Source organism: Notolepis coatsorum (genome assembly GCF_963971535.1).
Source record: "Notolepis coatsorum genome assembly, chromosome: 17".
Lineage (NCBI taxonomy): Eukaryota > Metazoa > Chordata > Actinopteri > Aulopiformes > Paralepididae > Notolepis > Notolepis coatsorum.
The window spans coordinates 104,594,853-104,655,329 of NC_140181.1; the positions used below are offsets into that span (position 1 = coordinate 104,594,853).

The following is a 60,477-nucleotide window of genomic DNA, read 5'->3' on the forward strand; positions in this document are numbered from 1 at the left end:
GCCCTCATCGACTCTGGGGCAGACGAGAACTTCCTCGACTTCGAGTTTGCCACCCAAGCCAACATACCTCTTGAGGCCCTTGTGAGGCCCTTGGAGATCTTTTCGTTGGACCAACACCGCCTGGCCGACATCTCTCAACGGACCGGCCCAGTCTTGCTGACCATTGCTGGGAACCACGTAGAGAGGATCCAGTTCCTCATTACCCAATCCCCCCTTGTCCCGGTGGTCCTGGGTAGGCCCTGGCTCGCGCTGCACGAGCCCCACATCGCCTGGGCCTCCGGTACCATCAGGGGCTGGAGCTCCTCCTGTCACGCCCGCTGTCTACAGGCGGCGTCTTGTCCCCCGCCCCGGAGACCGGCTGGTGAGTTGCCCCCGGATCCCTCGTCCATTCCTCCCGAGTACCACGACCTCATGGAGGTATTCAGTAAGACCAGGGCTCAGTCCCTTCCACCTCACCGCCCCTATGACTGCGCCATCGACCTCCGCCAAGGGGCTCCCCTTCCCGGCAGCCGCCTCTACAGTCTGACTGTCCCGGAGAAGAAGGCGATGGATCTCTACATCTCTGAGTCATTGGAAGCAGGACTCATTCGGCCTTCCTCCTCCCCGGTGGCGGCCGGGTTCTTCTTTGTTGGTAAGAAGGATGGGGACCTGCGACCCTGCATCGACTATCGTCAGCTCAACGAGATCACCATCAAGAACAAATACCCCCTACCTCTCATGAGCTCCACCTTCGAGCCACTGACCCAGGCCTCGTTCTTCACCAAGCTGGATCTCCGAAGTGCCTATCATCTTGTCCGTATCCGTGAGGGCGATGAATGGAAGACCGCCTTCAAGACCCCCAGGGGCCACTATGAGTACCTTGTGATGCCGTTCGGCCTCACCAACGCCCCGGCGGTATTCCAGGCACTCATGAACGATGTCCTCCGTGACATGCTGGAGGTGTTCGTGGTGGTGTACCTGGACGACATTCTTATCTTTTCCAGGACCCTCGAGGAACACATCCTGCATGTCCGCCGGGTGCTGGAGCGCCTCCTCCACAATCGGCTCTTCGTCAAGGCGGAGAAGTGCCGTTTCCACTCCAACTCCGTCGACTACCTGGGCTTCATCGTGGAGAAGGGCTTGACCCGAGCGGATCCTCGCAAGATCCAGGCTGTGGAGGATTGGCCGGAACCCACCACTCGGAAGGAGCTACAGAGTTTCCTCGGGTTCGCAAACTTCTACCGAAGGTTCATCCGGAACTACAGCCAAGTGGCGGAGCCTCTTACCAAGCTGACCTCCCCCGCTCTGCCGTTCGACTGGCCCCCAGCGGCACGCGCTGCGTTCCGCTCCCTCAAGAGAAGGTTCACTTCCGCTCCTATCCTGCTCCACCCTGACCCCAAGAGACAGTTCATCGTGGAGGTGGACGCCTCGGATTCTGGCCTGGGCGCTGTCCTATCTCAGCGTTCTCCTTCCGACCAGAAGGTACATCCTTGCGCCTTCTACTCGCGTCGCTTCCTCCCCGCCGAGAGGAACTACGACACCGGCAATCGGGAGCTACTGGCGGTCGTGGCTGCTCTGGAGGAGTGGCGTCATTGGCTAGAGGGTGCCGAGGAGCCTTTTACCATCTGGACGGACCACAAGAACCTAACGTTCATCCGCGCTTCCAGGCGCCTCAACGGTCGGCAGGCGAGATGGGCCAGTTTCCTCAGTCGGTTCGACTTCTCGCTGACCTTCCGCCCCGGTTCCCGCAACACGAAGGCCGACTCCCTGTCCCGGATGCACTCCAAGGGGGCTCCACCCTCTGAGGACCCATCTCCCATCATCCCGGAGGCCCGAGTGGTTGGAGCCATCACCTTGGGCATCGAGGGTGTGGTGAGGCGTGCCCTACGCTTCCAACGTGCTCCAAGCAACGTCCCTAGGAGCCGTCTCTTCGTCCCTGACTCTGTCCGGTCCCAGGTACTGCTGTGGGGCCATACCAGCCGGTTCGCCTGCCACCCAGGCGTCCATCGCACGTTCTCCTTCCTGGCTCGTCGTTTCTGGTGGCCCACCATGCGGAACGACGTCAAGGAGTTCGTTTTGGCCTGCGCGGTCTGTGCCCGCAGCAAGGCCTCTCACCAGGCACCCTCCGGGCTCTTGCAGCCACTTCCCGTTCCAAGCCGTCCGTGGTCACATGTGGCGCTCGACTTCGTCACTGGTCTACCCTCCTCCCAGGGGAACACCTGCCTTCTGACCGTGGTGGATCGATTCAGCAAGGGGGTCCACCTCGTGGCCCTCTCCAAGCTTCCCTCAGCAGCCGAGACGGCGGACCTCCTGACGCACCACGTGTTCCGCCTTCACGGCTTTCCCCAGGACATCGTCTCTGACCGGGGGCCCCAGTTCACCTCCCAGGTATGGCGGGCTTTCTGCAAGGGATTGGGGGCAACGGTCAGTCTCTCCTCTGGCTACCATCCCCAGACAAACGGGCAGACGGAGAGGATGAACCAGAGCGTGGAGTCTGCTCTTCGGTGTGTGGCAGCCGAGAGGCCGGCATCCTGGAGTCGTTTCCTTCCCTGGGTTGAATACTCGATCAACTCAATGGTCAGTTCCGCCACCGGCCTCTCCCCTTTTGAGGCCTCCCTGGGCTACCAGCCTCCTCTTTTTCCCGCACTGGAGACGGAAGTGGCAGTTCCCTCCGTGCAGGTCCACCTCGACCGCTGCCGTCGCGTTTGGGAGATCACCAGGACCGCGCTGCTCCGAACATCTGAGCACGCCTGTCGTGGTGCCGACCGGCGCCGGGTTCCCGCGCCGACTTACCGCCCTGGGCAGAGGGTGTGGCTCTCCGCGAAGGACCTCCCGCTACGGTCCTCGGCCAAGAAGCTCAACCCTCGCTTCGTCGGTCCTTTCGAGGTCCTGAAGGTACTCAGTCCGGCGGCCCTGCGCCTGAAGCTTCCTGCATCCATGCACATCCACCCCGTGTTCCATGTCTCCCGGGTTAAGCCCGTCTCCCTCAGTCCCCTTATGCCTCCAGCTCCTGATCCACCGCCTCCTGTGCTAGTGGATGGTCACCCCCAGTGGCAGGTCCGCCGGTTGATGGGCGTTCGTCGGCGGGGCCGGGGATTCCAATACCTGGTGGACTGGGAGGGTTACGGCCCTGAGGAGCGTAGCTGGGTCTCCCGGCAGCTCATCGTGGATCCCGGCTTGATCACCGACTTCCATCGGGCCCATCCTGACGAGCCGGGTCGGCCTGGTCGCCGGGCGGCTCCCGTGGAGGGGGGGGTACTGTGAGGTTTCTGTCCTTGCCTTCTCACTCGTTCTGTTCCTTTAACCACCCTCGCTTTGTTTTCATTCATTTTTTCTGTCAAGTATTTCAATTCCCTCGTTCACACGTTTCTCCCCGCTGACGTCATCTGAGACGTCGCTGATTGGTTCTCTCACTTCCCCACGCTTTTCAATCACTTTCCCCAGCTGTCACTGCTTTTCAATCAATCGATCCCTCATTATTTATACCCCGTTTTCCCCACCCTAAGTTGTTGGTTCGTCTTGATTTGTCGCTGGATGTTTTTCCCCGTTGCTTCTGTTTCACTGTGCTATTCTCCAGGAATTCCTAGAAGCCTTCGCTTGGATACCTGCTCCGTGGCGCGCGCCCGCCTCCACTGTTGTTCCTGTTCCTTTACGCAGCTCGTCTGGGTGAGTTTATCTAGATTGACTGTCTTGACCTATTTCCGATTTTCGTGTGTAACCTTTACACTGAAGCCTACCACCTTTTTGTCAGACAGTCACTCACCCAGCCATTATCGTTTTTGCTCTTTCCTTTATGGAATAATATTTTTGGGATCTTCCACCTCCCACTGTGTATTTACACGAAGATATTATTTCACTTTTGGACTGTGTTTGGATTTTTGCTCACTGTGTATTTACACGAAGATATTGTTTCACATTTGGACTGTGTTTGGATTTTTGCTCACTGTGTGTTTACACGAAGATAGTATTTCACATTTGGACGGTGTTTGGATTTTTGCTCACTGTGTGTTTACATGAAGATATTCACTTGGGCTGTTTTTGGAATATTGCACATCACTGTGTTGTTTAACACGAAGAATATAACACCCTGTCCTCCAGCTCGTTTCAAGTCTGCTCTGTCACTGACCCGTTCCCTCTCTCCCCCTCTCGGTCTTGCACAACATCTGAGAGGTCCGCCGTGAGAGTCTGCAGAGCGGTACAGAGGTCTGCTCCTGCTTCCCAAGACTACCCTTCCGGGAGAAGCTGCAGAGCAGCAGAACTTTGCCCCTTGTTCATTGTACCTGTTCTTGTTGACCTGCTTTCCCTGTTTCACTTATTCTTATTATCAAATAAACAAGCCCTCGTATTTTGGCAACTCTGAATCCTACTCTCTTGTCGTTAGCGTTTGGGGTCGGTGTCAAACCATAACACATATACTATCAAGAGACTATATACGCCCTACCCTCTCCTTCATAGACGTCACGTGGCTACTCTAAAATTCACTGGCTAGCCATTTCTTTGTGGCACGTCTAAAGCTTCCCCCCTCTTCAATGTTTTTCAGGGCCACTGGAAGCTTGTTCCACTCCAATGCCGCAGAATATAAAAAATCATTCGTGCCCATTAGTGAGTTGAATTTTGGAAGAATAAAACCAGTACTGCTCCTTCTAGTGGAATATGAATGATTGTCATGGAAGCGATTGAAGTCATTGGAGTATCATATAAAGTATATAGTATCAGATGAAGTATCATACTGTATAAAGTATCATATAAAGCCAAAGCTATTGAAATATGTTGTAGGCTAGTAGTTAGCTTGTAGTAGTAGCAGTCTAAAAGCAGTTAGCCACAAGTCTAATTTGCCAAATACATTTTGGGTTGAATATTTATTATGAAAATGTGGGTCTTCTGAATGAAAGTTTGAGCATACAGTACAAAATCAGTTTTACACATGGTTCCATATCTCACCATAACTCATGCAAAGTACAGTTGTTGACAGGCCTATATCTCTGCATTTTTCTTTTCTACAAATTTGTACAATGTAAATGGTAAACGGTGCATTTATATAGTGCTTTTATCCAAAGTGCTTTACAATTTTGTTCCTCACATTCACCCATTCACTCACACATCACACACCGACGGCAGAGGCAACCATGCAAGGTGCCAACCTGCTCATCGGGAGCAGTTAGGGGTTAAGTGTCTTGCTCAAGGACACTTCGACACGCTGCCCGGGAGGAGCGGGAATCGAACCGGGAACCTCCGGATTACCAGACGACTGCTCTACCTCCCGAGCCACTGTTGCCCAACGTGTGAGCATAAAACTGGTTTGTAAATAGAGCAACCAAACGAAAACAGTAGGGGTTGACTTACGTTCAGCACCAAAAGAGTTGGTTTTCACTTACAAACTATAGTTTTGCATTCTGTCCAAATTCACAAATAGCTGGACAGGCAATGGAAATAGTTTTACCAACAAGATATTACGTATGTAAAAATATAACTGGACGCAATTATGTCTGTGTAGGCGACTACAAGCCAAGTAGCCTATCATTTGCCAATTTGTAGCTTTCTGATTGTTTGTTTAAACATGTGTTTGTAAATTAATGTGTGTTGATTAGTTGCATGTTGCCTCGACATGCTTCACAGATCAACAAGTAACATCACAATAGATCCACAATAAAACCCACCATAAAATCCACAATTTTACAACACCATCCAGACTTTGCCCAAATGCAGATAAGGAACAACTCCCTGTGACCTGGGGGAAAAGGAAGAAACCATAGATGGGCAGTTCAAAGGGGATCTCCCATCATCAGGGTGTGGTGACATATGGTGTTGCTATGGATGATAGAAGGATGGAGAATAGAACAAGCTAATAATTGGTATGTATATGTATCATTTGTAATAAAGTTAAAATAATAATAGAAACAAGAACAATAAAGCACATAGGAATACAAGCTTCCAAGATGGGCCTATAACTTGTTCGTCGTTCATCTTGAATGAATGAATGAATGAATGAATGAATGAATGAATGAATGAATGAATGAATGAATGAATGAATGAATGAATGAATGAATGAATGAATGAAAACTTTATTTAACAGATTGCAGAATGGGTACAATACAGTACGGCTCAATATACACACAATTGTTAAGGGGATGCAGACCAGAGAAAGACTTTCGTCTTGTTTACATCAGGGTCCCCCATTTTCAATTCATAGTGACATTTATGACATACACAACATACATCATGACATCATGACATTTGTGGCATAGGGACATACATGACATACAGTACTGTTTAGAAGATTAGATTAGAAACAAACTATGGAGGAGTACAGATTCAAGTCGGACCTGAAAGGTGACATTCTACCATTAACCTCTTTGCTGCTGTACTGTAATAACAGGCAGACAGGCAGACAGGGTGACGTCACGGCTGTCTGGCAGGCGCGCGCAGGGCGCGAGACTCGAGGAGGAAGGAGAGAGGAGGGGAAAAAACTCAATGCGCTGGTGGAGGTACGGCGGGGTCACGAACTATGACCTTTAACAGTAGAAAAACAAAACAAATGTTTTATAAAACAGCGGAGGAGAACTATAAACATGTGATCTTCGAATCCCGGAGGTAAGTCACCCTCCCGGATTCAAAGCGATATAAAGCTCCAGAGAGAGAGACACTGGATGATAAAAGATGATCTCGGGCTAGCTTGTTGTTAGCTTGTTGTTAGCTTGTTGTTAGCCAGCCGAGCAGAGCAGCGTCAGGGGGAACAGGGAGTGTGGAGGGGCGGTGTCTGTCTCACGCCGTCGCCTTATGTTTCCGTTGTGTGATAGTGATAGTAGTGTCACATATGCGATCATCTCGGTGCACGTAACTAGAGCTAACATACAATGAAAAGCCAAGAGGATAACACGGGACAGTTTGTGCTCATGTTAGCCGACACAGCTAGCTTTACAGTAGCAGATGAACTCGACCCTTTTACCTTTGCCATCTCGGGGACTATAGTTTGGGGGGATTGAGTATTGTTTACACACACACAAAGAAGCCTTCATTTATTAATAACAAAAACTACATTTGCATCATACACCGACAGCACCTCTGTATACACTGGGTTAACAATAAGAAAATCACTGCTGTTTTCATTTCATTTAATGCTTCCCCACAGTGTCACTGTGGGCTGGATGCCAGGTTCTCCATTTTGTCCTGTGTGTGTGTTGATGTGTTTGTTTGTACGATAGTGTTGATGGATTTCATGTGTCATCATGTTTCACCCCCCTGCCATGCATCATGCACGAGAGTTGGAAGTTGTTACAATCTAGTTGTTATAACTCTATATGAATTGAAAATGGGGGACCCTGATGGAAACAAGACAAACGTCTTTCTCAGGTCTGCATCCCCTTAACAATTGTATGTATTGAGCCGTACTGTATTGTACCCATTCTGCAATCTGTTAAATAAAGTTTTCATTCATTCATTCATTCATAACAACATTAAAGCACACACCCATTTATATTTTGACACGGATCCCGCTGTGTGTTCTCTTAGAGACAAAAGTCACACAAGTTAATTTGACACATCAGATAAATGGAGGTCATTGATTGACCAACCTTGACTGAGACCTCTGCTCTGCTGCATATCTTGTTGAAACACTGGGATAAGAATAGCATACTGTGTGCCTCGACATCAACTGGGGAATTATGAATCGGAATAGGAGCTGTCCATGGTGCTGAAATCGACGACGACACAATTAATTGGTCGTTGTTTTTGAACATGTATTATGTATGTTTTGAACAGAGTCAGCTGCAGATTTGAGACTTTCTAGAACTTGGGACTAAATGTTCTTTATACACACACACACACACACACACACAAACACACACGCACACACACACACACACACACACACACACACACACAAACACACACGCACACACACACACACACACACACACACACACACACACACACACACACACACACACACATACAAATTAAGAATTTAATAAAAAATTAGAATATATATATATGTGTCAGTAGTATACAACATACTCCCCCTTTCCCCATCTCATCTAGCTATACCCATTAGGCAGTGTTGTAGTCGAGTCACTAAATCTCAGTCCCCAGTGTTCAAGTCCGAGTCCAAGTCATCAAGGTTGAGTCCACTCTGACAGTCAAAGAGCTGACATACCAATAAAAAAAGGTCTACATTAAACATAAATGACACAGCGCAGCGGTCACCATTTCAAAGGGAGTTTATTTACTTTGTGACACAATAGCCAAACAAATGCACTAGCCATCAATATCTTATGCCAAATGATTAGGGGCCTTAATCTGTATTTATCAATTAACAAGTCCGAGTCCTCATCTGCACCTTCCGAGTCCGAATGCAGTCAATGCTCGAGTCCAAGTCCAAGTCAGAGTCATCAATGCTCGAGTCCAAGTCAGAGTCATCAGTGCTTGAGTCCAAGTTGAGTCACGGGTCCTGAAAATCAGACTCTAGAGCCATATGAAATCCGTTTTAAATAGTGTCTAATAAGTGGGAATGAATAAATGTCCACAATTTTATAAGATATAACAGTCCATTTAATAGGGCTGTCTTAAATACTTCGAAGCTTTGTTCGATGGGCATGGGATTCGAATATGAAAATAAAATGTGATTATTAAAAAAAATATATATATAAATGATATATTTTTATTTTATTTTGCTAAATCAACTCTGCCTCTCTTTGTTAACTACAACAAGCAATGCTGTTTGTTATTTAAGATGAGGTCGGACTCGGCACTGACAGATTTGTGTTCATTGTGCTGCTTTTATAAAGCCTCAAATGACGGCTTACAATATTTCATGAAAGCAAAGTGTTTTGTTTGTCTAAGATTTAAAAAGGTTTAAACTTTACAGCACTGACAAAGTTGAACAAAGTGCTGTACAAGTCCCACAACATAAATTTTCTTTTTTAAATTTTTTTTTTATTCCATTTTTATTGCTCAATTTTACGTTGAGCAATAAATTACGTCCGCGATTACGTGAACGCGGATTTCATATGGCTCTATCAGACTCTTGTACTACAACACTGCCTTTAGGCTATTGGAAAGCAGCGGCACGGTGGTGTAGTGGTTAACACTGTCGCCTCACAGCAAGAAGGTCCAGGGTTCGATTCCCGCTTGGGGACCAGGTTTCCATGATGCCAGTTACCCAGGTGGGGTATCTCCCAGGCCTTTCTGTGTGGAGTTTGCATGTTCTCCCCGTGCTCGCAAGGGTTCCCCCCCCGATAAGATAAACCCAATGGAAAAACATGCACAACAACAAGATCGCTAACGCTGTGGCGTCCTTGACGAAGACGGACAGGAGCACTTGGATTGGTCCCCTGGCGCGGCTCACGTTGACGCCTGTCTGCTCCCGGCTGCCCTTGGGGGGGAAGGACGACGGGATGGGTTAATCGCAGATACGAATTGCATGCATGCATCGCATGTGTGCCAATTGATGACCTCGGAGCAGGTCCTAAATTATTATAATTATTAAGGAAACTGAAGCTATTGTAATGTAAATAGAATGTGGCACTAATCAATCAGGACAAGCAAAATCCACAGTCCATGAAGCACTACAGTAACTCAGTAATGTACTCTCAATGGAATTCTGTCATTTCATACACTTACAGTAGCCATAACCAGAGCTAACTAAAAAAGGAGGATGGACAGAGCAGTTTGTACTCCTACAGATGATTCTTGTTTTGCAAGGAGACGTAGAAAGAGACTCACATTTTGTAATAGGCCGTCTGTTCAATACCATACGTCAGTTCTTCTATAGCGTGACAATTCTTTTAAAGTCAATGATGATGACTAATGTGTAACAATCGCACATTTTACACGACTCAAACAAAGATCAACCATTTCCATTTAATAATACATTGTCAAATATAGTTGTTCTGGGTATCGTCCCAAGATACAGAGTTTGGGACTAAGAGGAATAGGTTATTTTATTTAGGAAATTTAGCATTCTTTTCCCCCTTCGCAATCCCAAATACAATGGATGCACTTTCTTTTCTATTGTCAACCAATACGAACTGTGTGTTTGTTTCCCTGGCCAGGTCCTTCCCAAGGCGAGCATACCTCTCTTCATCTCAGACCGAGGCCGACACATGTCTTTGGCATTCCTCCAAACAGACCTTACTAATGACCTTACATCCCCATGACGACCAACCTGCAGCTGCTTGCTCAGCAGAAAGTGGCCTCTGAGCAGGTGGCAGAGGTGAGTGTGTGTGTGTGCGCGTGTGTGTGAGATAGAGAGAGTTTGGAGATGTATGATGGGGCAGGGGTGGGGGGTCTTTGGGAGGAATCAGCTGTGCTGTGTGCACTCCCATTGGCTGTGTGGCTGTTGGAGGATACTGTCTCCGTAGTTGCCGTGGAGACCGAGACCACTTGTAACCCTCAGAGGAAAGGGGGGGTCACGTTGAGGGCATAGTGAATCCGCCCAGCTCTCTCTCTCTCTCTGCTTGTCTGCAGTAGATGATCCTTACAAGGATGGATGTGTTATTATAAGCCATGTTGATTCATGATATAATTAATATTTCTTTATTACGCATGTCGGGAATTATAGGTACCAGCCTCTTCTTCAGGGTCAATGATGAGCGGCTCCCCGCGGCGCTTTCAGATCATCTCCCCTGAGCGCACGGCAACACCACAGCGGATACAGGTAATCATCACACACCGCTTGCCTTGAGAGGATGTTACTGTGCTGCCACCTATTGGCCGTGCCCTCATACAGCAACCCAGCAACAGTAATAATAACAAATAACAAAGTTGTGATTGGCTGTAGTTGACGTCCCCCCGTCCCCCGTCCCCCCCCCAGATATTGACGGCGGTGAACCCGTGCAGTGCTCCCAAGCAGCAGCAGTTCATCCTGACCAAGGTAGATGGCTCAGGGGGGGCAGGCAAGGTGGTCCTGGCCTCCCCAGACAGCCACACTGCTAAGCAACTCATCTTCACAGCCACAGACAGCCTGATGCCGGGCAGAATACAGGTACACACAACACTCCATAACAATAGAGAGGTGTAGTCTGACGTCACTTCAGTTTCCCGCGCGGTCCACCCGTATAATGATTTATCATTGGGAAAATGTATTATCGGCTATTGTAATAATTCTGCCTCATGAACATTGGCAAGCTTTCCATTTTTGCACAAAATGAGTTCCCTTCCATCACTAACATTATTGTTTAAGCATTTTTGGTTGAAATAAAATTATACGTAATTATGTTACGATTAATTGCGAATTGTTTCATGTTGAGCTATAGATTGTGTGTGAATACACACAGAAAGGTACACCATGCCAATGTTCATGCTTTATTTGTTTTAAACGAGACGATTTCGAAATGTGTCCATTGAGAATACATTGCAATTTCAAGCGAGGTGGACCGGCCGGAAACAACAATGACGTAACCACTACACCTCCCTATAGACCAGGAAGTAACCACTACACCTCCCTATAGGGCTGTCTTAAATACTTCGAAGATTCAAAGCTTCGTTTGATGGGCATGGGATTCGAATATGAAAATAAAATTATAAAAAAAAAAAAAAATATATATATATATATATATATATATATATATATATTTTTTTTTTTTTTTTTTTTTTTTGCAAAATCAACTCTGCCTCTCTTTGTTAACTACAACAAGCAATGCTGTTTGGATGAGGTCGGACTCTGCACTGACAGATTTGTGTTCGTTGTGCTGCTTTTATAAAGCCTCAAATGACGGCTTTCGTCGGCTTACAATATTTCATGAAAGCAAAGTGTTTTGTTTGTCTAAGATTTAAAAAGGTTTAAACTTTACAGCACTGACAAAGTTGAACAAAGTGCTGTACAAGTCCCACAACATAATATATATATATTTTTTACAAATTTTATTTTATTTTATTATTTTTTTTTATCTCGAAGCTTCGAATTAAAATTGAATCTCAGCCCCGAAGCTTCGAATTACAAAAAAATTATCGAAGGTCAGCCCTACCTCCCTATAGACCAGGAAGTAACCACTACACCTCCCTATACCACCGAGTTCAGGATATAAAAAAAGCTTTGTTCCAAAATGAGATATAAATTTTTTTTACATTTACATTTAGTCATTTAGCTGAACGCTTTTATCCAAAGCGACTTACAAGTTCTGTACGACAAGTCAGCAGGAAGGGTAAAACTCTTTCAGCTGAGTAACAATGTTCATCAAACAGTGTTGAAACTTGGGTCCTGCAGTGTTGAATGCATAGTAGTAGACATATTAGTATATTAGGAAGAGTGCATGATAGTAGAAGACGGCGAAAGATTGGCATTTAAAAACGTTAATACTTGTATCCTCTTAACACGCAACGGCCCGACCTCGGGCCGTCATGCCTGTGCACGGGACGCAAGCATGTCGCAGCACTGTGCGAGTGTCTACCGGCTCGAGGCTGCATTCTTCGCCCAATACTCTACCCATTCCGTGCCTCGGTTCTCTAGTTACATGGCGATATGTCAGGCGAGCGTCTTTTCTTTTGACCACGTCAGACTGTATACGCTCGAGAACTGACCAATCACTGCTGATGGCGAAAAATGATTGGTCAGCACTGTAGCCAACGAGTGTCCGCTTCCAACGATACCCCACGGGTAGGGGGGGGGGGGGGGGGGGGGGGCGTGCGAATATAGGAAGTAGGTGAAAGTTGACGAGCGAAAATGAGTTGTGACTCAATCTTCAGAACACAGGTGGATGGCATTGGCCACGGAGGATTTTGGAACTTTTCTTTTTTGGACACGGTTTACAAAAACCTTTCTCAAGCACTCATTTCTGAACGGATTTTTATAAAATTTTGACCTGTACTATAAGACTTCAGGCTATGGAAGTGATTAGTGGCCAGGGCTCTACAGTGCGACCATTTCACTCGCATTTGCCGCTAAAAATACATTTGTGCGAGCCGGAAAAATTATTTAGGAGCACAGTGTGCAAGTAATAGCTTTGCGTAGTGGGCGTGTCAACGCGCTTGTCAATTGTAATTTCATAATAAACACAGAGCAGCGCAGAACTTTGTGACAACTTCTCTCGTGAGTCACGCTGTTTCTATGTGTAATGTAAACTCTGCGAGCAACGGGTTCAATGTAACATGCTTTGCATCCTCGCCATTCCTGTATGCCCCACGTCGCGCTAAAAACCTTAACTAATGTTAGCTGCTAAGCTAACCTGCTAACACTAACTAAGCTATCCCTGGGAACGCTCAGAGGCATCCAATAGTGAGGGAAGGGGAGGCTGAGTTTCTCTCTCTCTCTCTCTCTCTCTCTCTCTCTCTGCTAACGATCCTGATTCTTGAACCTATTTCATTCAAAAGAAAGATATTGATGGACATTAGCTATAATATATAGCTCAGCAGCTGTAACAGCGTTTTAACAGTGTCAACATATTAATTTAAATTATAATTAATTAAAGAATTGTTTTAAGGATTTTCCATGTTCTGTCATCTAATAATATATTCCATTACCTTTCCTATCGGTATCAAAGTAAAACATTTTGGTATCGTGACAACACTACACACAACATACAAAAGCAGCTGGACAACCGATATCCTTTGCATCTAGTAGACATGGGCCAATGTGTGATTTTGGTGGTACGTGCTATTGCACAGATGTGTCCCTTAGTATGCACACGCACGCATACACACGCACGCTGACTGTACCTACCTTAATAATAATAATAATTCATTTAATTTATATAGCGCTTCTCAATAACCCGAAGTCGCTGACAGTAGTCGGGGTACAAACAAAGAGACGAAAGCAAAGAAACAAAACAAAACAACAAAGAAACAAAAACAAAGGAACATGAGACCATGGGGGGAACGGGGGAGACAGCCTGATGGCACAAAAAAAAAAAAAAAAAGACTAGAGACATATCGATCAGGTTAGTTAGACCTTGTGTTAGTGATTAGTGCCTGTTGTCTGACTGTACCTTGTGTTAGTGATTAGTGGCTGTTGTCTGACTGTACCTTGTGTTAGTGATTAGTGCCTGTTGTCTGACTGTACCTTGTGTTAGTGATTAGTGGCTGTTGTCTGACTGTACCTTGTGTTAGTGATTAGTGGCTGTTGTCTGACTGTACCTTGTGTTAGTGATTAGTGGCTGTTGTCTGACTGTACCTTGTGTTAGTGATTAGTGGCTGTTGTCTGACTGTACCTTGTGTTAGTGATTAGTGCCTGTTGTCTGACTGTACCTTGTGTTAGTGATTAGTGGCTGTTGTCTGACTGTACCTTGTGTTAGTGATTAGTGGCTGTTGTCTGACTGTACCTTGTGTTAGTGATTAGTGGCTGTTGTCTGACTGTACCTTGTGTTAGTGATTAGTGGCTGTTGTCTGACTGTACCTTGTGTTAGTGATTAGTGCCTGTTGTCTGACTGTACCTTGTGTTAGTGATTAGTGGCTGTTGTCTGACTGTACCTCAAGTCAAAAGTCAAAGATTTGTATTGCCATGTATGGACGAATCCACATTGGAATACGGGTACATGAGCAAACACTGTGTAAACAGTACAGGAAAAATATGTATAAAACACAGACAGTATAAAAGGACAAATGCTAAAATTGATATCGAATATCCCCTAAAAGTGCATATCATAGTTAAAAAAAGCACTTCCACAAACCTGACTAAATAACACTAATAAAAACACAGAAACAAAATAGGATAAAATACAAAACTAGCCTTTGGAGTCATTCAGGCTCCGCACAGCACTGGGGAAAAAGCTCTTTGTAAACCGAGAGGTAGAGCATGTAATAGAGCGGTAACGTCTGCCCGAGGGGAGGGGGGCAAAGAGGCCTGCGGCTGGGTGACCAGAGGGGTCGTTGATAATGCCAGAGGCACGGGAAAGCAGCCGGGCACCATAGATCTCTTCTAGAGCTGGCAGGCTAGACCCGATTGTCTTGCGTGCAAGACGCACAATTCTTGCATTGTGTTCCAGATCGTCACTGATGCAGCTTCCATGGAGCGATTGCTCGGGCAGGCGGGGGACCTGAGCCGGCAGCAGCCAGTGGAGTACTGTGTGGTGTGTGGAGACAAGGCTTCAGGTACTCGTATAATAATAATAATAATAATAATAATAATAATAATAATAATAATAATAATAATACACTTTATTTGTATAGCACCTTTCATACAGAAACTGCAGCTCAAAGTGCTTCACAACAGAAAAAAGACAGGCATAAAATGAGCACATAAAGTGCAGACATATAAAAGCACAGTTTTTTACATTAGGATCTAACATCCCAACAGGCCACCTTGTTTATGGTTTGATTCAGTTTTAAATAGACAATAATAAAAAGAGTAAGATAAAATAGACAGAGTAAAATTGTGCAATAGTGCAGTGCAATAAAATAGTAGAATAGATAAAATGAGCACATAAAGTGCAGACATATAAAATCTGTTTTTTACAGTGCAATACAATTGTTCTGGATTACTGTTTAACAGTTCAAAGTCGTCTTTACCTTCTCTGTTTGGTATCCACAGTTTAAAACTTGACAGTCTTCCCTCCTGTTTGATACCCACTTTGACCCTTCGAACCTCCCACTCAGGGCAAACCTCCCTCTTAGGGTGCAGTTCTAGGCCTGGGTCCTACACAGTTTTAAAGCCTGCAGTCTTTCTTGTTTGATACCCACACAGTTTAATACCTAACAGTTTTGAACCTGTAATAAAAAGCAATAGACAGAGTAAAATAGTACAGTGCAATAAAATAGTAGAATAGAATAGATGGATAGTAAAGTTATGCAACAGTGCAGTGCAATAAAATAGAATGGACAAAGTAAAAATAGTGCTCCAGTACAATCAACAGCGGAGTGTATTAAAAGGCTATGGTGAAGAGGTACGTTTTTAGCTTATCTTTGAAATTATTAAGAGATCTAGCTTTCCTAATGTCCATAGGTAGTGTGTTCCATAACTTTGGTGCATAGTTTGCAAAGGCTGCATCCCCGATTCTCTTTAGACTGTGGCTTGGAATCTTCAATAGACCAGTAGATGATCACAATGTTCTAGAAGGCACATAGTTGACTAGAGAATTTGCAATGTAGCTTGGTCCTGTTCCATTTAGTGCTTTGTATATAAGGAGGAGGACCTTGAAATCGATTCTAAATGTTACCGGAATCCAGTTATAGTTATGACTGGGTATTGAAAATCAATATCACCAAGGTATCGATTGAATCAAATCAATACTACCAGGGCCCCCCGGTTCCTTAACTAGTTCTGGATAATATGACATCGACAGTATTGGATTATCTAGCTAATTCGCATTTAAAGCCCTTATTGGTAAACAACCTGTTTATATCTCCTCACTGTTAGATTGGAATATTGGAACCTATTCAACTCGATCGAATGACTGGATGGTTCTTAGGGTTCCTCAAATTTGTTCTGAGCTAGGGAAGTCAGCCTTTTCCTTTGATGCCTCTAACTCATGGAATGTCCTTCAACTCTCGCTGAAATTGGAGGTTCTCCCTTCCCTTGGAATGTTTAAACGTATGATTTCAGACCATTGTGTGACTACCTGTAACTGTTTTAGTTGATCTTTTTAAATTATTTTGAAACGTTTTTTATTTATTTTTTTTACTCTGGTGTTTAAATTTCTGTGAATATTGTTTTTATTATGTACTGTACAATCGTCGTTTCTGTAAATGAGGGGACACCTCAGATGCTTACGATTTTAAATAAAGGTTGAAATGAAATTGGGTTAACAATCATCTAGGACAGCTGTTCTCAAACTACGGGTTGGCAACTAAAAAAATTAAATAAGAACAAGCGGAAAAACCGACAAGCCCAACTCAGATGGAGTTTTCCACCTGGCAGCTGTGTGTATTTGCCATGTCTCGCCCCTTCATCAACGGAGGCCACACAGTATTCTAATACACATCTCACTACATCCTGCGCAGGTATAATCGCGGAGGCCACGTCTGGCCTCAATACGTTGAATCTGGGACTACAAGGTCGGCACACAGACCTGTTTGGACTCACAGCTAAAATGGAGAGCTGGTTTAAAAAACTCAGTTTGTGGCACTCGAGGATCATCAGCAGTGATTTTGGGGTGTTTACTCTGCTTGATGGCTTTTTGGAGGAACAGAATGTAGCACAATATTATTTGAAGCCCATCATCTGTAGCCACATAGAAGGGCTCATTGAACAATTTCGGAAATATTCTCCCGAAAGAAAGAGCACGGACAATTTGGACAACTGGATCTAAGATCCGTTCATTGCGCATGACGCTCGCAACAGGCCTCCCACTGTGTGAGCAGGAGGCGCTGATTGATCTTTCTTGTGACGAGCTACTGAAAGTCAAGTTCACTGGACAGGCCCTCGCAAAGTTCTGGATATCAGTCCTGAATGAGTATCCAGTGCTGTGTAATGCTGCGCTGAGAAAGCTTGTCCCCTTTGCATCAACATAACTCTGAAGCCGGATTTTCGCCTCTGACATTAAGGTCGCTTTCACACAGGGGCTGTTTGGTCCCGACTTTCGGACCAGAATTCGATAGTCCGGTTTTTCGGGTTTGTGTGAATGCGCGTCGAACTCGGTTCGCGGACCAAACAGGCGAACTCTGGTCCGCCTGAAAATGTCGGTCTCGGTTCGCTTCAGCGGACCAAACGCGAACCAAATATAGGAAGTGATTATTATTACCACTGCTCGCAGCACTCACTGCAAAACAAGCACACTGCATCTAATCTATCTATCTATCTATCTATCTATCTATCTATCTATCTATCTATCTATCTATCTATCTATCTATCTATCTATCTATCTATCTATCTATCTATCTATCTATCTATCTATCTATCTATATATCTAACTGTGCATCTTGGGAAGAAGGAAGAAAAAACGCGGCTTATTATTATTACCGAGGCGCACGGCATTAATAATGGATCAATGCCACGTCAATACTATTATTATTATTATATTATTATTATTATTATTGGTCTACAAGTTGTTTAGCGAGAGGATGGTGGTAATGTGCTTCAATAGAACAATGGATCAATGCCATGTCAAAACTCGCTCCGCTGATCTGGAGGGCTCGCAGACAGTCCACACACAGACACACACGCGCGCGCGCGCACACACTGGCTCGCAGCCACACACACATTTCCACTGTCCAATAGACAAGCGCCCTTTTCGACCGCGTGACATTGTTCAGAAGGTCTCGGTCCGCCTCACAGATTTCTATGTGAACGCAGGCGAACCAAATGAAGAATGCAACAATGTTGCAACTTCACCCCCAGAACCGCACCGAGTCCACCAAAACTATATAAATACAGATCTCGCCTCAGAGTAGAAGCGGATCTCCGCCTCTTTCTCAGCACAACGCAGCCGCATATCATGGAACTGTGTTCAAAATGTACAAGCACACCCTTCCCATTAAGTCTCGTTTTTGTTTATTCTTGAAAAGCGCATGTGAACGTTTATTTGTATTATTATTTGTTCTTATGTTGTTCTGGCACGAAGCAAACACGGGTAGATAGTTAAAACCACGATGATCAATCATGATTGGCATTATGAAATACAAAATAATCTACAGTAGATCTTCTGGAGGTGAGAGGTTGATTGATTGATTGATTTTTATTTGGAAATTACAAATGCATCATAAAAACAAATTATCATGAGCCAATTTGTATTCCCGAGGATACAAAAGCATTCATTAAAACACTTATTTCCAAGGTGGTCCTCGATGGAAGACATAAAAACATAAAGACAAAAAATTTAAAACAGAAAAACAGAAAAACACAGCAGCACCTATAGCCCACTTGATAACCCTGTGGTGTGTGCAGGACGTCACTATGGGGCGGTCAGCTGTGAGGGCTGTAAAGGCTTCTTTAAGAGGAGCGTGAGGAGTGATAACCCTGTGGTGTGTGCAGGACGTCACTATGGGGCGGTCAGCTGTGAGGGCTGTAAAGGCTTCTTCAAGAGGAGCGTGAGGAAGAGCCTGACCTACAGCTGTCGCAGTAAACAGGACTGTGTGATCAACAAACACCACCGCAACCGCTGCCAGTTCTGCCGACTGCAGAAGTGCCTTGAGATGGGGATGAAGATGGAATGTGAGTTTGTACCCGTCCAGAACCACACCTACACAACCACACACTAACACCTACACACCTACACACTAACACCTACACAACCACACACTAACACCTACACAACCACACACTAACACCTACACTAACCACACACTAACACCTACACAACCACACACTAACACATACACAACCACACACTAACACCTACTCAACCACACACTAACACCTACACAACCACACACTAACACTTACACAACCACACACTAACACATACACAACCACACACTAACACCTACTCAACCACACACTAACACCTACACAACCACACACTAACACCTACACAACCACACACTAACACCTACACAACCACACACTAACACCTACACAACACACACTAACACCTACACGACCACACACTAACACCTACTCAATCACACACTAACACCTACACAACCACACACTAACACCTACACAACCACACACTAACACCTACACAACCACACACTAACACCTACACAACCACACACTAACACCTACACAACCACACACTAACACCTACACAACCACACACTAACACCTACACAACCACACACTAACACCTACACAACCACACACTAACACCTACACAACCACACACTAACACCTACACAACCACACACTAACACCTACACAACCACACACTAACACTTACACAACCACACACTAACACCTACACAACCACACACACCTACACAACCACACACTAACACCTACACAACCACACACTAACACCTACACAACACACACTAACACCTACACAACACACACTAACACCTACACAACCACACACTAACACCTACACAACCACACACTAACACCTACACAACCACACACTAACACCTACACAACCACACACTAACACCTACACAACCACACACTAACACCTACTCAACCACACACTAACACCTACACAACACACACTAACACCTACACGACCACACACTAACACCTACACAACTACACACTAACACCTACACAACCACACACTAACACCTACACAACCACACACTAACACCTACACAACCACACACTAACACCTACACGACCACACACTAACACCTACACAACACACACTAACACCTACACGACCACACACTAACACCTACACAACCACACACTAACACCTACACAACCACACACTAACACCTACACAACCACACACTAACACCTACACAATCACACACTAACACCTACACAATCACACACTAACACCTACACAACCACACACTAACACCTACACAACCACACACTAACACCTACACAACCACACACACCTACACAACCACACACTAACACCTACACAACACACACTAACACCTACACTAACCACACACTAACACCTACACTAACCACACACTAACACTTACACAACCACACACTAACACCTACACAACCACACACTAACACTTACACTAACCACACACTAACACCTACACAACCACACACTAACACCTACACAACCACACACTAACACCTACACTAACCACACACTAACACCTACACACTGTACTGTACGCTGGCGCTCTGTGGTATGTTTGTGACAAATGAGGGATGAGTTAGAATTTTCCAATAGTCGTGACAGTCTCCACATTCGATTTTCATGTCCGAGTCGAAAAATATATATATTATTATTATTATTATTATTATTATTATTATTATTATTCTTTTTTTTAAGTGAAGCAAACCATTCTTATTTAATTATTTTTTATATTTAGAGGCAGCCTAATTTTCATAGCTTAATTGATCTAAAAGATGCACATGCTACTGTTTCTGTTTGTGTATTAAAACCGGTTGATAGGCCAATGCAATGCTGTTATTATAGGCTACGGTGGTGAACGATGGTGTCATTTAGATTTATTGTCGGTCAGCTGAGCCGATCAACGCTCTGAAGGATTATCTGAAGTGCCTATTTATGTGCAATACCCTTTGATTTTAATGATCCATTCTATTAAAAATGATTTTGGTCAGTCATGCACATCCCTATTCCAAATTCCCTCAAAGCGGTTTTGTGGATGTTAGAATTAGACCATGTATTTCAACCCACTTTCATTTTTCCACCAATGAGAAACTGAATTAGTCTGTGAGTCACTTCACCTTAAGCAGTCATAGTAATAGCTTGGTGGAATTAGTAGATATTCCTTGGTTATTCTGTTTGTAGTAAGATATTACTTCACGTGTTGCTTATAATGCATTGTACGTATATATAAGCACATTATGAGTGCATTCAAATGATTGTAATCAGAACATGGTATAATATGCTGTAACACTACAATATATTTGCCATATATTTATGTTGTATTACATTATAATACAAATAATGTGCATTATCTAGGAGTTGAATGCTCTCTGGGACAACTGTATAGATAATAACATGGTCATATCACTATTCATGAAATGTGATAATGTATCAGTGCATGTAATGCTAATATGATGATTCAAGATACAAGTGTTTCACTAATTGTGTTCTCTTTGTCTCCTCCTTAGCCGTGCAGAGTGAGAGGAAGCCCATCGATCTGATTCCCAGAGAGAAGCACGCCAACTGTGCTGCCTCCACCCAAAAGATCTACATCCGTAAGGACCTCAACAGCCCGCTTATCGCCACGCCAACCTTCATCTCCGATACAGACACGGAAGGCTCCAGGTGAGCGATGCCTCCCATGCAGATACACATCAGCGCTTGCTTGATTTTATTTAATTTTATTTAATTTGACATTCTAAAAAATACAAGATTCCAGAAAACATCAAGGACGCCACGCCACCCAACAAAGTCAAGACTTATTTCCATTGTGGTCCTTGGTTTCAGACAGACAAGCAATACAAAACATGACCACAAATAACAATTTGTCAAACTACTGTGGCAATTCCAGGTGTAGGGGTGGCAGAATAAACAACAAACAGACGGGTTGTAGTTCCCAAAATAATACTTTTCTTTATTTTCTAATAAACAAACAAACATTTCATTCTTCTCACTCTCTCTCTGACTTTATATTAATTCTGTCTGCCGGGCGGCTGTTCCCGCTCCGCGGTCTGTCTCCTTCCCCTGCCACGAGAGAGTGAGAGGGTGCTCTTGGTCTGTCTCCTTCCCCTGCCACGAGAGAGTGAGAGGGTGCTCTTGGTCTGTCTCCTTCCCCTGCCACGAGAGAGTGAGAGGGTGCTCTTGGTCTGTCTCCTTCCCCTGCCACGAGAGAGTGAGAGGGTGCTCTTGGTCTGTCTCCTTCCCCTGCCACGAGAGAGTGAGAGGGTGCTCTTGGTCTGTCTCCTTCCCCTGCCACGGGAGAGTGAGAGGGTGCTCTTGGTCTGTCTCCTTCCCCTGCCACGAGAGAGTGAGAGGGTGCTCTTGGTCTGTCTCCTTCCCCTGCCACGAGAGAGTGAGAGGGTGCTCTTGGTCTGTCTCCTTCCCCTGCCACGAGAGAGTGAGAGGGTGCTCTTGCTAATCGATCTTGACGGCCTTCTAGCGACAGGTGCGTCCGGAAGCGGACGCCCAAATATGGGTAGCGCCCAGCCATTGGGTCGCTACGTAGCGTCCTTCAATCACCAAGCCCAGTGGTGGCTTGGGGTTGCCACACTACATAGACATGTACATTTTAAATGCAGTACAAACGTAGCCACAGACAACAATGTATCAGACAACATTTTCATGCACTTTAAAATCTAGTTTTTAACATTGTCGAGGAGCCATGATTTGACTTTTTTCTTAAAATTGTGTCGGCTACTAATGCATTTTAGCTGTGAAGGTAGCAAATTCCAATTTGTGGCTCCCCAGAATTTAAAAGAACATTTGCCCATATTTGTTTTGAACCTGGGTTACATTCACTCAACCTTTATTTAAACTCCAGGGACACTGAGGTGTCCCTCATTTACAGCGATGTCAAGGATACAATTAAAAGAGATAGAATAACAGTGGTTCCCAAAGTGGGGGTCGCGAGCCGCCGCAGGGGGGTCTCGAGATGATTTCCAAAAAAAATAAAAATACAAAAAGATTTCCAAAAGAAAAAAAAGATTAAAAAAAAAATTATAGTCAGGCCACTGAACTTAGAAGCAGGCCAGGCCAGTGTTTCTAGTTGCAGAGATCACTGCAACTCACACAAGTTGGAGAACTATCTCTCTCTATCTCTCTCGCGGAGGTGGGACCCTTACAAAAAACTAAAAGTCCATCAAAATCAGTGTTGTTGCTAATCATTGACACATGCTAGCCTGTAATAATCCCCCCCAGAAAAATGAAAATATATATATATATATATTGATATATTGCAAATATATGCCATCACACACACTGGCATTTAAAGGGTTAGAATTAAAAATGAATTGGATATGTGGTGTTATGATCAGGGCTGAAGTTGAATAAAAGATTTATGAAAGAAAAAGTGGTAAATTATTTCAACATATAGTCATATTTTTATGGCGTTTTTGAAGAGGACAATTTAGTCCCTTATGGTAAGAGTGAGTATTTTTTTCAATCTGACATTACAAAAAAACTGAAAATCCATAAAAATCTGTGTTGTTGCTATATCATACATATGCTAGCCTGTTTTTTAACAATAATTTGTGATGCCATCACAAACACTGGCATTTAAAGGGTACAAATAAAAAAATGCCTGCACCAGAATGCAGGAAATTAAGTCTTTGTAACAAAAAACGTCCTGGTGGGGGACCACCAGACCCCCCACTTAATTAAAAAGTGGCCTGACTGGGGCTATATTTTGCACTATATTTCCTGGCCTGAATGATTTCCCCAGTCCGGCCCTGGTTAAAAGCCTCCAATGCTTATTAGTGTGTGTGCGTTTGAACGTTTGCATGTTTCAACCATACATTTCCTTTTATAAAAAAATAATACATTTTTATTATTTAAAAAAGATTTTTTTACCTCCTATAATAGTGGGGGTCGCGGCTCTCTGACACCGTTATTTCGGGGGTCGCGGCCTGAAAACTTTGGGAACCCCTAACACAAAGATAAAAACAAAGATGAAAACATCGTAATTGCAGCACGATACAAACCAAATAAAATAAGAACAGGGCTAAAGACAATTTCAAAATGACATACAATGGTTATTAATCAAATATTTAAATTGTGCAAAGGTTGGAAGAATATCAAACCTTAAGGTGCATTGAAGGGCGTTCTAAGAGTACAGAGCACTAAAGGAGAAGGCAGTTCTTCCATGCATGGAGGGATTTGTAGGTAAGGACGAGGATCTTGTGTGATATACAGGACTCCACACATTCATTCTAATGCCGTGTGTTTCCATGCCAACCTGTTGTCGTGGTGCAGGTCTAGTCTGCTGGACCAGGGGATGCTGGTCAACATCCAGCAGCCGGTCATCCAGGCTGACGGGACCCTTCTGCTGGCCACCCACCCTCAGGTACAACTGCTGCTGTGACTTCTGTCTGCTTTACTACTGCTAGTCTCCTCTTGTCACATGACAAGCATAACAATAGAACAGTAAATCACATAGTTCTTCCCATTAGGATCTGACATCCAAATAGGCCTCTTTGGTTTGATAAATATTTTAATTGACAGTAATAAAAGAGCAAAATAGAGTAGACAGCTTTTTTTTGCAAAAGTGCAGTGCAATATAATAGTTAGTAAAATAGAATAGACAGAGTACAATAATGCAATAGTTCAGTTCTGAATTACTGTTTAAACAGTTTACGACCTGACAGTCTTTCTTCCTGTTTGATACCCACACAGTTTAAAATCTGACAGTCTTTCTTCCTGTTTGATACCCACAGTTACCTGACAGTCTTTCCTGTTTGATACCCACACAGCCCAAAACCTGACAGCCACACAGTTTAAAACCTGTAATAAAAGAGTCAAATAGAATAGAAGATATTATGGCGTAATGTTAACTACAACTGACCTTCAACCTGTCTTGCTGGTGGCTGATGCTGTGCATCATGGCACTAAGGTGACGTGTGCCCTTCTCCAGATGGAGTCAGGCGGTCACCACGGCGACCTGGGGACGCTGGCCAACGTAGTGACATCACTGGCCCACCTGAGTGACTCTCTGAACGATGAGTTAAACAACGGTGATACCTCAGACAGCCAGCAGGAGGAGCAGTCTGCCAGGGAGATAACACGGTCAGTCAGTAGTAACACAGTGGAGGGAAATGACTGGTCCTTTTGATCAATTACTGTTCATTGCAAATTGTTAATTGTTGTTAAGTGTGATCCTTTAATTTTTTCAGATATCGATGGCTGAAACGCAAAACCTCCTATCAGAAAATTTTACTTTCTTTGAGAAAACAAAAAGAAACGTATTGTTTTCTTGCAGAATGCTTTTTTAAATATTTTCTTTTATTCTATTTATTTTTGGGCTTTCTGTATTTTTCACCCATCCCAATTTAGTCGTTATGCCAATTCCCTTCCTGGTCGTTGAGCACATTGCCCCACTGTCGGCCTGGGGAGGGTGTAGAACTAACACATGCCTCCTCAGATACCAGCCGCTTCTTTTCACCTGACAGCGAGGAGTTTCACTGGGGGAACGTAACGTGTGCGGAGGTTCACGCTATTTCCCCCAGATCCCCTCCCTGCTGAACAGGCCAGACCAGTAGGAGTCACAGTTTACAACGACCAGGACGCACACCCCACCGGCTTCGCACCCGCAAACACTACCAATTGTGTTAGTAGGGACGACTGACCAAGCCGGAGGTACCGCTGACAGCTGGATTTGATCCCAGAGTCTCTGTGGTGGTAGGCGAGTGCTTAGTCCACTGCGCCACCCAGCCGCCCTCAGAATGCAATTTTATTTAAGGATACCCAATACAATACACTGCTTTTGACTTTTGGGAAATATCTTCCAGACAGACTGAATAGGTGCAGATAGGAGGTTTCTCATCATCCAAAGTGAAATCAGAAAATCTAAAACTTTGCAGATAGGAGGTTTTGAATTTCAGCCATCGATATATTGTCAGGCATGGTACATCTATTTTTTTATCTAAATTGTTAACGGCGAATATTAAGTCAAACTTTTCAGAAAGATTATACCAATAAAATATTATTAACATAAATTGGGAAATGTCTTAAATATTGGAATGCCTATAGTTTAGAATTACAGTTTCAGTTTAATACTGCATCACACACTCATTACCATTAGGGATGGGTACCTTTCACATTTGAACCGATACGGTACCGGTACCTGTGAATCGATACCGGTAGCCAACGGTACCTTTTTTCGGTACTTTAGTCTCAAAATTTTTTATTTACCTACCTCAGTCGTGAAAAAAATAATCCAAACTTCAAATAACTACAATTTCGACCGTTTTCGGCTTGCCATTGCTCCGACTGCTTTGTTGTTGAATCAAGTCAAATCCTAGATAAGCATATATTGTGCGTGTGAACGTTGACATAAAAAAAAAAGTAAAAGAAAAGAAAATTCGGTATCTCATTTGAATCGATACTCGGTAGTACCGACGTGTTTCGGTTCGGTACCTCAAAAGTACCGAATTCGGTACCCATCCCTAATTACCATACTATAGTTTAGAATTACAGTTTCAGTTTAATACTGCATCACACTCATTACCATACTATAGTTTAGAATTACAGTTTCAGTTTAATACTGCATCACACTCATTACCATACTATATATTTGTATTCATACAAGGTCAAACGGCATCATACAGATCATGTTGTTATAAGTTGAGGTTGTATGAAACCCCCAGGATCAGCTGCAGCTGCTGCTTCTGAGAGGAACCCAGCAAAAACAAAACAAATAAATACATCTATAACAACCAAAGGCACGTTATATAGAACAAAACAAGACATTATTATATAGAACATAACACGATACAGACAGTAAAATATACTAGTACAGAGAAGAGTGTAATTTTTTGTAGTCAATCATCAGTTATATGAAGACATGTGTTTTATTTTTTACATTTCTATTAAAGGGACATTTCTACCACGTGATCCAATATAATGACCAGTTTACAATATGATGACTAGTTTATGATGAGCAGTTCACAATATGATGACTAGTTTATGATGAGCAGTTCACAATATGATGACCAGTTTATGATGAGCAGTTCACAATATGATGACCAGTTTATGATGAGCAGTTCACAATATGATGACCAGTTCACAATATGATGACCAGTTTATAATGAGCAGTTCACAATATGATGACCAGTTTATGATGAGCAGTTCACAATATAATGACCAGTTTATGATGAGCAGTTCACAATATGATGACCAGTTTATGATGAGCAGTTCACAATATGATGACCAGTTCACAATATGATGACCAGTTTATAATGAGCAGTTCACAATATGATGACCAGTTTATAATGAGCAGTTCACAATATAATGACCAGTTTATGATGAGCAGTTCACAATATGATGACCAGTTTATGATGAGCAGTTCACAATATGATGACCAGTTCACAATATGATGACCAGTTCACAATATGATGACCAGTTTATGATGAGCAGTTCACAATATGATGACCAGTTTATGATGAGCAGTTCACAATATGATGACCAGTTCACAATATGATGACCAGTTCACAATATGATGACCAGTTTATGATGAGCAGTTCACAATATGATGACCAGTTTATGATGAGCAGTTCACAATATAATGACCAGTTTATGATGAGCAGTTCACAATATGATGACCAGTTTATGATGAGAAGTTCACAATATGATGACCAGTTCACAATATGATGACCAGTTTATAATGAGCAGTTCACAATATGATGACCAGTTTATGATGAGCAGTTCACAATATAATGACCAGTTTATGATGAGCAGTTCACAATATGATGACCAGTTCACAATATGATGACCAGTTTATAATGAGCAGTTCACAATATGATGACCAGTTTATGATGAGCAGTTCACAATATAATGACCAGTTTATGATGAGCAGTTCACAATATGATGACCAGTTTATGATGAGCAGTTCACAATATGATGACCAGTTCACAATATGATGACCAGTTCACAATATGATGATGACCAGTTTATGATGACCAGTTCACAATATGATGACCAGTTTATGATGAGCAGTTCACAATATGATGACCAGTTTATAATGACCAGTTCACAATATGATGACCAGTTCACGAGTGGTGTTGTTTCTATGAGGATGACCTCACAGAAATAGCGCACTGAGACTGTGTGTCTGTGTCTGTGTGTTGTGTACAGTGCCTTTGACACCCTGGCCAAGGCCCTGAACCCGTCAGAAGCGGGGGCGGGGCAGAGCCTGGCGGCTAAAGGGGACTGTGTGGGCGGAGCCACCATCCAGCTCATCAGCAGAGACCAGCAGACCCCCATCATGGAGGTGGAGGGCCCGCTGCTCACCGACACACACGTCAGCTTCAGGGTGCGTGGGGCGCTGTAGACCGCGGACTGGGTCTCTAACGTTTGGTTTTATCTGTCACATTTAACCCTTTCACTACCACACCGTCTGTTTGGTAGTGAAAGGGTTAACCTTCTGTAGTGTGGTTGTGAAAGGGTTAACCTTCTGTAGTGTGGTTGTGAAAGGGTTAACCATTTGTCGTGTGGTAGTGAAAGGGTTAACCTTCTGTAGTGTGGTTGTTTCTAAAGTTTGGTTTTATTTGTCACATTTAACCCTTTCACTACCACACCGTCTGTAGTGTGGTAGTGAAAGGGTTAACCTTCTGTAGTGTGGTAGTGAAAGGGTTAACCTGTAGTGTGGTAGTGAAAGGGTTAACAGTCTGTAGTGTGGTAGTGAAAGGGTTAACCGTCTGTAGTGGTAGTGAAAGGGTTAACCTTCTGTAGTGTGGTTGTGAAAGGGTTAACCTTCTGTAGTGTGGTTGTGAAAGGGTTAACCTTCTGTATTGTCACAGTGAAATGCTTTGGTAGTGTGGTAGTGAAAGGGAAGGTATATTACAGTGAAATGCTTGGTTCTGTATGAGCCTCCTGAGAATGTGCTTCATACAGTAAAAAAAAAGTAATTTAAGAATAAAGACCAAAACACTATACAAAACTAAAGTACAAAATGCAAACAAAATGCTAAATGCATAATAATTGACTATGTCCAGTATTTGAATATATTTATGATCATAATACTTGTTATTATTCTTCCAGCTGACTATGCCAGGTCCCATGCCTGAGTATCTGAATATATTTATGATCATAATACCGGTACTTGTTATTCTTCTTCCTTCCTGACTGACAGCTGACTGCCCAGTCCCATGCCTGAGTATCTGAATATATTTATGATCATAATACTTGTTATTCTTCTTCCTTCCTGACTGACAGCTGACTATGCCCAGTCCCATGCCTGAGCATCTGAATATATTTATGATCATAATACTTGTTATTCTTCTTCCTTCCTGACTGACAGCTGACTATGCCCGGTCCCATGCCTGAGCATCTGAATATATTTATGATCATAATACTTGTTATTCTTCTTCCTTCCTGACTGACAGCTGACGATGCCCAGTCCCATGCCTGAGTATCTGAACGTTCACTACATCTGTGAGTCAGCGTCCCGCCTCCTCTTCCTGTCCATGCACTGGGCGCGCTCCATCCCCGCCTTCTCTGCTCTCGGGTGAGGAAACTGTCAGTCACTACCAGCTCCTCTGTGTGTCTGTGTGTCTGTGTGTGTCTGTGTGTGTCTGTGTGTGTCTGTGTGTGTCTGTGTGTGTGTGTGTGTGTGTGTGTGTGTCTGTGTGTGTCCGTGTTTTCTAAGCTCAACAACAGGATGTGCATCATCATCCTCTATATTTGTGACCGCGCCCCCAGCACTTGTCTCTCTCTCTCTCTCTCTCTCTCTTTCTCTCTCTCTCGTTTAATCTGTGGATTGTTTGTTTCTTTGTATATGGTAAGGAATGATCATTTTGTGTAAATGATGTTGTACGCCGACCATCAAGTAATACTTGTTTAGTTTAGGAACAGGGGGCAGGTAACTATAAGTATAATAATAATATAATAGGGGGCAGGTAACTATAAGAGTTATTCTTCTTCCTGCTCCTGCTGCCCGTGTGGTAAGAACGTTATTTATGATTTAGTATGAACAACTGTATGATTGTATTGCTTCCCATGTGGCAAATAAAACTCTGAATCTAAATCTGAATCTCTCTCTCTCTCTCCTCCTTTCCCTCTCCCTCTAACACCCCCCCCCTTTTCTCTCTCTCTCCCCCCCCCTCTCTCTCTCTCTCTCTCTCTCTCTCTCATTCTCTCCTCCCCCCCCCCCTCTCTCTCCCCCCCCCCTCTCTCTCTCTCCCCCCCCCCCTCTCTCTCTCTCTCTCTCTCTCTCTCTCTCTCTCTCTCCTCTCTCTCCCCCCCCCCCCCAACATCTCCCCTCTCTCTCCTCTCTGTTTCTCTCTCCCCCCCCCATCTCTCTCTCTCTCTCTCTCCCCCCCTCTCTCTCTCTCTCTCTCTCTCTCTCTTCTCTCTCTCTCTCTCTCTCTCTCTCTCTCTCTCTCTCTCTCTCTCTCTCTCCCCCCCCCTCTCTCTCTCTCTCTCTCTCTCATCTCTCTCATCTCTCTCTCTCTCTCTCTCTCTTCTCTCTCTCTCTCTCTCCTCTCTCTCTCTCCCCCCTCTCTCTCTCCCACAGTCAGGAGGTGAACACCAGTCTGGTGCGGGCCTGCTGGAATGAACTGTTCACTCTGGGTCTGTCTCAGTGCGCTCACGTTATGGGACCTGTCCACCATCTTAGCTGCCATCATCAACCACCTTCAGAGCAGCATCCAGGACGGTACGGCCCTCAGTCTGACCACAGTGTGGTGAGGGGCAGAGGACACCACAGTGTAGTTCAACAGTGTGACACTAGGGGCAGAGGACACCACAGTGTAGTTCAACAGTGTGACACTAGGGGCAGAGGACACCACAGTGTAGTTCAACAGTGTGACACTAGGGGCAGAGGACACCACAGTGTAGTTCAACAGTGTGACACTAGGGGCAGAGGACACCACAGTGTAGTTCAACAGTGTGACACTAGGGGCAGAGGACACCACAGTGTAGTTTCAACAGTGTGACACTAGGGGCAGAGGACACTACAGTGTAGTTCAACAGTGTGACACTAGGGGCAGAGGACACCACAGTGTAGTTCAACAGTGTGACACTAGGGGCAGAGGACACCACAGTGTAGTTCAACAGTGTGACACTAGGGCAGAGGACACTACAGTGTAGTTCAACAGTGTGACACTAGGGGCAGAGGACACTACAGTGTAGTTCAACAGTGTGACACTAGGGGCAGAGGACACCACAGTGTAGTTCAACAGTGTGACACTAGGGACAGAGGACACCACAGTGTAGTTCAACAGTGTGACACTAGGGGCAGAGGACACCACAGTGTAGTTCAACAGTGTGACACTAGGGACAGAGGACACCACAGTGTAGTTCAACAGTGTGACACTAGGGGCAGAGGACACCACAGTGTAGTTCAACAGTATGGCATAATGGCATAAAATAAGTACAAAAGTACAATGTCGCTCGAAGGCATGTGAACCCCCCCCCCCGGAACGGTCAGTCCCCCAAGAACACATAATTATGATCAATATCATACAATCTATTATGATCTTGTGAATACAACCCATGTTAAAAACATTCCTATCGAGTAACAAATGCAAATCAAATGTATTTGTATATAAAACCCAAAATTACAACACGTTGCCTCGACAGGCTTCACAGATCAACAAGTAACATCACGAGGTTTTGCACGAGGTTTTACACTTCCAAAAGTGAGGTCGAATGCAATGAAGCGAACTGTCATGTTCCGTGGTATGCAGGAATGGAACTCTCTTCCCAGACATGTTAAGCAGGAGAATAGTAAATGCCGTTTCAAAATCGTGGTAAAACAACATTTTCAACCAAAGAAATTGACATTCCCTAATAGATAGTGTGTACGTAAATTAAAATGTATGTGTCTGATAAAGAGATAGGTATATATGGATGAAAAGGCATGTGTCTGATAGGGATATATTATTAAAATATTGTATAATTTTGTATTTTTATATTGTATTATGAATTTGATTAGGGGTTTTTACTGTTGTTTTAATTGTCTGTATGACATGTAAATGTTGTGAGTGTATAAGGGTTTTTATTGTTGTTTTAATGGTCTGTATGTCATGTAAATGTTATGAGTGTATAAGGGTTTTTATTGTTGTTTTAATTGTCTGTATGACATGTAAATGTTGTGAGTGTATACGTCTGTAACTGTATTTTATGTGTTATGGACCCCAGGAAGAATAGCCCCAGCACTGCTGTGGCTAATGGGGATCCAAATAAACTTAAACTTAAACATCACAATAGATCCACAATAATAAAAAAAAAAAAAAACACACCCATCAAATCCACAATTTTAGAACACCATCCAGACTTTCCCCAATGAAGATAAGGAACAACTCCCTGTAACCTAGCAACAGGGGGAAAAGGGGGAGAAACCTCAGAGGGGCAGTTCAAAGGGGATCCCCATCAGGCTGTGGTGACATATGGTGTTGCTATGGATGATAGATTGATGGGGAATAGAACAAGCAAATAATTGGTAATTACTGTCACACCTCCCAAGATCTCTTTTATGTTTGACCTTTAAACTTGGCATTAACAGGGTTCACACAAGGTCCTTGAAGTGCTTAAAGTGCTTGATAACAAAAAAAAGTCAACACCTGGAATTCCTTGAAAACAGCCAATTTCTTCCTTGAAATTCAAATCAACCATTCGCATTGAATGTTTTGTTCATCCATGAAATACATTTCTCGTGCGCTCCAACTGCTTTTCCTCATTTCTTCGCGTGTGATGCTCTAAGCTGGCAAGCAGGCCAAGAAGATGCTTAAAAAAAAACTGCATTTAAACGTGAATTGTATCCTTCGAGTGACATCCTTGAAAATGAAAAACAGTGCTTGGAAAAGTCTCCCTGTCTCCGGCGGCCTCGTAGTGGTGACCGGAGTGCTGGACGTCCCGCGATGATGTCGGGGAGGTTGCGACCCTCTCTGCGCCGCCCCCTATCTCCCTGTCTCCGGCTGTCTCGGAGCAATGACCGGAGTGTTGAATGTCCCGTGATTAAGACGGGGAGGACGTGACCCTCTTTGCGCCGCCCCTGTGCCTCAAATAGATTCGCTATCAGCTCTATCTTTAATCTTTCAAAATGTTCAGTTGCTATTGCATGCACTTATCTGTGTTTCATTACACACATGAGTGCATGCTTACCAACTGTTTCGCCTGTTTTATTGCAACACTACTATCACCGACATCTAAGAAGGGAGATCCCCCCTTGAACGGCCCTTCTAAGGTTTCTCTCCTCCACACTGCCTGTGGAGCATTTTTCCCTATTGTTAGGTTTTAGTGAGTTTTTCCTTACCTTCGCGTGGGGCATGTCTGGGAGTGCTTGCATTCTTTCATTTATTTGCATTTATTTTAAATTTGTTGGACCTTATGGTGTTCTTGTTCTGTTCTTGACTTATTGTTATGTTTCTTCTTGACTTGTTTAAAGAAGACGTGTACGGCCCATGGGGACATTAACGTGTGTTGTCGGGCCTTACAAATACATTTGATTTGATTTGATTTACTTAAAAGTCCTTGAATTTCATTTTGCAATGTCTGTGGGAAACCTGATCAACCTTTGACCTTGACATCCTCTCTTAACCCTGCAGACAAGGTGTCCGGGGAGCGGGTGAAGCAGGTGATGGAGCACATCTGGAAGCTGCAGGAGTTCTGTAACAGCATGCTGCGGGTGGAGACGGACAGCTACGAGTACGCCTACCTGAAGGCCATCGTGCTGTTCAGCCCTGGTGAGAACCCTGACCCCTGACCCTGACCCTACCTGTTCAGCCCTGGTGAGAACCCTGACCCCTGACCCTACCTGTTCAGCCCTGGTGAGAACCCTGACCCCTGACCCTGACCCTACCTGTTCAGCCCTGGTGAGAACCCTGACCCCTGACCCTACCTGTTCAGCCCTGGTGAGAACCCTGACCCCTGACCCTACCTGTTCAGCCCTGGTGAGAACCCTGACCCCTGACCCTACCTGTTCAGCCCTGGTGAGAACCCTGACCCCTGACCCTACCTGTTCAGCCCTGGTGAGAACACTAACACTAACCCTACCTGTTCAGCCCTGGTGAGAACACTAACACTATGGCGGGGCGATATGGCCTAAAAATCTAATCTCTGATAAAATAATTATAAAAGAAATCCGATTTACGATTTTAATCGATTTTCTTCTCTTGAAAACTAGAAACACCAAGGAAATCATTCAAATAAGCTTTTATTTTTATTTTTTATTATCAAACTAAGATGAATTTCCCTATTGGGATTGAAGTGCAAACCTAACTTTCACCAATCTTCACAATATAAAAGGTTACTCTTGATCAAACAAAGATGAATGTCCCTATTGGGATTAATAGTGCAATAACTTGCTTTTTCACCAAACTTCACTTAAAACAAATAAAAGGTGCCTCTTGATCATCAAACAAGAATACATTTCCCTATTGGGATTAATAAAGTGCAAATCTAACTTTCACCAAACATCACTTTTTGTAAAATAAAAGGCGACTCTTGAAAAAAAAGAAAATATATATACCGTTATATATATATATATATTTTTTTAAATCGATTTAAATTTTTCAAAATCGTCCTAAATCATTAATTCGAATTAATCGATAAAATCGATTAATCGCCCAGCCCTACCTAACACTAACACTAACCCTACCTGTTCAGCCCTGGTGAGAACACTAACACTAACCCTACCTGTTCAGCCCTGGTGAGAACACTAACACTAACCCTACCTGTTCAGCCCTGGTGAGAACCCTGACCCCTGACCCTGACCCTACCTGTTCAGCCCTGGTGAGAACCCTGACCCCTGACCCTACCTGTTCAGCCCTGGTGAGAACCCTGACCCCTGACCCTACCTGTTCAGCCCTGGTGAGAACCCTGACCCCTGACCCTGACCCTACCTGTTCAGCCCTGGTGAGAACCCTGACCCCTGACCCTGACCCTACCTGTTCAGCCCTGGTGAGAACACTAACACTAACCCTACCTGTTCAGCCCTGGTGAGAACACTAACACTAACCCTACCTGTTCAGCCCTGGTGAGAACACTAACACTAACACTAACCCTACCTGTTCAGCCCTGGTGAGAACACTAACACTAACCCTACCTGTTCAGCCCTGGTGAGAACACTAACCCTACCTGTTCAGCCCTGGTGAGAACACTAACACTAACCCTACCTGTTCAGCCCTGGTGAGAACACTAACACTAACACTACCTGTTCAGCCCTGGTGAGAACACTAACACTAACACTAACCCTACCTGTTCAGCCCTGGTGAGAACACTAACACTAACCCTACCTGTTCAGCCCTGGTGAGAACACCCTAACTAACACTAACCCTACCTGTTCAGCCCTGGTGAGAACACCCTAACTAACACTAACCCTAACCCTTAGCTCTGAGAATTCCTGCAGAAATATTGATGAGTATTTTGGTGGCCGGTACAATGTGATGATGAGCAAAGACAGTTAAACTTTGAGCTCAATAGCAAGATATTCAAATGATATAAATTCACCCATGTCAATGTCATTACATACAAACCATGTAGATAAAATAGCGGCAACCCCTCCCCCTTTCCTATTTTGTCTGACCGATTGATAATACTTATAATTTGGAGGGCAGGCTTCTAATTTAGCCAGGTCTCGACTAGGAACATGCATTGCAAATTCTTTTCAGTTATTAGATCATTGATTAAGAAAGATTTGTTGCTCAGCGATGGCTGAGCGATGATAGGTCAGTGATTTTGTGATGGGGGTGAGGCCAGCCTTGGCTGAGTGATGATAGGTCAGTGATTTTGTGATGGCTGAGTGATGATAGGTCAGTGATTTTGTGATGGCTGAGTGATGATATGTCTGGTGAACGAGACTCGTGCCTTTTAGGGAATGGCTGTGTCTAATGTTTCAAGTTTCAAGTTTTGTTTTATTTGTCACATATAAGGTACATTACAGTGAAATGCTTGGGTCTGTATGAGCCTCCTGAGATTGTGCTTCATACAGTAAAAAGAATAAAGACCAAACACTATACAAAATATACAATATACAAAACTAAAGTACAAAATGCAAAAATGAGGTAGAGATGTAGTGCAAATATTTTTGTAATAAATAGATAAAATATGGTGGTGTTAAAAAGTGAATGTTAAAGGTGAGTGTTTAAAGTGAGTGTGTGCATGTGGATGTGTGTGCAATGAATGTAGATGGCGCTGGGTTAGTGTTGCATAGAGTCCACATTGAGCATCCTGATGGCCTGGGGATAGAAGCTCCTTCTGAGTCTCCTGTGCCGGCCATGAGACTCCGGTAGCGCTTGCCTACCGCAGCAGTTCAAGGAGGCAGTTGTTTGGGTGGCTGGAGTCTTTTTTATAATTTTTTTTATTATCTTTATTAGCATTTTACAGCTTTTTTTCCTGGTCACGCAGGACTGAGCCAGTATGACGGCCGGGCCAAGCCGGAGGCAACGCCGACAGCCGGATTCGATACCAGTGTCTCTCGCGTTGGTGACGAGCACTTAGTCCGCTGCGCCACCCAGCCGCCCCCTGTGATGTTTCTTCTTGACTTGTTTAAAGAAGACGTGTCCGGCCCATGGGGACATTAACGTGTGTTGTCGGGCCTTACAAATAAATTTGATTTTATTTTATTTGTGTGTTTCTCCTGACAGACCACCCAGGCCTGGACAGCGGCAGCCAGGTGGAGACGTTCCAGGAGAAGGCGTTGATGGAGCTGCAGGACTACGTGCAGAAGACCTATCCTGACGACGGCTACAGGTACATCAGGGCTGTAACCATGCACATGGTTTCAGATTCTAAATGGATTTTGAGGTTATGAGGATTTGATTTGATTTTCAATAAATTAGCATTAGCAGTCTCACCCAGTTCTTAGACTACTCTCACTCAGACCATCAAAGAACCATCGGACTATCACATGAAATTAACAGGAATTACCCTTTGAGGTATATCACAGACCATTTAGAATGGCAATATTATCAGTGTCATGGCCCTAATATCGTATTTGGAGGTTTCCGCGCCGGTAACATGGCAGCGGTGATACACATACTTCGGTCTCAAGACTTAGTCCTGCATGTATCAACAAATGCGTATGTTGGTGTGAATTTATGTGTGCCATTATTACTACCAACTGTAATAATTGTGGAATATTACTATAATGAGCTGTATGTGTATGAACCAAGCATCACACTGTAATGTACTTGTACTTTATACGTGACAATAAACTACTACTACTCTACAACTCTCACCCTTAAAGTCGGAGTAATGTGAAAAATAATAAATAATAATACACCACAGAAAAAACACCACCCAGCCAAGTTTGAATGATTAACAACATTAATAACTATTATAAAACACAGCTCATCTGGCTGCTCAGACCATTTCTCAGGATTGTGGGGGCAGATCATAATGATTGATAGCTCCCTTTCATCTCAAGTGCCCATTTTATTTTTCCATTCAATCACAATTTATTTAGCTATAAACAAATGGACCCTGCTTGGTTAGAAAGCTTGACTGCTCTCCTGGGCCCTCATTTATCAACGTTGCGTACGCACAGATATGTGCGTAACCCATGCGTACTATCATTTCTAAGCAAAGTGTGGGACTTATCAATTTTAACTTGTGCTTGACTTTGTGCATATATCTACGCACAGCTCGGAGCATGCGTACCTGACGCCCGGTGGTAGAATATGATTACAACGCGGAAATAAGCTCGTTATTATTTTGCGCACAGACCGCAGAAACACGGGAACGTTTTGATTAATAAAAGGCTTTGCCATAACGTTAAACGAAACAAGTGGAACCCCGAAGGTGTAAGCAGAATACAAGTCATATGAACACGCACAATATAGTGTTCTTCCCCCTTCCTACTGTATAAGAAAGAATAAAAAACGCATTGCAACGAGAACAGAGGTTATTTGTTGAGTGTATGTGTATTACAAAACCCTTGCAATAAATGTGTCTTAAATTAATTAAAAGCATACATGCTCTGGATACAGAGCATATATCGTGTGGGTGATATGACTTGTATTCTGCTTACAGAATTTCACTTATTTAGTTTTACAATGTCAAAGCCTTTTAAATATAAATCAAAACGTTCCCGTATTTCTGCAATCTATGCGCAAAATAATAACGAGTTGAGTTCTAACAAAGAACGTATTAGGGTAGGCTGATAGAGTAAACTATGATATCAATATGAATATGAATATGATATGATATAAGGTATACTGGTCCGTCCGCAAGGATAGCGAGGAGTCGGACAGCCATTAAATGCCATTTGAGATTATAGGCTATTAATGCAAAGCGACGGCCTATAGATATACATATTATTTAATGTTTTCATAAGCGTAAAGATACAACAGCTAGATTAATGATCAAGTTAGTTTATTGTGCAGGGTTCGCAGGGCTGTGCCATGTGCTATTATATATGCGCAAGTTACTGTTGCATAATGTAGGCTATGGGCTGGCTGCTATTATATGTAATTCATATAGGCTACCTAATACCGACAACAAGTTTCAAGTTCAAGTTTCTTTAATAGTTGTCATACAGAAGTACAGAATACTTTTATACAAAATGCTTCTTACTGTTACGCTCCAGAGACTGTGCAAGACAAGAATGAAATAAAATAACATAGTTGTAGTATGTAAATTAGAAGTAAAAAAAATGAGGTCACAGTGTTCAGTATAGACATATGTACAATGTTCGATGCAGAATAGACGTAACTGAGTTACCATATAATATACAATACTATGCAGTGTACTAATATACAATACTATGTAGTGCAAGGCAGAAATGGGATGAGGTGCAATTTAGGTACAATTTACAGTAGGTGTACGAGTTGTAGTGCAAATCCTTTATCAATAAATATAAAGTGTGTTTGTGTGATCTAAAGTGGGTGCTGCAGTGTGTTGTTTGTTTAAGTGAGTGTGTGGGTGTGTGTGCTGTGTGCATTTGATGGTTGTTGCATAGTGTTTATTGTTCGTTTTGCAGCATGATGGCCTGGGGATAGAAGCTTCTTCTGAGTCTTTCTGTGCTCGCCTTAAGACTCCGGTATCGCTTGCCTGACCGCAGCAGTTCAAAGAGGCAGTTGTTCGGGTGGCTCGAGTCCTTAATAATTCTCTTAGCCTTCCCCCTGCACCGCTTGTTGTAAATGTTCTGGAGGGTGGGAAGCCCCCCTCCAATTGTGCGTTCGGCTGAACGTGTCACTCTTTGTAGTCTGCTACGGTCTTGTGCAGTGCTATTCCCAAACCAGGAGGTGATGTTGCCAGTCAGGATGCTCTCTATTGTACATGAGTAGAAGTTCCTAAGGATCTTCTGACTGACTTGGAACTTCCTTAGGCGCCTGAGGAAGTAGAGGCGTTGTCGTGCCTTCTTCACAACACTGTCAATGTGTGTGGTCCATGTCAAGTCCTCGGATATGTGGGCTCCGAGGTACTTGAAACTGTTCACTCTCTCAACCGGTGCCCCGTCGATGCTGAGGGGGCTGTAGTCCTTGACCCCCGACCTCCTGAAGTCCACAATCATCTCTTTTGTTTTGCTGACGTTCAGGGAGAGGCAGTTCTCCTGACACCACTGTGACAGATTTTCTACCTCTTCCAGGTAGGCCCTCTCGTCGTTGGCAGAGATCAGGCCCACCACTACTGTGTCATCAGCAAATTTGATGATTGTGTTGTTGTTCCGCTGTGCCACGCAGTCATGTGTGTACAGGGAGTAGAGGAGGGGGCTCAGAACACAGCCCTGGGGGGCCCCTATGTTGAGCGTGATGGATGAGGAGGTGCAGTTGCCTGCTCTTACCACCTGGGATCTGCCCGTCAGGAAGTCCAAGACCCACTGGCAGAGGTCATAGTTCAAGCCCAGGTCCCTGAGCTTGGCTATGAGTTTGGAGGGGACTATGGTATTGAATGCTGAGCTGTAGTCGATGAACAGCATTCTCACATAGTTCCCCTGCCTCTTGTCCAGGTGTGATGCTGCTGTGTGCAGCACATGGGCTATGGCGTCCTCCGTGGACCTGTTGGGGCGATATGCAAATTGCAGGGGGTCCAGGTTGATGGGGAGGGAGAAACAGATGTAGCCCTTCACTAGCTTCGCAAAGCACTTCATGGCTATGGAGGTGAGGGCTACAGGGCGGTAGTCGTTGAGGCAAGCGGGCGTAGATTTTTTGGGTACAGGGATGATGGTGGACTTCTTCAGACAGGTGGGGATGACAGCCTGTTCCAAGGACAGGTTGAAGATGTCAGTGAATACCGGGGCCAGTTGGTCGGCACAGACTTTTAGGACGCGGCCGGGGATGCCGTCCGGTTCTGCTGCCTTCCTGATATTCACTTTTTTAAAGATCCGTCTCACCTCATGCTCTGTTACCCTGAACACTGAGTCTCCATCAGCAGACCCCCCCCCCCCCCCCCATTGCCGTGGTTTGTAGGCTGGTGTTGTTATTCACAGCCTCAAACCTCGCATAGAAGGAGTTGAGATCATTTGCTAAGGATATGTCACTGTTCAGCTTGAGGGAGGTGCCTTTGTAATCTGTCATTGTTCTGAGGCCCTGCCACATGCCTCTAGAGTCAGCCTGTTTAAACTGAAGTTCAACTTTATCCCTGTAACGCCGTTTTGCCTCTATTACTGCTCTCCTGACGTTGTATCTTGCCGTCTTGTGTTCTTCCATGTTGCCTGTCACCAGGCCGGAGTTGTAGGCTGATGTGCGCACTTTCAGAGCCTCACGGACGGATTTATCTACCCAGGGCTTTTGATTTGGGTAGATTCTAATTGTGGTAGAGGGGATTGTTTCTTCTACCAGAGTACAGACAAAGTCCAGCACCGTTTCAGTGTATTCGTTAATATTGGCTGTGTTATCACGGAATACCCTCCAGTCTGTGCATTCAAGTGCAGCTTGGAGTGTCTCCTCTGACGTCACGGTCCAACGCTTAACCTCTCGCGAGACCACCGGCGTTCGCTTGAGACTTTGTTTATACTTTGGCAAAAGAAAAATGGCGGCGTGATCGGACTTACCGAATGGGCTAAGAACCTGTGACTTGTACCCATTCTTAAATTGCGAGTATACATGGTCTAATATGTTCTCGCCTCTGGTGGGACAGGTCACATGCTGATAGAAATTCGGCAACACCTTTTTAAGACGCGCGCTGTTGAAATCGCCCAGAACCAGAATGGCAGCGTCAACGCTAGCTATCTGTTGTTTGTTTACCTCGTCATGCAGTTTTGAAAGTGCGGCCCCAGTGTTCGAGTGTGGTGGGATGTACACTCCGATGAGGATGATGGACGTTAACTCTCTCGGAAGAAAGAAGGGTCGGCATTTGATCGTGATGAACTCCAGGTCTGGGGAGCAGTGGTTAGACAATTCCTTTGCGTTGCCTATATCGCACCACTCCTTGTTTATCATGAAGGCAATGCCGCCTCCTTTCGTCTTTAGTGACTCTGTCGTCCGGTCCTTGCGGAGGACAAAGAAGTGTTCTGCCGGTTCTATTGCATGATTCGGGACATCTGGAGACAGCCAAGTTTCTGTGAAACAGAGGACATTACAGTCCCGAATGTCCCTCTGGAATTGGATCCGTGCTCTGATGTCGTCCAGTTTATTTCCTATCGATTGCACATTGGCCAACAATATGCTGGGCAATGTGGTTCTGTGTCGTTTGGACCTCAGTCTGTTCCGGACCCCGGCTCTCTTCCCTCGTCGTCGCTGCCTCTCCTGGCTTTGGCCACGGCCACAACAAAATAGATTGTATCATATACCCGGTAGCCAATCGAACTAATTCATATTCCAGCATGGTTATAATGACACACCAACGCCAAACAGTGGTTAACGGTCTTTATTAGTATTTTGAGCTGTCCAGGCAGAATTGCAGCAATGGTCTTAGGGAGTCGTTGATATCTGACATCACCGTGTACAAGTGATGAACAATCTCGCTCGTGGAGTTTCTCAGAGTTCGCTCGGGTTAGTCCATTATTTCACATCCCATGGGGGGTGTTTCATTACCATATATGGATAATCATGCACGAGCATTGACGGTAAGAACAAATGGTATTTATCAACACGGAGGAGCGTAGGACCCATGTACGCACGGTTGATAAATCCCAATATTTCTGTGCGTACACACATTCTAAATTCCGTGCGTAGGAACGGAAATAGAACACTTTCTACGCATTGTTGATAAATGAGGGCCCTGGTCTCCTATAGGCTGGTCTCCTATAGGCTGGTCTTCTATAGGCTGCTCTCCTGGTCTCCTATAGGCTGCTCTCCTGGTCTCCTATAAGCTGGTCTCCTATAGGCTGGTCTCCTATAGGCTGCTCTCCTGGTCTCCTATAGGCTGGTCTCCTATAGGCTGCTCTCCTGGTCTCCTATAAGCTGGTCTCCTATAGGCTGGTCTCCTATAGGCTGCTCTCCTGGTCTCCTATAGGCTGGTCTCCTATAGGCTGCTCTCCTGGTCTCCTATAAGCTGGTCTCCTATAGGCTGGTCTCCTATAGGCTGCTCTCCTGGTCTCCTATAGGCTGCTCTCCTGGTCTCCTATAGGCTGGTCTCCTATAGGCTGGTCTCCTGGTCTCCTATAGGCTGGTCTCCTATAGGCTGGTCTCCTGGTCTCCTATAGGCTGCTCTCCTGGTCTCCTATAGGCTGGTCTCCTATAGGCTGCTCTCCTGGTCTCCTATAGGCTGCTCTCCTATAGGCTGCTCTCCTGGTCTCCTATAGGCTGCTCTCCTATAGGCTGCTCTCCTGGTCTCCTATAGGCTGCTCTCCTATAGGCTGCTCTCCTGGTCTCCTATAGGCTGGTCTCCTGGTCTCCTATAGGCTGCTCTCCTGGTCTCCTATAGGCTGCTCTCCTATAGGCTGCTCTCCTGGTCTCCTATAGGCTGCTCTCCTATAGGCTGGTCTCCTGGTCTCCTATAGGCTGCTCTCCCGTGGGCTGATCTAACCCTCACAGTGACACAACATGTGCTTGGCTCCCCAGGTTAACCCGTATTATCCTGACGCGTCTGTGCTTGGCTCCCCAGGTTAACCCGTATTATCCTGACGCGTCTGTGCTTGGCTCCCCAGGTTAACCCGTATTATCCTGACGCGTCTGTGCTTGGCTCCCCCCAGGTTAACCCGTATTATCCTGACGCGTCTGTGCTTGGCTCCCCAGGTTAACCCGTATTATCCTGACGCGTCTGTGCTTGGCTCCCCAGGTTAACCCGTATTATCCTGACGCGTCTGTGCTTGGCTCCCCAGGTTAACCCGTATTATCCTGACGCGTCTGTGCTTGGCTCCCCAGGTTAACCCGTATTATCCTGACGCGTCTGTGTGCTTGGCTCCCCAGGTTAACCCGTATTATCCTGACGCGCCTGTGCTTGGCTCCCCAGGTTAACCCGTATTATCCTGACGCGTCTGTGCTTGGCTCCCCAGGTTAACCCCGTATTATCCTGACGCGTCTGTGCTTGGCTCCCCAGGTTAACCCTGTATTATCCTGACGCGTCTGTGCTTGGCTCCCCAGGTTAACCCGTATTATCCTGACGCGTCTGTGCTTGGCTCCCCAGGTTAACCCGTATCATCCTGACGCGTCTGTGCTTGGCTCCCCAGGTTAACCCGTATTATCCTGACGCGTCTGTGCTTGGCTCCCCAGGTTAACCCCGTATTATCCTGACGCGTCTGTGCTTGGCTCCCCAGGTTAACCCGTATTATCCTGACGCGTCTGTGCTTGGCTCCCCAGGTTAACCCGTATTATCCTGACGCGTCTGTGCTTGGCTCCCCAGGTTAACCCGTATTACCCTGACGCGTCTGTGCTTGGCTCCCCAGGTTAACCCGTATTATCCTGACGCGTCTGTGCTTGGCTCCCCAGGTTAACCCGTATTATCCTGACGCGTCTGTGCTTGGCTCCCCAGGTTAACCCGTATTATCCTGACGCGTCTGTGCTTGGCTCCCCAGGTTAACCCGTATTATCCTGACGCGTCTGTGCTTGGCTCCCCAGGTTAACCCGTATTATCCTGACGCGTCTGTGCTTGGCTCCCCAGGTTAACCCGTATTATCCTGACGCGTCTGTGCTTGGCTCCCCAGGTTAACCCGTATTATCCTGACGCGTCTGTGCTTGGCTCCCCAGGTTAACCCGTCTGTGCTTGGCTCCCCAGGTTAACCCGTAGTATCCTGACGCGTCTGTGCTTGGCTCCCCAGGTTAACCCCGTATTATCCTGACGCGTCTGTGCTTGGCTCCCCAGGTTAACCCCGTATTACCCTGACGCGTCTGTGCTTGGCTCCCCAGGTTAACCCCGTATTACCCTGACGCGTCTGTGCTTGGCTCCCCAGGTTAACCCCGTATTACCCTGACGCGTCTGTGCTTGGCTCCCCAGGTTAACCCCGTATTATCCTGACGCGTCTGTGCTTGGCTCCCCAGGTTAACCCCGTATTATCCTGACGCGTCTGTGCTTGGCTCCCCAGGTTAACCCCGTATTATCCTGACGCGTCTGTGCTTGGCTCCCCAGGTTAACCCGTATTATCCTGACGCGTCTCTGTGCTTGGCTCCCCAGGTTAACCCGTATCCTGACGCGTCTGTGCTTGGCTCCCCAGGTTAACCCGTATTATCCTGACGCGTCTGTGCTTGGCTCCCCAGGTTAACCCGTATTATCCTGACGCGTCTGTGCTTGGCTCCCCAGGTTAACCCCGTATTATCCTGACGCGTCTGTGCTTGGCTCCCCAGGTTAACCCGTATTATCCTGACGCGTCTGTGCTTGGCTCCCCAGGTTAACCCGTATCCTGACGCGCCTGCCGGCCCTGCGGTTGATGAACTCCAGCGTCACCGAGGAGCTCTTCTTCACCGGCCTCATCGGCAGCGTCTCCATCGACAGCATCATTCCCTACATCCTCAAGATGGAGACGGCCGAGTACAACAGCCCGGACTCCTCCGACCACACGGACTGACTGACTGACACCCGATCAGACCCGGCGCCGAACCAGGAGAACTGTTTATAAACACGATGTAAATCTACTCCATAGACCGCCTTCATCCCTCAAACAGGATTCTTTTTACGCTGTTGTTGGCCCCCGCCGGTCCCATAACTCTTGTCTTGTCGTTATGCATGAAACCATCCGCGAGAGACGCTGTTGGAACGAGTCCGTCTGGGGGAGAGGAGACGCTGTGGGATGAGGACGAGGATGTTTTCTGGACGAGATAACTTCACGGGGCTTTGTAAGTCTCTCTGGTTCAGATATCGAGAGCATTTAACTTTAGGAGAGCGAGGACTATTTACAGCTGGTGCTGTCGGCTTCTCTCTTCTACCATTAGCACTTAAGCAAATTCCTCGTTATGTGAATTCAACTTTTCTTTTCATTTAAAATATATATATATATTTTTTAGCTTAAGCCTTTTTCAAGTTGTTTGCAAGCCTTGCTCTGCGGATCATGTGCATCATCATGTAACAGTGTCTTCTGTTGAACCCTTTCACTACCACACGACAGAAGGTTAACCCTTTCACTACCACACTACAGACGGTTAAACCGTCTGTAGTGTGGTAGTGAAAGGGTTAACCTTCTGTCGTGTGTGGCAGTGAAAGGGTCAACCTTCTGTATTGTCGCAGTGAAAAGGGTTAACCATTTGGTAGTGTGGTTACTAGTGAAAGGGTTAATCAAATAGCTGTAGTTGCCAGGGTTACCACAAACACACAGAACACCTACTGTACACTGTGGAACTGGAAGTAAAGTTCCAGGGTGGGACCGTTTCCCTCGTTTTAGGTTAACAGATCTCTCGGTGCTGACATGACAGTGAAATGTCATTTGAAGCTATAAAATCTTTCTTTATGTTGGTATTATTTCAGTTTAGAAATAAAAGACCTGTTACAATTGGAAGAGAGAAATATGTTGTTTTAGGTCCTCTAAACAAATGTGTGTTCTGTTGAAAGCTTAAGGATGATTGTAGCTCCCTAAATAAGTCATAGGCTAAGACTAACCAAGGCTTATATCTGAATGTTATTACTGTACAATAGTAAACGGAAACATACATTTGAAATACTTTTTTCTTTTGTTTCTATTTTGAAATTGACACTTTATCTTTATAATGTGGAATAGAGCAGCGATGCACAGATGTGTTCTATATACAAGATGCTTTCTGTTTCCTAACTGTTAACGGTTGAAAGGACAACTTCTACATCAGGTACTAGAACTCAGTGTAACGGCAACTAACCTTGATCCTTAAAATCTACAAATGTTTTCAGATGCCATCAAGTGATTATTATTATTATTATTATTATTATTATTTAAATGTTTTTGTATTGCTCCGCCACGTAGAGCATGGCTTGGTCTACACAGCCAGAGTTAAAGAATGTAGGTCAGCTAGTTGTCGATTCCATTCTCTCTCGTTTTAAGATTCAATATTTGCATTTTAAATCAGTCAGAGTCACAGTTCAGTTCTAACTAAATTGTCCACAATTAGAATTACAAAGATCCCTCTCAATTGAGAGGCTCTAATTATAGATGATATGTATATTACACAGCTTGGTCTGGCTCAGATAAATAAAGTTTGAAAGTTTAAATTATGAAAATGAGCCTTAAAGATTATGCTAATAGTAGTAGCCATACTATGCCACCCAGTTAAACTGAGAGAAAGATTTATTTCTAATTTAAAATGTGTGCTTTTTTCTGGGTAGTGTCTCTAGAGATTATGTGTAGTTGGAGAATTGGATTATTTCTGGATTAGGAGATGTTTGTATTATGGTTATTATGTCACAAGTGTTAACTGTGCAATCGCCACGTCCACTTTTCCCTTTACGACAATCAATGGACCTATCTCAAACCCGCCCTCTTTTCTCGATCCTCCAATCACAACCGACTTGGACGAGGGAAGCGACAGTTGTGATTGGAGGATCAAGAAAAGAGGGCGGGGTTTGAGACTGGTCAATCACAGTATATCTTTTTCTCCGGTCGCATTTATTGGTGTCGGTTTCATATTAAATTTAGCGTTTTTTTTTTTTTTATATATATCTGCTTTTTGTGTTTGTATATTTATCAGTGTCACTTGTCCTCAGAGGAATTGGGACAAATTTAAAGATTTTGTTTCAAGAAAAGTTCGTTATGTTTAGCTTGTGCTACTGTTTTTGCACTTGTGTTGGTATTTGCATTCTGTTATAAGTGACATTAATCAGCTTTTGTAGTGTCGTTCCACTGCAGTCATGCTGACTAAAACTTTCAGTTTTTTTAAACTTTAAATCCGATTTTTGTTGTGAACAAATTAGCGTGTCCCATCCCATACAAAGTGTACTTAAAGTACGTATTGGGCAGGGTTCCCCTGAGAAAGGAGGAACCAGCCCCAAATGTACCAATGTCTTGAATACTATGTGGAAATAGTATTATTGTTCAACAACAGTCAGCAACAACGTGAATGATAATAGGGATGTAAAAGAAGTCAACAATTATTCTGTTCCCCTGAAAATAAATGTAAATTGTAATATCTGGGGTTCAAAACCCTAGAAAAGACTGTTTCTAAAATGGACCTTTGTATATGTAATTTATTTCATTCAATCGAGTTCATATTCGCTTTTAAGCGGCGTTTTATAATCATGTCTCCGTTTGCCCGGAGCGTTATTGTTATTATTTTTTTTATAGTGCATTGCTGTGCATGACATTGTTTAAATGCATTTTATTAAATGCTGTATGCAAAATGTAGATTTTAAATGTTGTGGCTTTAAAATACTAACCATAAGCAGTTGCCATACTAGGGAATATCTTTTTTTTCTTCTGCTTTTTGGACTGAGTATCATATGGTTCCAAGTTTTAAGTGTACATTTTGCGTAAAATGTATTTCTTCAAACCTTGTGATTTAGTCCTACGACATTAAATTTATTGCTGAAGTTTGTTACAGTGCTATATTTTCTACCTCATACTAATGACGATTGCAAAAATGTATTTCATGTATCAGCATTCCATTCTCTGGGGCGTGCATCTTTAAAGCCACAGAAAGTCATGACAGAAATAAACAACTGTTCATGTATTGATATGTGACTTTGTTGTCTTTGGGATGCGTGAGGTAACACTGAAAGTATACTGATTGATTGATTGATTGATTGATATTTAAAATGTTTGTGTCTTACAGAGATGTATGACCAGCCCATATGGGCTTACAAGACACATAAACAATAAGTATATAGTATACTTTTTTCTTTTTATCTTTTTCCCCCTCCTTTTTCCTCCGTTTTTCTCCCATCCCAATGTTAGTTGTTATGCCAATTCCCAATCCCCTTCCTGGTCGCTGCGCACTCTACCCCCTACAGTCGGTCTGGGAGAGTGGAGGCTATCACGTGCTTCTTCCGACACATGTGTAGCCAATCAACCGCTTCTTTTCACCTGGCAGCGCGGACTCTCACTGAGAGGGTGTAACGTGTGGAAGGATCACACTACCCCCCTTAGATCCTTTCCTCGCTGAGCAGGCGCCCCGACCGAACTGTAGGAGTCGCTGTTTACAATCCCCACCCACCAGCTTTCCCACCCCTAACACTGCCAATTGTGTTAGTATGAATGACCAGCCAAGCTGGTAGCAACGCCGAGAGCTGGGCTCGAACACAAGTATATAGTATACTTAACAATAAGTATATAGACCAAGATGGCCACAAAAAAATAAAACAACAAGCTGTAAACAATGTACTTCAAAGAAACAAGAGGAATTCATATAAAATGATATAGGATATAATGTGTTTTGTCTCAAGTGCCATGCTTTCTCCAAAAATCCTGCAAAACTGAAAATCTCTCACCACTGTCATTTTTTCTTAAATCTATTATGCTGGTTTTTATTGTTTCTTTCGTATGTATTCTATTGTGTATTTTATTGACTGCTGTAGGTCGAGGGGGCGAGACCCAAGAATTTAGCTCTTTTTGTCTGTGAATGTGACGAGATGCAACAATAAAACTGAATCTGAACAAAACACACAAAGGCTCATGGGGTTACGAGTCTCTCCACGAGCACCCGCAAACCACGGCACATAGCCCCCACCCAACAGGTTAGCTGTCTGGAGCACCCGAAGTGTCCGACACAGAGTCCCGGAGGTGCCGGGGGATCCTGTGTGGTCGGCAGGTCAGTCAGTCCGGGGGCTCATTGGGTCACAAGGGGGGCCTGAGGCCAGGCCTCTGTGTCGGCCTTGCTGGCAGTCTGGGTCAAGGGTTGGTAGAGGTGGGGGGGGGGGGGGTGGTGTCACGTCACCACCCGGTTCCGCCTGACCATCCTGACCCTATATACACAACATCTGACACACTCTCAAGCCACAGTACATGGCCACTGGCACATACAGTTAGGGGACGATCCCTTTTTCCGCTCAAGGCTGTACACCCACCCCCGGTCTCCCACTGCAGAGACAGTCCCCCGGCATCGGTGAGAGCCTGTCGAGTCGGCTTGTGCACCTCTCTGCACCGATAGGGCGATAAAGGCCTAAACCCGGTTCTAACTCCGGCGGGGACCCGAACACCAGGTCCACGGTCCAACATGAGGGCTGCTGCAGGAGTGTTCTGTAGGACCACAGGGAGGTGCACCGCGCTGTCTGGAGACTGGGGGTAACCATGACGTGGACCACTCTGCTGCCCGTCACTCTGGGGGTCTGCAGCAGAATGGTCCACGTCCTATCTACCCCCAGTCTCCGACAGACCCCTGGGCCTTGAAGTTCCGACCCCTGGTCGCTGTGCAACTCTCCTGTAACTCCAACAAACCCAGCAGAACAACATCTCATGGACCAGGCGGTGGTGGTGGTGGTGCCCTGTGCGATCCGACCGGCCGGAGATGCAGTCGATCACGATCCCAGTGATCCACCATCAGGGGGTCATCAGGATCCCGTAGTCGTGGGTTATTATTAACCACCCGGTTAGGAACCGACGGTCTGATCCCCACCCCACTTTGCTATGGGTATGGAAACTTTGACCGTTTTCACCAGCCTTGCATGTTCACAGAGAGTACCATGCACCTCTGCTAGGTCTGCTGTCGCCCCCACCCACCACGCATTGCCAACAAGATTTACATGCGCCGACTAGACGGTGCCACAGCAAGATGTTAATTCATCTTTCATTAGACACGAGGGCCTTCAGTTTCCTCTCCCCGGCACTATAAGTGTGATTTAACATGCCCTTGGAACTTTGCAATTCCGCTGCCGCCTGTTAGGGAGTATTTCATTCACGGTTTTTGCTGCCCTGGCTGTCGGGCGCCTGGTAGTGCTAAATCCAGATTGAAATCCTCTGCCATTGGAAAGAGGAGATTTGGCCTGTTCCATAGATGTGTGACTTGGCCATAATAAGGTAATTTATAGGCCTGATATTCTATATTCTATATTCATATTTCAAATTGCATGTGTCCGGATGGCAAAATTCAGTACCGTATCTCCAAAAACCCCTGTAAATCATCTGCCCTTTATTCCTTTGCTTAGATTTTTTTGTACACGTGATCTCAAGAAGGTGCTGAATGAGCTTAGTGGCCATTTTTCATGTCTGGTCAATGTTAGCATGATTAGAGAGGAGACCCCCCCCCCCCCCCCCCGGGCTGGAGGAGGTAGAGTGGAGAGACCCCCCCGGGCTGGAGGAGGTAGAGTGGAGACCCCCCCCCCCCCCCCCCCCCCAGGCTGGAGGAGGTAGAGTGGAGACCCCCCCCCCTGGGCTGGAGGAGGTAGAGAGGAGACCCCCCCCCCCCCCCCCGGGCTGGAGGAGGTAGAGAGGAGACCCCCCCCCCCCGGGCTGGAGGAGGTAGAGAGGAGACCCCCCCCCCCCCCCCGGGCTGGAGGAGGTAGAGAGGAGACCCCCCCCCGGGCTGGAGGAGGTAGAGAGGAGACCCCCCCCCCCCCCCCCCGGGCTGGAGGAGGTAGAGAGGAGACCCCCCCCCCCCCCGGGCTGGAGGAGGTAGAGTGGAGACCCCCCCCCCCCCGGGCTGGAGGAGGTAGAGTGGAGACCCCCCCCCCCCGGGCTGGAGGAGGTAGAGAGGAGACCCCCCCCCCCCCCCGGGCTGGAGGAGGTAGAGAGGAGACCCCCCCCCCCCCCCCCCCCCCCCGGGCTGGATGAGGTAGAGAGGAGACCCCCCCCCCCCCCGGGCTGGAGGAGGTAGAGAGGAGACCCCCCCCCCCCCCCGGGCTGGAGGAGGTAGAGAGGAGACCCCCCCCCCCCCCCCCCCCCCCCCCCCCCGGGCTGGATGAGGTAGAGTGGAGACCCCCCCGCCCCCCCCGGGCTGGAGGAGGTAGAGTGGAGACCCCCCCCCCCCCCCCCCGGGCTGGAGGAGGTAGAGTGGAGACCCCCCCCCCCCCCCCCGGGCTGGAGGAGGTAGAGAGGAGACCCCCCCCCCCCCCCCCCCCGGGCTGGAGGAGGTAGAGTGGAGACCCCCCCCCCCGGGCTGGAGGAGGTAGAGTGGAGACCCCCCCCCCCCCCCGGGGCTGGAGGAGGTAGAGTGGAGACCCCCCCCCCCCCCGGGCTGGAGGAGGTAGAGAGGAGACCCCCCCCCCCCCCCCCCGGGCTGGATGAGGTAGAGTGGAGACCCCCCCCCCCCGGGCTGGATGAGGTAGAGTGGAGACCCCCCCCTGGGCTGGAGGAGGTAGAGTGGAGACCCCCCCCCCCCCCCCCCCGGGCTGGAGGAGGTAGAGAGGAGACCCCCCCCCCCCCCCGGGCTGGAGGAGGTAGAGAGGAGACCCCCCCCCCCCCCCCGGGCTGGAGGAGGTAGAGAGGAGACCCCCCCCCCCCCCCCCCCCCCCGGGCTGGAGGAGGTAGAGTGGAGACCCCCCCCCCCCCCCCCCGGGCTGGAGGAGGTAGAGTGGAGACCCCCCCCCCCCCCCGGGCTGGAGGAGGTAGAGAGGAGACCCCCCCCCCCCCCCCCGGGCTGGAGGAGGTAGAGTGGAGACCCCCCCCCCCCCCGGGCTGGAGGAGGTAGAGAGGAGACCCCCCCCCCCGGGCTGGAGGAGGTAGAGAGGAGACCCCCCCCCCCCCGGGCTGGATGAGGTAGAGTGGGGACCCCCCGGGCTGGAAGACCCTCTGTGGGGGCGGCAGGAACCCCTCTCAGCTGACGGTGATGTAGGGATGATGGCGACCAGGCACGGACCCCCCCCCCCGGTCCTCATTGGCTGTGGCTGTGGAGGGTCAACCCATCATCTACACTCACAGCACACACATCCACACATGTACACACACTCACTTTAAACACACTCACCTTATCACCCACTTTACTCACTTTAACACACTTTATATTTAGTAGTAAAGAGATTTGCACTACAATGCATACCTCATTGCACCTTACCCTAAGTTTGTACCTCATCCCATGTCTGCATTGTACCTCACTGTTACTCTTTTTACTCTGTATTGTATATTGTATATATATATATATATATGTATATATTGACTGAACACTTTATTTGACGTACTTTTGACTTTTTCTATTTTATACTTTTTTTTATCTATTACTGTATGAAGCAGACTCCCAGGGGCTCATATGAGGGCAAAGCCTGTAGACATTTTCAGTAGTTCATTAAAACAAATGTGGGGGGAAAAGTAAAACATACCAAACAAATTGTTATTCAACATTAACAACATTTAAGTGAAAAGGATATAGATACTTAAAATCTATTGAAACTATATTTAGTTTAAGAGTACTTTAAGAGTAAAAAATAAAAAGGGGAACTACAAGTACCATAATACCTTGGAAAATGCGTCATCAAAACGAGCCCAATGCTGTCGCCAGCTTGTCTGTGCTGTCTATATAAACATAGTCCAAATGTTATCGTGTAGCTACTAGCTAGCTACATAAAGACTTCAAAATGCCTATGAAAGGAAGGTTTCCAATCAGACGAACCCTGGAATATCTCCAGAAAGGGGATATCGTTTTTAAAAACAGAGTGAAGATTATGTCAGTAAATTACAACGTGCGTGGAGAGCTCAGCGATGGAGCAAGGTCAGTGTTAGCTACTGTAAGCTAGCCAGTTTGATATCATCTGCAAAGATATTTTGAATGGGTGTGTGGGTCGATTTGTTATATACTGTTTATAATAATGAAGTCAGTCAACAACAGGCTAAACTGTTACCTTTGTCTAATGTACAGTTTCTACGTCAAATGTATATACTCTTTTCTGGACTCTTTGTATCACAAACCGTACTGTATTAGCAAATCTGGTATGTCATAAATGTATAGATGTAGCAGTACTGTCTATCTGTATGTCATATGTTATGATGAATTGAAAATGGGGGACCCTGATGTAAACAAGACGAAAGTCTTTCTCTGGTCTGCATCCCTTAACAATTGTATGTATTGAGCTGTACTGTACTGTACCCATTCTGCAATGTTAATAACGTTTTCATTCATTCATAATGCCGCATCTCTCCCTCTCTGGTTTGCAGGAAGTTTGTGTTCTTCAATATTCCGCAAATCCAGTACAAAAACCCATGGGTTCAAGTAGTGATGTTCAAGAACATGACACCATCACCGTTCCTCAAGTTCTACCTGGGTGAGTAACTAATGTGTATGATCTAGGGATGCCATAACATGTTTATGTGAGCTCTGTCTTACACCCAAAGGAGGTTCTGACCCAGAATTAAAAACTAATTTGGGTTTTATTATATCCCCCAGTGATATCACCGGTCAGAGATTTCTCTCGTTTCTAGCTTTAGGAAAGATTGGGGTATGTTCCCAAATACTGTACTGGTCCTGGGGCACAGGAAGAACATGTGTGGATTCTTAAAATGAGTGGCATTCCCCTTTAACAAAAAGTCCTTGTCAGGGTTAATCATTTGTTTACTTAGCAATGCATGCACATTAAGCAAAACGACCTGTATAAAGTTCAAATTGCACATTTTACAATCAGACAAATATTGACCATAACATTTTTATTGGAATGAAAACGACTTTATATTTCTCATATCGACACATGGCAACCATTGTCTCTTCCGTTGCGATGTACAAAACAATGGGTGCTATGTTACAGGCAGCCATGCTTTTTAGAGGCCATATCGACCAATACTCAGTCACGGTCCCTGCGATCCACGGACACTGGTCAGCTCTCCATCCCCCGAACCAGACTGCGGACGTTCGGGGACAGAGCTTTCAGTGTGGCAGCTCCCACCCTCTGGAACTCCCTTCCCGCAGAACTCCGCAACGCCCCAACTCTGGACTCATTAAAAAAAAACGGCTCAAAAAACCCCCTCTTCAACTTGGCCTTTAACCCCTAATTTCTCACTTTGTATGTTGCGTCTGTCCACTATGTTTGTTACTTTTGTTATTCTCCCCCCTATGTAAAGCGACCTTGGGTCTTTTGAAAGGCGCTATATAAAATGAAGCTATTATTATTATTATTATTATTATTATTATTATTATTATTATTATTATTATTATTATTATTATTATTATTATTATTATTATTATTATTATTATCAATACACATTGTCTGGCGATACATCAGTGCGTTCCTTGTTTTTTTTTTTTTTTTTTATCCACTTTTTCTCCCATTTTTCTATATTTTTCTCCCATCCCAATTACGTATCATCCAATTCAACCCTCCCCTGTCACAAACGCTGTTTCTTGCCTCCCACAAGCCGGCTGCAATGTGGACTAAGTCATACATAGCACAAGTCCCCTCCGGTACTTGAGGTAACAGCAGTCGCATCTTTTCACCTGCGCAGCTCGATCTCTCAGTGGTGAGGAGTAACGCGTGGGAGGCTCACGCTTCCCCCGACACTTCCTGATTCCACTGGCAGGAAGCAGGCGCACCAACCGACCTGTAGGAGTCGCTGTCCACAACGCCCGATCCCCACCCATCAGTTTCCCACCCCCTAATACGGCCAATGTGTATTAGTACGGACGACCAGCTAAACTGAAAGCAAATGTGGAGCGCTGGGCTCGAACAGGCGAGCCCAGCGTCTCCAGATTTTGTGGCGAGCGCCTTGCCCACTACGCCACGTAGCCGCCCTCAGTGCGTTCCTTGTTTTGAGCCTCTCTTCTCCTGCAGATGACGGAGAGCAGGTGCTGATGGACGTGGAGGGGAAGGACCATAAACTAATCGCACAACATGTCAAGAAACTTCTTGGAAAATCAGAGTAAGATCTTTTTTTCTTTTGCACTGCATTTTATTTTTGCACCGGACTGTATAAGTCCTTGTATATCTTCCTGTACATTTTACTGTATATTTTAGAATGTATATACATATGAGAATGTATATCTTTGACTGTGTATTCTTATTTTTTTACTACCTAAATGTTTATTGTGAGCGATCTGTGGTGCTGAATTTCCCTCTGGATTAATAAAGTACTTCTATTCTATATATTCAGGATTTGTCCGTCATTGCTTCGCCATGAGCATACTGTGCAAGCATGGTGCTTGTCTGGTTCAGTGTAACTGAATGTATATGATTTAATTTGTATTGCTCTCTGATGGCAATATGGCAAAAATCCTATCATATATAAATGTTACACTTGATGTGAATAATTACAATGAACAGTCCTTTTCTTAATTCAAATGAAATAGTTCATCCCTATGAGAGCTCCCTATAGACCGCAACACTTCCGCTATTCTGAAATCATGGGAGAGTGGGAGCTGAAAACAAATGAATGTGGATGAGACCCTTGACATTAAGTGGTTGTAGCTACAGCTGTGGGGGGGGCTGGAGACATGATCCAATAGCCCTTTAATACGCCCGAGTCTCCTGAACACGGAGAGACCAATCCCAAGGCTATTGGATCATGTCTCCAGCACCCCCACAGCCGTAGCTACAACCACTTAATGTCAAGGCTCTCATCCACATTCATTAATTTCCTCCCCCCGTCCTCTCCTCCATGAGCTCAATGTAACGTGGAAGTGCTGTGGCCTATTCCTATATTAGACCTATTCTCCTGTGACTAGTTCATACATCCTATTCCTGGATCAGTGAAGTGACGTGCTGATCGCTCTACTTCTCCCTTCCTGCCTCATCAGAGAAGTCCTACAGGCGGAGGCCAAAAGGGAAGCTGCCAATCCTGCCAACTTTGGTCCAAAGAAGTACTGTGAGAAGGAGTGCATCTGTGAGGTCGAGGGCCAGGTGCCGTGCCCCAGCACCACGCCGCTGCCCAAGGAGATGACGGGCAAATACCGCGCCCAGCTGGCAGCCGCACAGGACTGAGAGGAGAGACGATGACTGGAATTATCATGTTGTAAAATATATTTCATTGGATATAGTGTATGTATGCTTTTTTTATCTTAATATAATTGAATTTGAGCGTCAGTTCCTTCTTTCTTTTTTTTTGACTACTGTAAGTGCATAAAGGGTGTTTCTGCTGAATTGATGTCAGTCAATTCTCTCGGCATATAATTGAGTTTATTAGGATCCCCATTAGCTGTTGCATGACAACTAGTTGGCATGTATAAAACTGTGAAAGAACGCAGACCATTGGATGCCAAGGACTACGGGACAAGTGTTTAACCTTTTCACTACCAACTACAGACGGTTAACAGTCTGTAATGAAAGGGTTAACCTTCTGTAGTGTGGTTGTGAAATGGTTAACCTTCTGTATTGTCTCAGTGAATGTGTTAACCCTTTGGTAGTGAAAGGGTTAAACGACTAATTACATCAAATTGAAGACGTAATGGTGCAACATTAATATTTTAATCTCGTCTTAAGTCATGATCCAGTCTACTCGCCTGGTATTTTATTCTCCTCACACTTAGTATAAAACAGTGGTGGAAGAAGTACACAGAAGTAGCTCAGGAGGTAGAGTGGTTGTCTGGTAGTCGGAAGGATCCCGGTTCGATTCCCACCCCATCCCGAGCGGTGTGTCGAAGTGTCCTTGAGCAAGACACTTAAGACCCCTAATTGCTCCCGATGAGCAGGTTGGCACCTTGCATGGTTGCCTCCACCATCGGTGTGAATGTGAGATAAAAGCACTATATAAATTTACCATTTACACAGTTCCTTCACTTAAGTAGAAATAAAGTAAAAGATAAAATAGTACCCTGGTATAAAAAAAAAAGTAAAGGTAGATCAATATTTGATATTGAATGTACTTAAGTATCAAAAGTTGAAGTGCACATTACTATATATATATATATCGATGGCTGAAACGCAAATCTGCAAAACTTCAGATTTTCTGATTTCACTGCACCTATTCAGTCCGTCTGCAAGATATTTTCCAAAAGCAGTGTATTGTATTGGGTATCCTTAAAAAAAAGAAACTTTTCAGATAGGAGGTTTTGCGTTTCAGCCATCGATAGAGGTTTGTATTCCAGAGCTTGGGAGCTTCAAGCCTCCATTGGCCTCAAGGTTGTGTTAAAGTTGCGCTGCTCTGATTACATGCTCTTGAAGTTGGCAGGTTTGACATTTATTATAAATGATCTTCCATACATTTTTCCCACGTTTTCTATTCAAAGTAACTGATGGGTTCAGATGATAAATGGTGCATTTATATAGCAGCTTTTATCCAAAACGCTTTACAATTTGTTCCTCACATTTTTACCCATTCACTCACACCGATGGTGGAGGCGACCATGCAAGGTGTCAACCTGCTCATCGGGAGCAGTTAGGGGTTAAGCGTCTTGCTCAAGGACACTTCGACACGCTGCCTGGGAGGAGCGGGAATCGAACCGGGAACCTACGGATTACCAGACGACTGCTCTACCTCCTGATCCACTGTCGCCCCAGATAAATGTAGTGGAGTAAAAAGTACAATATTTCCTTTGAAATGTAAAAGTACAAAGTTCCCTCAAATGTAAATACTCAAGTAAACTACAAATATCTCGAAATTGTACTTAAGCGCAGTTAAGTAGAGAATAAATACTTGGCTAGTTTTCACCACTGGCTATAAAAGTAACATTTTAAAACTTTTGAGTTATATTTGAATGGATATTTTGATTGTCCGCATTAAAGTCTTATGGAGTTTCTATATAACACACTAAAACAACACCAGGTGTTATGGAGTAAGAAAACAATTACACGTTTTGCCTTCATCATTTATTAGTGCTGAGATGAGGTGTCAGAGTGACTGAAACATCACCTTTAAAATTTGAGCTCTTAACGAAGAAAATTGTTGCACTTAATTTCTTCCAAGGATAACAAAGTGATGAGGTGACATTGCCACAAATACATAATTTACAATGTCAATCATTTTACTTTAGAATGGTCCACTATGCTTCGTTGCAACATAAGAAATGATTGGTTTGTGATCAACAGCCAACACAAAATACTACCAATTGAGTGTCTTGATTGACTCGAAACATCACGTTGCAATAGAAGATGAGCTTTTTAGTTTAGAAAATGGTTGCACTTAATTCCTTCCAAGGGTAACAAAGTGATGAGGCGACATTATCAAAATGCTACTTTACGTCATTCACATTTTCCACAAATACATAATTTACAATGTCTTTTTATTAAAAAATTTCCCACTATGCGTTCAGTTACAACATAACAAGTTAGTGGTTCGTGATCAACAGCCAACATAAAATACTGCTTTGTCTTATCAAGATGAATGAAGTTCTGAATGGCAAAAAAAAGAAAGCATCACAACCGGCAGCAGAATTGTAATACTTGGCGGCACCGTATTGTTTTAGTGTAATTTTATTTACCCATTAGAAGACATTTGGTCGAGAATTATAGAGTGAAACAAATCATGTTTAACTTCGCCGTGACTTCAGTATTCCTCGCTTGTGCTAAAGACGTTGATTTGTAAACTGTAAAGTTGTACTGAATTCTTTTGACGTGTCATCCTCAGTCTGAGACAAAGCCATGGCAACGGTTAAGTACGGAGAGAGTTCCGACGACAGTACAGATTTAAATCTCTTGAGATTAAACTACTGGATGGATGATAACATGCTTTATATTCCGAGCAGGACCGGATATATTGCAGAGAGTTAAAGTGTATTACTGTTCCGAGATCGGAGAAAATATAAAGTAGACTGACGCTTGTGTGGGAACACCAGCCTTCTGAATAAGCATCGGACAGCTTTCACAACGTTAATCACAAGCACATGGATCATAAAAGCTAGGCTAACGCATTATCCTGTGCTTCGTTGATCAATAAGACCACTTGAGACAGAAAGTGAATACAACATTAGAGACATCCTGCGAGATTTTAAACATAAATTTCTTTTTCACTTGGTTCTCTTTCTCCTGAATAAATGCCCGTTAAACAACCAGGCGGAGGCCAGAGAGGTGACAAATGAAACCAGTTGTAGAATTCAAACTAAAAACATGCATAGAAGACAAACAAACGGAATGCAGCCTAGCAAGTAGCAGGTCACACGCGTGATCATTTGTATTTAGCTTCATTAAAAATGGCAACAACTGACTAAAAGCTGTTCCAGTAAACAGATGACAAACCCACTCACTGTTCCAAGAAAGAAATGTAAATGTTATTGTGTATACAATCCTAGTAATGCATATTAGATGTCGTAGAGCTTTTGTTTGATTGGAATTAGGATCAAAGCCATCTTCTGCTAGAATTGACCCATCTCAAACCCCGCCCTCTGTTCTTGATCCTCCAATCATAACTGTTGCTTTCCAGGAATGACCATTTTAGGTGGTATTCTCCCTTTGTTTCTGCCTGCACCGAGACAATAGGGTTAACAGCATTGGCTGGGCCTAAATGAGATCTACTTGCAGTGCTTTCTCAAAAGCAACAGTCATGAGTGGAGGATCAATAAAAGAGGGCGGGGTTTGAGACACCTGTCCTGGTGGATCACTAGATCACTAGGGATCCTGTCGGCACTGCTGTCCATCACATAACGGGGAGCGATGACTTCCTCGTATACTGTAGTGTTCCGTCTTGTGCTTCATCCGTCCAATAGGAAATTGTCCTCTGCTATCACATGACACTTGTGAGTGAGTGACTGAGTTAGTAATTTAGACAGGTGATGAAATATTAACATTTACATAAACATATCTCACGGTTAATGATCCTTCAAAATGCTCTGCTGCCCAATCATGGGTCATATCGGAGTATTTTTTAAGGGATAATTGCAGGTTTTTTGTATTTATTTTATGTGATTATTTGGCTTGAGAGTAATTTATGGCCAAGATTAAATCAGAATGCATCTGGTATTTTGTCATATGAACAGCAGTACATTTCAGCTAATGGAATGGAGGCATAGCCTAATAATAACATGTATCTAATTATTTGGCATAAACCTATTTTGCTTAGCGTAAGATAGTGTTGAATTTCTAAACATGCCGCAGTTGCACTCCTGGGTCCCAAATCGTTTACCGTTGGTGGTGAAATAATTTAGCCGACTTCTATGTGTTGATTACAAGAGAGCCGAACCATATACTCCCTAACTTCACCGTGACCATAGAACGCCACTGAAGTCAAAAGCCAGCTGGCTTATCACATGAAGAAAATAAAAACAGGAATGACCCTTTAGGTGGTATTCTTCCCGTTTCCACCTGCACTGCTAAAAATTAGACTTAAAAGGAACACGGCAACTTTTTGGGAAATTAGCTTATTATCTACCCTGGAGTTAGACAAGCAGATACATACGATTTTCTTCGCTGTGCGTGCATTAGGCTTAGGGAACAGCCGCACCGTTAGCCTAGCTTAGCGTCATTCACTGGAAGTAGGTGTGCCAGTGTAGCCTAGTTCCCAACAGTCACGAAATACACT

The 60,477-nt window shown here is 44.9% G+C and overlaps 2 protein-coding genes across 2 annotated transcripts; both read left to right on the plus strand.

The window, feature by feature from the left end:
* The first annotated feature begins 6,438 nt into the window (after window positions 1–6,438).
* On the plus strand, window positions 6,439–45,353 carry LOC311243382 (nuclear receptor subfamily 2 group C member 2-like). The gene is given in 16 exon segments (XM_084332598.1): window positions 6,439–6,570; window positions 10,029–10,189; window positions 10,538–10,633; window positions 10,790–10,960; window positions 14,895–15,000; window positions 18,818–18,997; window positions 21,500–21,656; window positions 24,282–24,372; window positions 24,940–25,091; window positions 28,158–28,335; window positions 29,408–29,529; window positions 30,538–30,619; window positions 30,621–30,678; window positions 33,572–33,709; window positions 36,611–36,716; window positions 44,673–45,353. Coding segments are annotated over 15 exon segments (1,875 nt in total). The 5' UTR covers window positions 6,439–6,570; window positions 10,029–10,129; the 3' UTR covers window positions 44,851–45,353.
* Window positions 45,354–52,598: 7,245 nt separating this feature from the next.
* On the plus strand, window positions 52,599–56,168 carry mrps25 (mitochondrial ribosomal protein S25). Its single transcript, XM_084332794.1, has 4 exons — window positions 52,599–52,816; window positions 53,260–53,366; window positions 54,864–54,951; window positions 55,826–56,168. The coding sequence occupies exons 1-4, from the start codon at window positions 52,683–52,685 to the stop codon at window positions 56,007–56,009; spliced, it is 513 nt and encodes a 170-aa protein (XP_084188920.1). The 5' UTR covers window positions 52,599–52,682; the 3' UTR covers window positions 56,010–56,168.
* Window positions 56,169–60,477: the final 4,309 nt, after the last annotated feature.

Bases quoted from the DNA above. Each gene is read 5' to 3' on its own strand.
- mrps25 (XM_084332794.1), top strand. From the start codon at position 52,683: ATGCCTATGAAAGGAAGGTTTCCAATCAGACGAACCCTGGAATATCTC. The intron at 52,817-53,259 runs GTCAGTGTTAGC...TCTGGTTTGCAG, and splicing joins GAGCTCAGCGATGGAGCAAG to GAAGTTTGTGTTCTTCAATA. The intron at 54,952-55,825 runs GTAAGATCTTTT...CTGCCTCATCAG, and splicing joins AAACTTCTTGGAAAATCAGA to AGAAGTCCTACAGGCGGAGG.